The 72,089-nt window shown below is 39.1% G+C and overlaps 1 pseudogene; it reads left to right on the top strand.

Annotated features, from left to right (window-relative positions):
• The first annotated feature begins 53,729 nt into the window (after positions 1 to 53,729).
• On the top strand, positions 53,730 to 71,494 carry LOC107809117 (organic cation/carnitine transporter 4-like; annotated as a pseudogene).
• The last annotated feature ends 595 nt before the right edge of the window (positions 71,495 to 72,089 follow it).

Raw genomic sequence — 72,089 nt, 5'->3', positions numbered from 1 at the left:
TCTATTAGGTTTGCCCATAACTTGTAAGACCTACGTAAACCTAGTGCTCTGATATCATGTTGTCACGACCCAATTCCATTATAGGTCATGATGGTGCCTAACACCATTATCAGACAAGCCAATGTGGAAATATTAATAAGTTCTCATCTTTACTTTACTAAAGCAAGTACAGAAATTTTTGAATTTGGAGTTAAAACATGTGATAATTAGTAACGTACAAAAATAATTATACAATCTCCAAAAGAATAGTCTATTAATGTGTGTGCCAAGACCTGGTATCACAAGTTTGTGGGCAACTAGTAGAATATACAAAAGAATAAATCTATCCTACTGTATGAAAAAGAATAGACAACCAAAAATAAAGAGAGACTCCATCATGCTGCTGAACGGCACAAGAAGGGAGCAGCTCACCGTGGAGGTCTCGGACAATGATCAAGAACATGCACCAGATTGGTAACCAGTTGTACCTGCCTCAGATCCTGTACAATAAAGTACAAAAGTATAGTATGACTACATAAACAATATGTACCCAGTAAGTATTCTGTCTAATCTCGAAGAAGTAGAGACGAGAGGTCGACTTGACACTTACTAGGGTCAAATAATATGAGAAAAGAGTTCTACTAAGCATGGATAGAACAAATAATTAATAGTTTATAGCAAGAAGTAACAGGTCCTTTCCAAGATAATATCGCAGTTGGCCATTTACATTTCGAAGGCATACAATAAAGTCCAATCCACAGAAAAATACTGAGCAAAAACATGCACAAATAGTGTCGAGGTCGTACGGCCCGATCCAACATAAAAGAAAATTGTGCACTGCCGAGGGTCGAACGGTGCAAACCATAGATGCATCTATTATTCCGCTCGTGAATCAGACATGTAACGTGGTCAAATGTAATTAAACACAACAGGCAGATAATAATATATATCGGGGAGCAATTATTCACAAAAATATCAACTTCTCTTTAAAAGGACTAAGAAAATGATGTTCCTCTTATTAGTCTCATTTACCACAATCAACATAATTTAAACAATCCAAATTTAATCATAAAGTTACAAGAATATCATACAAAGCATGCTTTTGGATCCTAGACTACCCGGACTTAACATAATAGTAGCTACGCACGGACTTTTGTCACCTAGTGCATACATAGCCCCCGCATTTAGTGACAAATTTTTATATTAGCTTACCTATGGGGACAATTTCCTCTTACAAGATTAGATAGGAGACTCACCTCACTCCAAAGCGCACTTCCAACACCAAGAACGTGCCCAAACCCTCAATTTGGAGCCGAACAAACCGCAACTAATTAAATGAGGTAGGAACTAGTTAATACAAGCTCAAGAGTTCGTATTTTAGTTGCTAAAGTAATTTCCCAACCTTAAACACAAGTTTCATAAAATCTGACCCCGGGCCCACGTGCCCGGATTCCGAATCTTTTTGAAGAAAGTTATTCTTTATAGCCTAAGGATCAATAATTTATGATTTCTACTTCATTCCATAACAAATTTTGTGGTTAAATCTAACTTTTATCAAAACCCTAGATTTTCACTCAAATCCCATGATTTTCACTAATTTTAGTGTGGTAATCTACCCAAAACCCAAGTATTAAACTCACATTAAGTAGGAATAACTTACCTCACAATTCTAGGTTGAAATCCTCTCTTTGAAAGCTCCCAAATCACCCAAGTGTAGAAGTGAAATGAAATAAATGGTCTAAGTCTCATTTTTAAAAGTTGTGCCCCGGCCTCTGATGTCGCATTTGCGACACCAAGCTCGCAAATGCGTAGTCGCAATTGCGATGAAATGTTCGCAAATGCGAACTGGGCCTTCCTCTGCCTTGATCGCAATTGCGATAGAGGGGTCGCAAATGCGGACTCTGCTGGGTTCGCAAATGCGAAGAATATGTCGCAAATGCGACCACTGCCCCCAGTCGGCTTCATTGCATTTGTGATGCATACCTCGCAATTGCGATCAATATCTCGCAATTACGAGATCTACAGCAGCAACAAAAACACCAAAAATCTAGTTTGTTTTTCTACTCCAAACCTATGCCTGAAACTTACCCGATCCCTCGGGGCTCCACTCCGAATACTCGCACAAGTCCAACAACATTGTACAAACTTGCTCGAGCGATCAAATCGCCGAAATAACACCTAAAACCACGGATTCAACACCAAAAAACATGAAATCCTTAAGAACATTCAAATTCCTATCTTTACAACCGGACGTCCGAATCACATCAAATCAGTCTTGTTTCTTACCAAATTTCACAAACAAGACTAAAATATTATATTGGACCTGTACCGGGCTCCGGAATCAACATACGGGCCTGATACCAACATGATCAAGCATTATTCATTTTCATTAAATCCTTAGAATTTCAGTTTAACAATTTCTAACAAAAATTCATTACTCGGGCTAGGGACCTCACAATTCAATTCCGGGCATACGCCCAGGTCCCATATTTTTTTATGGACCCTCTGGGACCATCAAAATACATGTCCGAATTCATTTACTAAAAATATTGACCAAAGTCAAACTTAGCCTTTTAAGAAAATCTTAGGGAATCAAGTGTGCCTATTTCAACCCAAACTCTTCCAAATCCTGAACCAACCATTCCCGCAAGTCATAAATCAGTAAAAGCAAGTACGGGAAACCTTAACTAGAGGAATGGGGTTCTAAAAGCAGAACGACCAGGCGAATCGTTATAATAAGCTTTTGTTTATTAATAATGGCCGCTTCCTTTATTTACATGGTAAATGACAAAAAATTCACAATAAGGTAGCAAATAATTTTTTTAGCTTTATCTTCAACAATATTAAAGAAGAAAAGGCCCACTGTGGACCTAGAATTTGCGTGCACGCCCGGCAGGCATAGAATTTCCTTTTGGCTGATCTATGTTACTCCATTTGTTCCAATTTATGTGAACCTATTTTTTTTTGTTCTGTTCTAAAAAGAATGATCTCTTTCTAAATTTGGTAACAATTTAACTTAATCTTACAATTCTACCCTTAATGAGAAGCTTTTATAACCACACAAATATTCTGGGCCCCTTTATGACTTGTTTAGGACCACAAATTGCAAAAAATTTATTTTTTCTTAAACTTCGTGCTCAGTTAAACATGTTCACATAAATTGAAACGGAGGGAGTACTTTTTTCTCAGGGTTTAAAAGTTCAGGACTTTGTACAGAGGAACATAAACTAAAATTTTCATTAATTCAAGTGCCAAAAATATCTAATTATTTTGCACTCATCTATGTAGTAGAACTCATCTTTTAGGATTTAGATAAATTTGTTGGTAGAATAAATGATACTCTTATTTTACTCCTTAATTTTTTTTAAACAATACCACTTGGTTAGTTAATCTCTTCATCAACCTAACTGTTTGTTGATGGATTTCCTATTGGATATGAAAATAGAATTATAAAACTAAATAAATTTAGAACAAGGAGGAGTTCAATACTTATAATAGATGCTCACAATTTTACATTCTTTATAAGAAAAACTCTTTAATAAGGATCATTAATTTAAAGGTGTGATGCTATAAAAAAAAATGAGACTTGTTATCTTTGTGAGATGAACTCTTTTATAGGTGTTTTTACGTTCTTTCTAAAGTTTAAATATAGCTACCAAGTAAGTTCTTATGACCTAATAGGGTTTCTTATAAAATTGTAGAATTTATAACAAAAATACTTTTAAAATATTATGAAATAAAAGAAAAAAAATGACGCTAAGTTTTTATTTTTGATGATAGGTTTTCCTTTTTTTCATATCAATGTACATTCTATTTGTTGTAGGTTGGGCAACAAGAATTTCTGTCAGGGCTACCAAAGCTATAAACAGAAACATACACCAAGAAGCTCATCAATAATTATAAATAGGATATACTAACTAATAAACTAACTTATTTGCTGGTTCATAAAATATTAAGTATTTGAACCAACCATTGCATCCATATATATATAATCACAGTCATTGAACTAAATGAATATAGTATTGCATATGTTGACATCAATTGCTATTTTACTTAATTTATTTTTTTCAGATACAATATATTTTAATTATTTGACGAGGCATATACGTGCAAATAGTGGTGACGCCAAGAAATTCAATAAGGGTATTTAAATTTTGAACACTCTTTGCCAGTGGGCTATACAAGGGTGTTCAATGTCTGCTTTTAATCAATAACAAATAATATTTTACCTTATATATAGTATAATTTTTTCGGCGAAGGGTGATCAGTTGGTCACCTTCAACCAAAGTAGCTTTGCCCCTGCGTGCGTTGCACGTACACTAAAACTAGTATAGATAATAAACTGAATAAATGCAAAGCTATCTAACAGATATATGATATAACTAGAAGCGGAAATCAATTCAAAGTATTCATAAATAACTAGGGAATCTCCCAAGACTGGTGTTACGTGTCTGAAGGGAAAAACAATATACAAAAGGAATATGGAGGAAGACTCCGTAAGCTGCGAATCGATCATCAGGGTAACTCGCCAAGAAGTCCTCACCAAGAATATGCCAGACCATCTAGGTGCCCTAGTAGAATCAACCTAATATGTACAAGAAGGTGCAGAAGTATAGTATGAGTACAATCGACCTAACATGCTCAGTAAATATTAAGTCTAACATCGTAAAAGTAATGGCGAGGGGTCGACATAAACACTTACTAACAGTCCAATAATCAAATGATAATATAAGTAAAATATTGTCACGACCTGATCGGTTGTTTTGAGCATTTTGCACTTCGCTCGGTAGTTTGAGGGCATGGGTAGCTCTGTATGATGTATTATCACTTGTGTGAATCATCAGTTTTAGTTTTCAGGTTATTCGGAATTGATTTGGAAGAATGATTCTCAACTAGGAAGATTTAAGTTGGAAGAGTTGACCAAGTTTGACCATTTGTGAATTTGACCCTGGAACGGAGTTTTGATAGTTCCGTTAGCTCCTTTGGGTAATTTTGGACTTAGGATCGTGTCTGGATTGTGATTTGGAGGTCCGTGGTTGAATTTGGCTTGAAATGACGAAAGTTGGATTTTTGGAAAGTTTGACCAGGAGTGGACTTTTTTATATTGGATTCGGATTGTTGTTTCGGGAATTGAAATAGCTTCGTTATGTCATTTGGGACTTGTGTGCAAAATTTGGGTTCATTCCAGGTTGATTTGCTATGTTTCAGCACGAGTTATAGAAGTTGGAAAGTTCAAAGTTCATTAAGATCGATTTGAGGTGTAATTCATTGTTTTGATGTTGTTATATGTGATTTGAGGCCTCTAGTAAGTCCGTATTATTTTATGGGACTTGTTGGTATACTTGGACGGGATCCCGAGGGGTTCGAGCGTGTTTCGAATCGATTTCGAATAATTTTTCTTCATGTTTTCATTGTTGGTTGCTGCTAGTTCTGGTGTGACCGCACCTGCGGAGTTATGGTGTAGGTCCAGAACCGCAAGAGAGGCAGAAGAGTCACAGGAGCGAAAGTGGAACTGGGAGAAGGTCTCCGCAGATGCGAGAAATAGGCTGCACCTGCAAAAGCGCGGAAGCGGTGCCTTGGAGCGTAGGAGAGGGGTATGGCATAGGTGAGATGGTACAGTAGCTCCTGCATGCGCGCAGGTGCCATGTGATGTTCCACAGAAGCGATGGTTGCTGAGTTGGTTTGTTTACAGAAGCGAAAGTTTGGCCGCATGTGCGTGTCCGCAGAAGCGGAAATTTGGTTCGCAAATGCAAAAATGTTGGGCAGAATGCTATGAATCGAGGTTTTTGGTTCTTTAATCATATTTTGAGATGTGGGACTCGGATTGAGGCAATTTTTAAAGCAATTTTTGTCATAAGGATTGGGGTAAGTATTCTACACTTGGTTTTGATCTTATTGCATGAATATATCTTCATTTTTTGCAATTGGTTGATTAATTTTAAAGAGGAAATTGGCGGTTTTAGCCTAAAGTTTCATAAAGTGAATTTTTTAGTTCTGAACATCGATTCGGAGACAGATTTGAAGCTAGTATGGATTGACTCATAATTGAATGAGTTGTCGGACTTTATGAGTTTTGTCGGGTTTCGAGGTGCGGGCTCGCGTTGGACTTTTTGGATGATTTTGGGCTTTTGATTAAAGATTCAACATTTATCGATGGGTTTATTTCCTTTGGCATTATTTGATGTATTTGAATTGCTCTTGGCTAGTTTCAAGCCGTTCGGATGTCTGTACGTGCGGGATAGCTTTTTTGGAGCATCGCTGGGCTTGCTTAGTATTGGAATTGGCTCGTTCGAGGTAAGTAATACTTTTAAACTTGGTGTTGAGGGTATGAAAACCCGAATTGCGTGCTATGTGTTTGGTGTTGATATGACACACATGCTAGGTGATGGGCATGTGGGCATGCACCGGGTGAATTGTGATTCCCTTATAACTGTGGTACTATGTTGCTGCCTTATCTTATCTGTAACCATGAAATCTTTACGTACTAGAGCTATTGAATTGTGAACCATGTTAGAAACCATGTCAAGGCTTCACACTTATTCTGTTGGGACCCACTGCGGTCGTATTGTTATTGAATTACTTGTTTAATTTGCAATTGCATACTCAGTCATGTTCATTCATTTCATATCATATCTCAGTCTCTGTTGTTATTTATTGACACACCATATCATCATTTTGGGCTAGTTTCATGGCATTATGAGCCCAAGAGACTGGAGAGATTGATGATTGAGTGAGGCTGATGGCCAGAATGTGAGTGATATTATGGGATTGGGTTGCACGCTGCAGCATGTTATATTGATTATATTATGGGATCGGGCTGCACACCGCATTATGTTATATTGATTTATGTCATGATTGACTTGATATAGCGTTTGGGCTGAAGGAGCCCCTCCAGAGTCCGGACACATCCTAACTGAGCGCGATTGATTTATATTGAGGGATGAATCTTCCATGGACATGGATCTTGTTTGAAGCATCTATTGTTGGAGATGGATCTTTCCCGGGCTATATTGGCCTTATATAGTACTGAGTGACTGACTGACAGTTGCTATGTATATATTCGGGATGGATCTTCCCTCAGCTGGATTGGCCTTATACAATACTGAGTGACTGACTGGTAGTTGTTATGTATATATTCGGGATAGATCTTCCCTAGGCTGGATTGGCCATATACAATACTGAGTGACTGAGCACGTCGAGTGATTGAGCATGATAAGTGGAAAGTGTGAGATAGAGAGATTGAGTACTCTGAGAGTGTGAGTACATGAGTTCATTCAGAGATACATTCCATTGGCATGCACATATGACATACATGCATAGAGATGCATTTTGTTTCATGTTGTACGGTAACATGTCATTCATGACTTCTCACACATATTGACATATGGGCATAGTGATGTATTTTACACTGGCAATCTAAAAAGAAAATAAAACATCTTATTTATTATTGAAAAGATTTTTGGAAAAGATTATTGTTTTCAAACTTAATCATATTTTCGACGATTTCGGTAAAGGATTTGGGTTTTCACTAAGGGTGTCTAAGGGGCCGGGTCAGCCCGCTTTCAGACCAACCCGGACTAGTACAAAGGGTTCAGGTGGGCTGGGCTATTAGGCTAAGGGGGTTGGTCCGTTTACCTTGGGGCAACCGATTAACCGGCCCGGTCAAACCCAATAAACGGGATTTACTGTAGAACTGGTTAACCGGCCTGGATCGGACCAGTCCAGACCGGTATAACGACTACTTTCATTTTTTATTTTTTTATTTTTTTAAAATGGGGCCTGACTTGTTTGACCATTGGCAACGGTCTTCTGGCCCTTGGGGCCGTTGCCCCACGGCAGATTTGCACAAATAGCCCATTTTTGGGCCTTAATTAAAAAAAATTAACACCTTTTGTAATTACCTAATTAGCCCTTTGAAAAACTATAAATACACCCCCCCCCCTTTCTTCCCCACTTCTTTATTTCTTCACTCATCTCTCATTTCTCAAACTCATATTTTCAGTTAATATTCTCTCATTCTTCACCTAAAGTGCAATTAAGTATTTGACTCTCATTTTTTTGGAATTTCATTTATCGTATTATTTAATATTTGAAGTTTGAAGTTTGAAATTTGAACAGTTGACGTTTCTTCATGGTAACATTGGAGTTGCGAAATCATCAAGTGTTCAATTTATTGCTGAATTCGGTGCACTCCCTCCAAATCTTTCTCTTATTTACTATTTTATTTGCATATTTAATTTTTGCTAGTAGTTAAATTTTCACAATATGTTTAATTATGCAAAAAGAGTTTGTAATAAGGTTACTAATCAAGGAAATAAAAAAAGAGGTAGTACTTCTGCTTCAGCATCAGGTAGTAATTTGTATGACCAAGCTAAATAATTATTTACAACAATTATATAATTATTATGCAAATATAATTGATGATGTTGCTCTTAATGTAGGCAATGTTAATCCTACTATGCATTGTACCACTTCTACTACTGTGGATGGTGATGAAGGCCTTGATACTTTTAATATTTTTTCTATATTTTGTAACACTCAAACCAGTAGCAGGAACATTGATGAACTTCAATTCTACTTGCAAAAGCAAAAAGAGCCTTGCACAAAGGAATTTTCACCGTTGGGATGGTGGCATGAGAATGGAAAGCATTTTCCTGTTCTTTCCACTATGGCTGAATGTGCCAATTTCAACTGTTGCATCATAGAGTACATTTAACCAAGCAAGACAACAACTTGGAGACACTCGTCACTCATTAGGAAGCAATGCTTTGGAAGTTTTAGTATGTTTCAGAGATTGGATTAGATCAGAACGAAGAAATCAAGGATGTAAAGATGTTGATAGCCCAGAAGACGAGGAACTTGGAGATATATTAACACATGGTAACCCATCTGAATTTAACACTCCAGAAGAAGGTCAATCAGTTCATATTGATTATGAAGAACTTTCTAAGGCAATACAAAACCTTTGAATTTACTCTTTTTTCGTTAATTTACTTGTTGCTAATTGTAAACCTTTCAATTTGTAAGTTTAAATTTTGAAATAAATGTAGCACTTGCAATTTATAAGTGCAATATTTTCTCATCTTCATTGTATTATTTATATTTTTACTGTATATTTATATAACTTACAATAGTTATACAAAATACAAAAAAAATAAAAAATTACACTAACCCGGCCCGGCCCGGCCCCTTGTACCTGTAACCCGTACGGTTCATTTTTTACTCGGATGAACCCGAACCTATTAAGACCGGTAACCCCTAACTCATTATCGGCCCGGTTTCAAACCCGTACGGTTCAAAAAATTTCCTACCCAGCCCACCCGTTAGACACCCATAGCTTTCGCTGATATACTTGAAAATCGTAATCATTTTTCGAAAAATTATGAATAAGCTGAGCAATTTATCTCTAAATTACTTCTTTTATTACTTGCTTTACGTTTGTTATGAACTGTTATTGGCTATTGGTGTAGGACTCGACCTTGCCAGCTCGTCACTACTTTCAACCTAAGGTTAGGTTTGTTACTTATTGAGTACATGGGGTCGGTTGTACTCATAATACACTTCTACACCTTGCATTCAGATATTGGCTGCTGACGTTGCTGTGATCGACGGGAGCTGGATTTGAAGACGTACCAGCGTTCCGGTTATAGTTGCCTCTTGTTCATGGTAGCCTTAGATTTATAAAAATATGTTTATGTATATTTCGAACAGATGATGTATTTATTTTATACCAGTTTTCTAAATTCTAATCTTAGAAGCTCATGATTTGTACTAACACTCCTTGGGGAACGTATCAGTTTCAGATATTTTCTTTATTTAATTGTCTTATTAATTTCAGTGGAATTGATTAGTTATTAATTGACTTAAATAGCGGGTTGAGTTAGGTGCCATGATGACTAGTTGGATTTTGGATCGTGACAAATATGAAATAAGGCATGATATCTCTAAAGAGGTACAACATAATAAGGCATAGAAAATATAGAATTTAGGTATGCTTTCTAGATAAAGAGATCAAGTACAATATCAAGTATTTAAATTCTTGCATAAAGATATGATATGTATCAACCATCTCTTATATAAAAGCTACTACATGAGTCTAATATGTTTATTCATGCTCAAGACCTATTCATAATATCTCACAACACAACATCCATGTGCCTGACATAGGTTACGTGTCCAAACTGGATGCTTGGGGCCCGAAGTAATATGAATAATCACCTGACTCCGAAGGGACGGATCCAAATCCAAACATTGATAATATCGTAGTCAACTGATCAATACAAATATCTACTTACAATGTCCTTAGTAGTAAAATTCTTTATTTTTCTCAATATCAAACTCTCCAGACTCATGCATATGCGGATGAAAGAATATATGTATGATGCACGAGGACATAATAATAAAGATACGGATAAATGTTTGTATTATTAAGTGATGGCTACGACTAATCATGTAAATGAACTTAACATAATATTCTAACAGGCTTATTCAATATTCATATGTCTAATCAAGATATTTAACATGGAAAAATAACTCGCGTAGCCACTAAATCATAATTCAGTTAAAGCAAGTGTATGACTACGGTCTACGGCTAATTAAAAATCTCAACATGGCAAAAGTAATCCAACATGATCGAATCAACAAGTCATAACCTTAAGCATGGATTCTATCAACAAGATTTAGACACGTACTCACATAATCAAATAAGGCAATGCATGACAATCATAAGACTCAACTTAGCTAAGACAAATCATTATGTTCCTTCACTGCCCGCCCCGCCCCTATCTTTAATCTTAAGTAAAGTCGTTATGGTAACATTGACATAGAATAATACGGATTAGCTCGCTCAGTGAGAAAGGCCCTGACCCTGCCAACCAAGTATCAAAAAGAAGTTATTACCATTCCAATTTCCTTGGTTTCCTTGATTGTTGTTCTGATTGCCCCAGTTGTTGTTTTGGTTGTTGTTCCCCCAATTACCATTGTTTTGTTGTTGGTTGCCCCAATTGCCTTGAGGTCTTCATTGTTGTTGGTTGGAATAGTTGCCCCATTGGCCTTGATAGTTTTTTACATATTGAACTTCTTCACTCTGGTCATCATAAACATCATTTTTAAATCCATCACAGTCATCATCAAATTGCTAAGAATTCCCATGGTTTTGTTGCCTTCTTTGCCTTCTCTTATTGACAAGCATATTAACACCCTTCATGGCATTCACTTAGCGAGGGTTTTGGACTTGTTGCAACTGTGCCTTAGCCAATTGGTTCATAGTAGTTGTCAACTCTGCTATAGCTTGCCCATGGTCATGTAATTCCTTGTGAAAATGAATAATCGTGGGGTCACCTTGAGGCACATTGGCTCTACTTTGCCATGCAGAAGAAGTGTCAGCCATCTCGTCAAGTATATCACATGCCTCATCATACGACAGCTTCATAATGTTGTCGCCAGTTAGTTAGTTCACTATGCATTGATTTGTTGTATTGATGCCCCCCTAGAAGGTTTGTTGGATCATAGCCTCGGTCATATCATTGTTGGGGAATTCTTTCACCATTGTTCTATAACGCTCCCAAATCTCATGCAAAGGTTCCGTGGGCTCTTTCTTGAAGGCCAATATCTCATCACGCAATGTCGCCATATGTCCCGGCGAGAAAACATTAGCAATGAATTTATCTGCCAACTCATCCATAGTTATGATGGAATGGTTGGGAAGTCTCTCGAGCCAATCTAATGCCTTCCCCCGAAGTGAGAATGGGAAGAGTCTCAACCTAAGAGCATCCTCGGACACATTCGTCTGCTTCTCCCCCAACATGAATCCACGAACCCCTTGAGATGTTTGTAGGCATTTTGATTTGCAGCGCCCGTGAAATACCTACGCTGCTCAAGTAAGGTTAACATCACATTGATTATCTAAAAATTGTCCTCCCGGATTCGGGGTGGGACAATAGCAATCGCATAGCCCTGGTTCGAAAGTACCCTGGGAGCCACTCTTGGAGGTGGCGGAGGAGGGTATGGAACATTGTTATTATCATTCGCATTGGCCTGGCGGCCTCTACGTTGTCCTTGAGGTACAAGAGGCACCTCATCATCTCCGACATCATCTACCTCCTCCCCCGCAATCACATGTCCAAGAGGGTCGCTAGCGTTGTTCGTTGTCATTTGGTACCTAAGTTGTGACACAAATAAGTAAGTAACAAAGAAGGAAAGAAGAACAATACACAAAACTAACTAAATAGATAGTCTTAAACCATTAGCTCCCCGGCAACGGTCCTAAAAAGTGATCTCGGCCTACTCCGTACTACAAATGAGTAGTGAGAGAGGGTCAGAGCAGTTTTTACCCCATTTAGGGTCGGGATCAATTTCCACAGAGAGTTTGAATTTGGAATTGAGTATCCATCTAGTTTAGGATTGCGTATGTGTTCTAAATTACACTTATACTCATTTTTGGGGTTTTCTTTTTTACTTCTACTATTATCAAAATATAAATGGTAAAGGCAACTAGATTAAGCTAAGAGTTAAATTAAAAAGGGTTGTTCAAATGCCTTAAAAGGCACTAGGGTAATGACTTTCACCTAGGTGGTTAATTGACGGGTAATTGAATCTAAGACACGATTAACATAATTAGGGAGTATGATATAACCGTTGCATGATATTACCCACTCTACACCTCTCGGTGGTTCAAGTGATTTTGCCCGAATTGACATTCTCAAGACCAATTCGGTATGCAAATTTGCACAAGCAACTAGGGGTCAAGTCCATTATTACTCTCTCGAGGTTTAACCCTTTAATTGGAGCTATCAATCTCTTGAGTACGCCCCATTTCCTTGTTGGACCAATTTCGGAGACTTGGGCTCTTTTTCTCAAGAAGAGCCCTAGTCAACTAAATACAAACTAGTGTTTGCAACCACTAATTTAGCAATTAACCATGAAATTGGACCAAATATCAAACACCCATAGTCAATCTAGCCCTTAAATACAAGACCCATCAATTACTCATACTAGGGTTGAGCCACAACCCTAGCTTATGGGTCTAGCTACTCATAATTAAAGAAGAAAAACAAGAAATAGATGAAGAACAACTCATATTAATTAATCACTAAGGTAAATAACAAGATTCAATGATGAAAAGTAGATAAAATTGCCCAAAATGGCTAAGAAAGTCGAACCCACGAGCGCAGCTACGTTACAAAACTATCTTATACCATAAAAATGGGAAAAGAAGATATTTATACTAAGCTGAAAATTTTGGACAAAAATGCCCCTGCGGGGTTAGTGCGGACCGCACAAAATGGTGTGTAGCTGCACTAGGGCTCTAAACTTGAAAATACAGCTCTCTGAACTTGGGCAACGCGGACCGCACATATTGGACTGTGGCCGCATAGGCTTCTAGTGCAGTCCGCATAAAATGGATCACGGACCGCATATGCTTCAATCCTCAAATTTTGCACCTCTCTGATCTTGGGTTCTGCGAACCGCACTAAATTGAATGCGGGCGCATTGCCTTTAGTGTAGACCGCACAAAACCTAGTGCGTCCGCATTGCATCTTTGCCTAGAAATCGACCTCTCTGAATCTCCTAGTGCGGACTGCACAAAATGGTGTGTGGTCGCACTAGGCCTGCTTTGCTTGAGCTTGTCTTGTCTTTGGCACTTGTGCAAGTTTCACTCCTTTTGAGGTAATCTTTGACATCTTGTCACTTTGTTGATCAAACCTGTAATCAAGCACAACTTGTGAGCCTTTTGGGACTATTTTGTGCAAATTTCTAATCAAAACTTAAGGAAGAAGGAGTATAAAATGTATTAAAATCCATAATTATCAGGCACCTCGCCCTGCTCCTCAATGATAGGATCTCCTGTAGGATCTGCTGGTGGTGCTACTGGAACAGCTCTGGGATGCCCTCGTCCCCTACCTCGGGCCGGTGCCCTCCCTCGGCCTCTGCCTTAGCCTCTAGCAATGGCAGGCGGCTCCTCCCGGGTATGGAACATCGGCCATGCGTGTCCTCACCATCTGTGAGAGAATAGAAAAGGGAAAATTTAGTACACCAACCACTGCACGATAGGATATGAATAAAGAGTAGTTTCCTAACACCCAATAACCTTTTGAAGATAAATACAGACGTCTTCGTACCGATCCGCAAGACTCTATTAGGTTTGCCCATAACTTGTAAGACCTACGTAAACCTAGTGCTCTGATATCATGTTGTCACGACCCAATTCCATTATAGGTCATGATGGTGCCTAACACCATTATCAGACAAGCCAATGTGGAAATATTAATAAGTTCTCATCTTTACTTTACTAAAGCAAGTACAGAAATTTTTGAATTTGGAGTTAAAACATGTGATAATTAGTAACGTACAAAAATAATTATACAATCTCCAAAAGAATAGTCTATTAATGTGTGTTCCAAGACCTGGTATCACAAGTTTGTGGGCAACTAGTAGAATATACAAAAGAATAAATCTATCCTACTGTATGAAAAAGAATAGACAACCAAAAATAAAGAGAGACTCCATCATGCTGCTGAACGGCACAAGAAGGGAGCAGCTCACCGTGGAGGTCTCGGACAATGATCAAGAACATGCACCAGATTGGTAACCAGTTGTACCTGCCTCAGATCCTGTACAATAAAGTACAAAAGTATAGTATGACTACATAAACAATATGTACCCAGTAAGTATTCTGTCTAATCTCGAAGAAGTAGAGACGAGAGGTCGACTTGACACTTACTAGGGTCAAATAATATGAGAAAAGAGTTCTACTAAGCATGGATAGAACAAATAATTAATAGTTTATAGCAAGAAGTAACAGGTCCTTTCCAAGATAATATCGCAGTTGGCCATTTACATTTCGAAGGCATACAATAAAGTCCAATCCACAGAAAAATACTGAGCAAAAACATGCACAAATAGTGTCGAGGTCGTACGGCCCGATCCAACATAAAAGAAAATTGTGCACTGCCGAGGGTCGAACGGTGCAAACCATAGATGCATCTATTATTCCGCTCGTGAATCAGACATGTAACGTGGTCAAATGTAATTAAACACAACAGGCAGATAATAATATATATCGGGGAGCAATTATTCACAAAAATATCAACTTCTCTTTAAAAGGGCTAAGAAAATGATGTTCCTCTTATTAGTCTCATTTACCACAATCAACATAATTTAAACAATCCAAATTTAATCATAAAGTTACAAGAATATCATACAAAGCATGCTTTTGGATCCTAGACTACCCGGACTTAACATAATAGTAGCTACGCACGGACTTTTGTCACCTAGTGCATACATAGCCCCCGCATTTAGTGACAAATTTTTATATTAGCTTACCTATGGGGACAATTTCCTCTTACAAGATTAGATAGGAGACTCACCTCACTCCAAAGCGCACTTCCAACACCAAGAACGTGCCCAAACCCTCAATTTGGAGCCGAACAAACCGCAACTAATTAAATGAGGTAGGAACTAGTTAATACAAGCTCAAGAGTTCGTATTTTAGTTGCTAAAGTAGTTTCCCAACCTTAAACACAAGTTTCATAAAATCTGACCCCGGGCCCACGTGCCCGGATTCCGAATCTTTTTGAAGAAAGTTATTCTTTATAGCCTAAGGATCAATAATTTATGATTTCTACTTCATTCCATAACAAATTTTGTGGTTAAATCTAACTTTTATCAAAACCCTAGATTTTCACTCAAATCCCATGATTTTCACTAATTTTAGTGTGGTAATCTACCCAAAACCCAAGTATTAAACTCACATTAAGTAGGAATAACTTACCTCACAATTCTAGGTTGAAATCCTCTCTTTGAAAGCTCCCAAATCACCCAAGTGTAGAAGTGAAATGAAATAAATGGTCTAAGTCTCATTTTTAAAAGTTGTGCCCCGGCCTCTGATGTCGCATTTGCGACACCAAGCTCGCAAATGCGTAGTCGCAATTGCGATGAAATGTTCGCAAATGCGAACTGGGCCTTCCTCTGCCTTGATCGCAATTGCGATAGAGGGGTCGCAAATGCGGACTCTGCTGGGTTCGCAAATGCGAAGAATATGTCGCAAATGCGACCACTGCCCCCAGTCGGCTTCATTGCATTTGTGATGCATACCTCGCAATTGCGATCAATATCTCGCAATTACGAGATCTACAGCAGCAACAAAAACACCAAAAATCTAGTTTGTTTTTCTACTCCAAACCTATGCCTGAAACTTACCCGATCCCTCGGGGCTCCACTCCGAATACTCGCACAAGTCCAACAACATTGTACAAACTTGCTCGAGCGATCAAATCGCCGAAATAACACCTAAAACCACGGATTCAACACCAAAAAACATGAAATCCTTAAGAACATTCAAATTCCTATCTTTACAACCGGACGTCCGAATCACATCAAATCAGTCTTGTTTCTTACCAAATTTCACAAACAAGACTAAAATATTATATTGGACCTGTACCGGGCTCCGGAATCAACATACGGGCCTGATACCAACATGATCAAGCATTATTCATTTTCATTAAATCCTTAGAATTTCAGTTTAACAATTTCTAACAAAAATTCATTACTCGGGCTAGGGACCTCACAATTCAATTCCGGGCATACGCCCAGGTCCCATATTTTTTTATGGACCCTCTGGGACCATCAAAATACATGTCCGAATTCATTTACTAAAAATATTGACCAAAGTCAAACTTAGCCTTTTAAGAAAATCTTAGGGAATCAAGTGTGCCTATTTCAACCCAAACTCTTCCAAATCCTGAACCAACCATTCCCGCAAGTCATAAATCAGTAAAAGCAAGTACGGGAAACCTTAACTAGAGGAATGGGGTTCTAAAAGCAGAACGACCAGGCGAATCGTTATAATAAGCTTTTGTTTATTAATAATGGCCGCTTCCTTTATTTACATGGTAAATGACAAAAAATTCACAATAAGGTAGCAAATAATTTTTTTAGCTTTATCTTCAACAATATTAAAGAAGAAAAGGCCCACTGTGGACCTAGAATTTGCGTGCACGCCCGGCAGGCATAGAATTTCCTTTTGGCTGATCTATGTTACTCCATTTGTTCCAATTTATGTGAACCTATTTTTTTTTGTTCTGTTCTAAAAAGAATGATCTCTTTCTAAATTTGGTAACAATTTAACTTAATTTTACAATTCTACCCTTAATGAGAAGCTTTTATAACCACACAAATATTCTGGGCCCCTTTATGACTTGTTTAGGACCACAAATTGCAAAAAATTTATTTTTTCTTAAACTTCGTGCTCAGTTAAACATGTTCACATAAATTGAAACGGAGGGAGTACTTTTTTCTCAGGGTTTAAAAGTTCAGGACTTTGTACAGAGGAACATAAACTAAAATTTTCATTAATTCAAGTGCCAAAAATATCTAATTATTTTGCACTCATCTATGTAGTAGAACTCATCTTTTAGGATTTAGATAAATTTGTTGGTAGAATAAATGATACTCTTATTTTACTCCTTAATTTTTTTTAAACAATACCACTTGGTTAGTTAATCTCTTCATCAACCTAACTGTTTGTTGATGGATTTCCTATTGGATATGAAAATAGAATTATAAAACTAAATAAATTTAGAACAAGGAGGAGTTCAATACTTATAATAGATGCTCACAATTTTACATTCTTTATAAGAAAAACTCTTTAATAAGGATCATTAATTTAAAGGTGTGATGCTATAAAAAAAATGAGACTTGTTATCTTTGTGAGATGAACTCTTTTATAGGTGTTTTTACGTTCTTTCTAAAGTTTAAATATAGCTACCAAGTAAGTTCTTATGACCTAATAGGGTTTCTTATAAAATTGTAGAATTTATAACAAAAATACTTTTAAAATATTATGAAATAAAAGAAAAAAAATGACGCTAAGTTTTTATTTTTGATGATAGGTTTTCCTTTTTTTCATATCAATGTACATTCTATTTGTTGTAGGTTGGGCAACAAGAATTTCTGTCAGGGCTACCAAAGCTATAAACAGAAACATACACCAAGAAGCTCATCAATAATTATAAATAGGATATACTAACTAATAAACTAACTTATTTGCTGGTTCATAAAATATTAAGTATTTGAACCAACCATTGCATCCATATATATATAATCACAGTCATTGAACTAAATGAATATAGTATTGCATATGTTGACATCAATTGCTATTTTACTTAATTTATTTTTTTCAGATACAATATATTTTAATTATTTGACGAGGCATATACGTGCAAATAGTGGTGACGCCAAGAAATTCAATAAGGGTATTTAAATTTTGAACACTCTTTGCCAGTGGGCTATACAAGGGTGTTCAATGTCTGCTTTTAATCAATAACAAATAATATTTTACCTTATATATAGTATAATTTTTTCGGCGAAGGGTGATCAGTTGGTCACCTTCAACCAAAGTAGCTTTGCCCCTGCGTGCGTTGCACGTACACTAAAACTAGTATAGATAATAAACTGAATAAATGCAAAGCTATCTAACAGATATATGATATAACTAGAAGCGGAAATCAATTCAAAGTATTCATAAATAACTAGGGAATCTCCCAAGACTGGTGTTACGTGTCTGAAGGGAAAAACAATATACAAAAGGAATATGGAGGAAGACTCCGTAAGCTGCGAATCGATCATCAGGGTAACTCGCCAAGAAGTCCTCACCAAGAATATGCCAGACCATCTAGGTGCCCTAGTAGAATCAACCTAATATGTACAAGAAGGTGCAGAAGTATAGTATGAGTACAATCGACCTAACATGCTCAGTAAATATTAAGTCTAACATCGTAAAAGTAATGGCGAGGGGTCGACATAAACACTTACTAACAGTCCAATAATCAAATGATAATATAAGTAAAATATTGTCACGACCTGATCGGTTGTTTTGAGCATTTTGCACTTCGCTCGGTAGTTTGAGGACATGGGTAGCTCTGTATGATGTATTATCACTTGTGTGAATCATCTGTTTTAGTTTTCAGGTTATTCGGAATTGATTTGGAAGAATGATTCTCAACTAGGAAGATTTAAGTTGGAAGAGTTGACCAAGTTTGACCATTTGTGAATTTGACCCTGGAACGGAGTTTTGATAGTTCCGTTAGCTCCTTTGGGTAATTTTGGACTTAGGATCGTGTCTGGATTGTGATTTGGAGGTCCGTGGTTGAATTTGGCTTGAAATGACGAAAGTTGGATTTTTGGAAAGTTTGACCAGGAGTGGACTTTTTTATATTGGATTCGGATTGTTGTTTCGGGAATTGAAATAGCTTCGTTATGTCATTTGGGACTTGTGTGCAAAATTTGGGTTCATTCCAGGTTGATTTGCTATGTTTCAGCACGAGTTATAGAAGTTGGAAAGTTCAAAGTTCATTAAGATCGATTTGAGGTGTAATTCATTGTTTTGATGTTGTTATATGTGATTTGAGGCCTCTAGTAAGTCCGTATTATTTTATGGGACTTGTTGGTATACTTGGACGGGATCCCGAGGGGTTCGAGCGTGTTTCGAATCGATTTCGAATAATTTTTCTTCATGTTTTCATTGTTGGTTGCTGCTAGTTCTGGTGTGACCGCACCTGCGGAGTTATGGTGTAGGTCCAGAACCGCAAGAGAGGCAGAAGAGTCACAGGAGCGAAAGTGGAACTGGGAGAAGGTCTCCGCAGATGCGAGAAATAGGCTGCACCTGCAAAAGCGCGGAAGCGGTGCCTTGGAGCGTAGGAGAGGGGTATGGCATAGGTGAGATGGTACAGTAGCTCCTGCATGCGCGCAGGTGCCAAGTGATGTTCCACAGAAGCGATGGTTGCTGAGTTGGTTTGTTTACAGAAGCGAAAGTTTGGCCGCATGTGCGTGTCCGCAGAAGCGGAAATTTGGTTCGCAAATGCAAAAATGTTGGGCAGAATGCTATGAATCGAGGTTTTTGGTTCTTTAATCATATTTTGAGATGTGGGACTCGGATTGAGGCAATTTTTAAAGCAATTTTTGTCATAAGGATTGGGGTAAGTATTCTACACTTGGTTTTGATCTTATTGCATGAATATATCTTCATTTTTTGCAATTGGTTGATTAATTTTAAAGAGGAAATTGGCGGTTTTAGCCTAAAGTTTCATAAAGTGAATTTTTTAGTTCTGAACATCGATTCGAAGACAGATTTGAAGCTAGTATGGATTGACTCATAATTGAATGAGTTGTCGGACTTTATGAGTTTTGTCGGGTTTCGAGGTGCGGGCTCGCGTTGGACTTTTTGGATGATTTTGGGCTTTTGATTAAAGATTCAACATTTATCGATGGGTTTATTTCCTTTGGCATTATTTGATGTATTTGAATTGCTCTTGGCTAGTTTCAAGCCGTTCGGATGTCTGTACGTGCGGGATAGCTTTTTTGGAGCATCGCTGGGCTTGCTTAGTATTGGAATTGGCTCGTTCGAGGTAAGTAATACTTTTAAACTTGGTGTTGAGGGTATGAAAACCCGAATTGCGTGCTATGTGTTTGGTGTTGATATGACACACATGCTAGGTGATGGGCATGTGGGCATGCACCGGGTGAATTGTGATTCCCTTATAACTGTGGTACTATGTTGCTGCCTTATCTTATCTGTAACCATGAAATCTTTACGTACTAGAGCTATTGAATTGTGAACCATGTTAGAAACCATGTCAAGGCTTCACACTTATTCTGTTGGGACCCACTGCGGTCGTATTGTTATTGAATTACTTGTTTAATTTGCAATTGCATACTCAGTCATGTTCATTCATTTCATATCATATCTCAGTCTCTGTTGTTATTTATTGACACACCATATCATCATTTTGGGCTAGTTTCATGGCATTATGAGCCCAAGAGACTGGAGAGATTGATGATTGAGTGAGGCTGATGGCCTGAGTGTGAGTGATATTATGGGATTGGGTTGCACGCTGCAGCATGTTATATTGATTATATTATGGGATCGGGCTGCACACCGCATTATGTTATATTGATTTATGTCATGATTGACTTGATATAGCGTTTGGGCTGAAGGAGCCCCTCCAGAGTCCGGACACATCCTAACTGAGCGCGATTGATTTATATTGAGGGATGAATCTTCCATGGACATGGATCTTGTTTGAAGCATCTATTTTTGGAGATGGATATTTCCTGGGCTATATTGGCCTTATATAGTACTGAGTGACTGACTGACAGTTGCTATGTATATATTCGGGATGGATCTTCCCTCAGCTGGATTGGCCTTATACAATACCGAGTGACTGACTGGTAGTTGTTATGTATATATTCGGGATAGATCATCCCTAGGCTGGATTGGCCATATACAATACTGAGTGACTGAGCACGTCGAGTGATTGAGCATGATAAGTGGAAAGTGTGAGATAGAGAGATTGAGTACTCTGAGAGTGTGAGTACATGAGTTCATTCAGAGATACATTCCATTAGCATGCACATATGACATACATGCATAGAGATGCATTTTTTTTCATGTTGTACGGTAACATGTCATTCATGACTTCTCACACATATTGACATATGGGCATAGTGATGTATTTTACACTGGCAATCTGAAAAGAAAATAAAACATCTTATTTATTATTGAAAAGATTTTTGGAAAAGATTATTGTTTTCAAACTTAATCATATTTTCGACGATTTCGGTAAAGGATTTGGGTTTTCACTAAGGGTGTCTAAGGGGCAGGGTCAGCCCGTTTTGAGACCAACCCGGACTAGTACAAAGGGTTCAGGTGGGCTGGGCTATTAGGCTAAGGGGGTTGGTCCGTTTACCTTGGGGCAACCGATTAACCGGCCCGGTCAAACCCAATAAACGGGATTTACTGTAGAACTGGTTAACCGGCCTGGATCGGACCAGTCCAGACCGGTATAACGGCTACTTTCATTTTTTATTTTTTTATTTTTTTAAAATGGGGCCTGACTTGTTTGACCATTGGCAACGGTCTTCTGTCCCTTGGGGCCGTTGCCCCACGTCAGATTTGCACAAATAGCCCATTTTTGGGCCTTATTTAAAAAAAAATTAACACCTTTTGTAATTACCTAATTAGCCCTTTGAAAAACTATAAATACACCCCCCCCCCTTTCTTCCCCACTTCTTTATTTCTTCACTCATCTCTCATTTCTCAAACTCATATTTTCAGTTAATATTCTCTCATTCTTCACCTAAAGTGCAATTAAGTATTTGACTCTCATTTTTTTGGAATTTCATTTATCGTATTATTTAATATTTGAAGTTTGAAGTTTGAAATTTGAACAGTTGACGTTTCTTCGTGGTAACATTGGAGTTGCGAAATCATCAAGTGTTCAATTTATTGCTGAATTCGGTGCACTCCCTCCAAATCTTTCTCTTATTTACTATTTTATTTGCATATTTAATTTTTGCTAGTAGTTAAATTTTCACAATATGTTTAATTATGCAAAAAGAGTTTGTAATAAGGTTACTAATCAAGGAAATAAAAAAAGAGGTAGTACTTCTGCTTCAGCATCAGGTAGTAATTTGTATGACCAAGCTAAATAATTATTTACAACAATTATATAATTATTATGCAAATATAATTGATGATGTTGCTCTTAATGTAGGCAATGTTAATCCTACTATGCATTGTACCACTTCTACTACTGTGGATGGTGATGAAGGCCTTGATACTTTTAATATTTTTTCTATATTTTGTAACACTCAAACCAGTAGCAGGAACATTGATGAACTTTAATTCTACTTTCAAAAGCAAAAAGAGCCTTGCACAAAGGAATTTTCACCGTTGGGAAGGTGGCATGAGAATGGAAAGCATTTTCCTATTCTTTCCACTATGGCTGAATGTGCCAATTTCAACTGTTGCATCATAGAGTACATTTAACCAAGCAAGACAACAACTTGGAGACACTCGTCACTCATTAGGAAGCAATGCTTTGGAAGTTTTAGTATGTTTCAGAGATTGGATTAGATCAGAACGAAGAAATCAAGGATATAAAGATGTTGATAGCCCAGAAGACGAGGAACTTAGAGATATATTAACACATGGTAACCCATCTGAATTTAACACTCCAGAAGAAGGTCAATCAGTTCATATTGATTATGAAGAACTTTCTAAGGCAATGCAAAACCTTTGAATTTACTCTTTTTTCGTTAATTTACTTGTTGCTAATTGTAAACCTTTCAATTTGTAAGTTTAAATTTTAAAATAAATGTAGCAGTTGCAATTTATAAGTGCAAAATTTTCTCATCTTCATTGTATTATTTATATTTTTACTGTATATTAATATAACTTACAATAGTTATACAAAATATAAAAAAAATAAAAAATTACACTAACCAGGCCCGGCCCGGCCCGGCCCCTTGTACCTGTAACTCGTACGGTTCATTTTTTACTCGGATGAACCCGAACCTATTAAGACCGGTAACCCCTAACTCATTATCGGCCCGATTTCAAACCCGTACGGTTCAAAAAATTTCCTACCCAGCCCACCCGTTAGACACCCATAGCTTTCGCTGATATACTTGAAAATCGTAATCATTTTTCGAAAAATTATGAATAAGCTGAGCAATTTATCTCTAAATTACTTCTTTTATTACTTGCTTTACGTTTGTTATGAACTGTTGTTGGCTATTGGTGTTGGACTCGACCTTGCCAGCTCGTCACTACTTTCAACCTAAGGTTAGGTTTGTTACTTATTGAGTACATGGGGTCCGTTGTACTCATAATACACTTCTACACCTTGCATTTAGATATTGGCTGCTGACGTTGCTGTGATCGACGGGAGCTGGATTTGAAGACGTACCAGCGTTCCGGTTATAGTTGCCTCTTGTTCATGGTAGCCTTAGATTTATAAAAATATGTTTATGTATATTTCGAACAGATGATGTATTTATTTTATACCAGTTTTCTAAATTCTAATCTTAGAAGCTCATGATTTGTACTAACACTCCTTGGGGAACGTATCAGTTTCAGATATTTTCTTTATTTAATTGTCTTATTAATTTCAGTGGAATTGATTAGTTATTAATTGACTTAAATAGCGGGTTGAGTTAGGTGCCATGATGACTAGTTGGATTTTGGATCGTGACAAATATGAAATAAGGCATGATATCTCTAAAGAGGTACAACATAATAAGGCATAGAAAATATAGAATTTAGGTATGCTTTCTAGATAAAGAGATCAAGTACAATATTAAGTATTTAAATTCTTGCATAAAGATATGATATGTATCAACCATCTCTTATATAAAAGCTACTACATGAGTCTAATATGTTTATTCATGCTCAAGACCTATTCATAATATCTCACAACACAACATCCATGTGCCTGACATAGGTTACGTGTCCAAACTGGATTCTTGGGGCCCAAAGTAATATGAATAATCACCTGACTCCGAAGGGACGGATCCAAATCCAAACATTGATAATATCGTAGTCAACTGATCAATACAAATATCTACTTACAATGTCCTTAGTAGTAAAATTCTTTATTTTTCTCAATATCAAACTCTCCAGACTCATGCATATGCGGATGAAAGAATATATGTATGATGCACGAGGACATAATAATAAAGATACGGATAAATGTTTGTATTATTAAGTGATGGCTACGACTAATCATGTAAATGAACTTAACATAATATTCTAACAGGCTTATTCAATATTCATATGTCTAATCAAGATATTTAACATGGAAAAATAACTCGCGTAGCCACTAAATCATAATTCAGTTAAAGCAAGTGTATGACTACGGTCTACGGCTAATTAAAAATCTCAACATGGCAAAAGTAATCCAACATGATCGAATCAACAAGTCATAACCTTAAGCATGGATTCTATCAACAAGATTTAGACACGTACTCACATAATCAAATAAGGCAATGCATGACAATCATAAGACTCAACTTAGCTAAGACAAATCATTATGTTCCTTCACTGCCCGCCCCGCCCCTATCTTTAATCTTAAGTAAAGTCGTTAAGGTCACATTGACATAGAATAATACGGATTAGCTCGCTCAGTGAGAAAGGCCCTGACCCTGCCAACCAAGTATCAAAAAGAAGTTAACATATCATAAGCCTAAACTTAGCTACGCAATCATAAAGTCATTAAAAGCATATATAAAGAAGTCACACAGTCCGAATAAAGCATTGCAGTAGCCTAAGCCTACCGGAAATCAAGCCAAGCACACGCATATTCTGTCACGACCCAAAATCCATTAAGGGTCATGATGGCACCGGATACTGCTGTTAGGCAAGCCAACCAAATTACTTAATTAAATTCCAATTTTTGGTATTGTTTAAAATTATTTTTCTTTATACATTAAATAACGAATAATAAAATTTACAGAAATAACCATGAAGTCTTTAACAAAACTTAACACTTAATAATCCAAAAATCCTCCCAGAACCTGGTGTTACAAGTGCATGAGCAATTTCTAGGAAATAATGTAATACAACAATTGTCCGGAAAACAATATTGGATAGAAATAAATACAGAAATTTGAAAGAGTCTCTGCTGGCTGCGGGTCGCCTCGATAAGTGCAGTTCACCTAAGTCTTTGTATCAACCATGCTATCACGCCCCGTAGGCCACTAGAGACGCATGTGCCTGTGCAACAAAAATGCACAGAAGTGTAGTATGAGTACGAAACAACGTGTACCCAATGAGTATCCCGCCTAATCTCGAAGAAGTAGAGACGAGATGGTCGACTTCGACACTTATTAGTGGTCCAATAATGATATATTATTAATGCAAACAATCAAGGATTTATTAAGATTGACAATAATTTCAAGTAAGTCATGAATAGTTGACAGTTCCTTTTTATATAAAAAATCTCAAGATTTATAATCCAATAGTTTCCCATTTATCAAGTCGAGGAGAGAAAATATCAATCCCAAATAATCTCAAGGCAAGCAACACAATCATGCGCAAATCAATATATAAATCTTGTATTTACTCAACACTAGTAGAAATCACTTACCTCATGCTTGGTGATGAAAATGGCACCTCAAAGTTGCTCCAAATCGGCTCCAATGGAAGAAAATGGGGTTAAAATGAACCCAACCCCCGATTTAAAAAGACCTTACTGCCTCCAGCACTTTCCGCACCTGCGGTCCCTCGACCGCTTATGCGGTTCCGCAGGTGAAGCCCCACTACCGCTTCTATGGTCCCAGCCCTCTTCACGCCTAACCGCTTCTGTGGGGCTGCTTCTGCGGTGAACCCTCCGCAAAAGCGGTTATACCAGCAACCAGACCCCTTCAGCTATTCAAAATTCCAAATTTCGATATGTTAACCACCCGGACTCCATCCGAGGGCCCCAGGACCCCAACCAATCATACCAACTAGTACTAAAACACATTACTGACTTGCTCGAGGCCTCAAATCACATCAAACAATGCTAAAATCACGAATCAACCTCCAATCCAAGCTTTATGAACTTTAGAATTTCAAACTTCTACTTTCGATGTTTAAACCTATCAAATCACGTCCGATTGACCTCAAATTTTGCACACAAGTCACATTTGACATTATGGACCTACTCCAACTTCCGAAATCAGATTTCGACCGCGATATCAAAAAGTCCACTTCCGGTCAAACTTCTCAAAACCTTAAATTTTCTATCTTTAGCCAAATGACCCCAAAATGACCTACGGACCTCTGAATTCACTTTTGATCACGCTCCCAACTCCAGAATCACCATGCGGAGCTACTCCCAGGATCAAAATCCCAAACGGGCATCAATAAAACTGAAATGCACTTCAAGCCAAACTTATGAAATTTCTTCCAAAATGCTAACTTCCACAATAGGCGCCAAAACGCTCCCGGGTCATCCAAAAATCCGATCCGGGAATACGCCCAAGTCCGAAATCATCATACGAACCTGCTGAAACCTTCAGATCCCGATTCCGATGTCGTTTACTCTGAAATCCAATCTTAGTTAATTCCTTCAACTTTAAGCTTCCGAAATAAGAACTCTCTTTCCAAATCAACTCTGAACTTCCCGAAATTCAATTCTGACCATGCGTACAAGTCATAATACATGAAATGAAGCTGCTCATGGCCTCAGACTGCTGAACAGCATGCTAGAGCTCAAAACGATCGGTCGGGTCATTACATTCTCTCCCACTTAAACATACGTTCGTCCTCGAAGGTGCTGAGAACTACACTGAAGTAGTCTGAAATCACTGTTTAGCACCTCATGCACCTTCCCGTGCTACCACAACTCAGTTGAGCACATTAAGTCGATAAATTCTGAGACATTCTCTTTCATTCAAGCAAATAAGCCTTAGAGCCCAATTCCAACATCTGAAATTCTATGCCAGAACTGCTTCCAACATACGCTCACCATAACAATGACTACACGCAGTACCAAAACACGACTGCATACCTTAGCTGAATTCACCCCTTGTACCATTTTACTCATAGGACCACAATAACATTCTCTGAGCATAATAATCAAAATTCCACGAACCTGATGATCACAACGCACCTCAGGATATACATAGTTCTTACTCTAACTCTTACAATACTGCCACGACGGAAGATAGGCGTAGAAATTCATAACCAGCTGCCGAATCAACAAATCATCGGGTCTATACTCCTGACAAGAACCCTTACCTCATTCTGAACTAATTAATGATCTTTGATCCTTAATATATTCCATGTAATCAGATTGCACTGATCCTAAATCCAATAATCTCGTCTCACCTAGTACGAACTGTTCAGGCAATAAGCCGTCTCGAACATGATCGAAAGTCTCATATGATGCCACAATGTGCCAATAGGCTACTAATTAGAGTGCAGTACAAAAGGAAAATGAACTCCGGAAGGAAATTCAGTTGCCCCGCTCGCGGATCATACATACGACGTGGTCAACATACTAAACAGAAACCCCGCTCGCGAATAATACATGTGACGCGGGCACACAGCTAATATGAGCTTTCCTCAGAAAATAGGAAACAAACAAATAAAATTAGATATGGGGAGTTGTACTGAACATCACACTGTTGCGGCGCGCAACCCGATCCAAATAGCATAACCATGGCGGCGTGCCACCCGATCAACATAACACAACGATGGCGGCGTGACACCCGATCTAAATAACATACCCATGGCGACGTGCCACCCGATCCACATGTAGAACTCACATAAGGAGATGCACATCGAGCTAAATTGCTCATTACAATAAAATATCGAAATTCAGTCACGAGCACGCTAAGTGCATAATACCATCCCTGAGGGGACATATCGCGCTATAAGCTACAAAACTCAAGCACAACTGAGGTGAAATATACGATTTGAATCTCAAGAGCCATTTTGCTCGAATAACATCATCTCAATGCAGAAACTTAACACATAGCAATTTACCAAGCCGTCTCTCAACTCACACGGCGCAATGAATCATTGCATGGAATAGCTGACGACAAAATAACACCCCGACTTCTCTCCTATAAGCAGCGCATTGCTGAATTGGACACATTTGACCTGATATAGATCCCATATTCACATTAAATCCACCCACAGGCCTCAAGTCGATTTCTGATTGCACCAACTAAGCTAATGACCTTTCATGGGCCCATAATAACACCCTTTTCTCGCAACATACAAGATCAACCGCCATAACTGGAGAAATCCTCCATAGTCCACAACTCAATAAACCGAGTGCCCTCTAGGCATAAGTTCTCAAATTAATGATACCACCAAAATCTTCATACTTGGTTTAAATCTTTAATCAATCAATTGACTATATGCCACACTTATACAATTTTCCTGTGGAACATGCTCCCACAACCTACCATAACAAACAACAGGTCCGTACATCCAAACCACCGGCCGCACTAACACTGAAAAGCGATCAAGAAATCCTTAACAAATATGCAAAGCCTTTTCCGCGAAACACCGATCTCAGGTGACGCTGAAGACAATACCAACTTCCCTTAAACATCAAAACTCCTTTCCTGCTCATCCAAGCTCGTGACATCCTTGTTAACACCGAACTGCAACTTTGATCCTCACTTCAAATTCCATACTACTCACTACACCTAACATGCCACTATACAATAGAACACACTTTTATCATAACTCCGAAACCATTAATAGGTTAACACCTCCTCATATAAAAACTTTTCAATTAACTCACTTTAAGAGAACCATAGCAACACACAGGTGAATTCTCATAACTGAAAATATACAAATCTCTAAGTAGTAGACTAAGCCACCATATCCCTTCCGGGATTTGCCTACACACAATAGGTCATAACAGTAGAATACTTCTGAATAACATCATTTACGGTGGCCAACAAGCCTCACATGTATCGTCACAAATTACTTGCATAACTTGACCACGTTGAAGGAACTGATCACTGCCAGCAGTAGGCCAATTCAACTATGTCTAACCAATCTATCCTCTTTCAATTTACCCTGATTGCCTTAGAAATGATAATAACTCCATCCAGACTCTCTCCCCGAGTGACCTTGAATCACGAGATCATGCTATTTCAAATCTCACGAACCATTTCATACCTCCCACATGCTACGTCGCAAGTCGAAACATCATAGAACATTCTGGGCCTCTTCTCATAGGCTGCTACAAAAGCTTGATTCTTAACCATACCTACATGCTCGAAATTATTAGGCACCACACTTTACACTTTGAATCCATTAGGACCGTTGTTGAGAGCCACCCGCTCTGACTTGGCCTCGAATATAATCAACTCCATAAATCTTCTAGCACATGAATACCCCCTCGACGAAGCACATGGCAGAATCACTTATGACCCAACAATCTCTAAGATGGCAGGAATGCATCAGCTTCTAGAAATGGTGGAGTTTTAGCAATGGATGCATCTGTTCTACATTGATGCTCGTAAAGTGTATGAGGAGGAGGTCAAGAGCTTTTTCGCCAGTCTCTTTCCAGTGGATACTGAACATGTGTGTGCTTTAGTAAATGGGGTGGATATTGTCTTTGACGTGAAATTACTTGGGGAAATTCTGCAAGTTCCTATTGTTGGGGTGTCTAGTGTGAGAGATGTTTATCAATACAACTTTTGAAATACAGTCATGAAAGATAACTCTAATCAAAAGGAGGACCAAGAACATAAGAAAGCATTGCTTCTCGTCTACCAGTTTTTGTTTGAACTGGTGAACAAAGTCATGTTGCCTCGAGCAGAAAGGAGATCTATCACTTCCAAATATGATTTATTCTTAATAGAGCAATTGAACGGTTTCAACCTTGTGAGTCTGCCTGCCATAATGATTGAGAACATGCAAAAAGTGGCTGATTTCAAGGATGGCAATCACGAGCTTCCCTATGGATTCTTGCTCACACAAGTGTTCAAATACTTTGAGGTTCAGCTAGGAACAGGTAAAGTAGGGACCCGCAAGCAGACATTCTCACAAACAACCTTGGAAGAGTGCGAGTGTATTGAGAAGTATGGGGGTGTAGGAAGCACTTCAACTGTGTCTCATCTCATCAATGCCCAAAACAGCGCAGCTGAGGAGATACGTCGACTGAAGGCCAGGAATGCCATCCTGGAAGGCCAGCAAGCTCGAGCGATTCCCATGTCGAATGATGAGGTGATCTGTTTGACTCAAGAAAATGCTGACCTCAGGGCGCAAGTTGAGAACCTGAAAGCCGAACTGCTCAACGAGCAAAAGTCGGGAAATGCCCGAATAGAACTTGTTCTCCAGACACTTGCCGCTGCTTCCAAGCCTTTTCCTCCTAGTGCCCCCTAATTTTCACCTTAGTGACCAATTATCTGGATGTGTTTTTTTTCTCTTTTTTCTATTGATGATTGGTGGATGTTTTTTTGCTGCTTTTTTTCATTGTGATTGGGATGTACTACTACTACTCCCGTGATCAAGTCCAAATGTAGCCTCTTTATTTTTCAAAGGAAGGGGCATATGAAACTATTATTAATCTAAATCCTCTTTTATTTTGTCTATTACTTTCTCTTTGCATTCTATTCTTTCTCATGATAGTGTACACATATGTGGCATAAGTTAGCTTGGTCGGACTTCTTTGTGCTTTTATTCTTTTTAATGATGCCAAAAGGGGGAAAGATTAATATGGACCCAGGGGGAATCACATTGGGGAACTGGTTCTTTATGTATAAAGACATCGTCTCAGGGGGAACTCTTTGACACTACTCTCTGCTGCCTTAATTTTGATCTTATAACTATTTAATTTTGTCATCATCAAAAAGGGGAAAATTGATAGATCTTAAATACTATTGCCGTGTGTTTTGATGATCTAACAAACTTACTGATAAGAACCAGATAGGGAACCTGACCTACTTGGATTGCTGCAAACTTAAACGGATTCCAGTTAAGGATGAACTGCTACAGATTCGGGAGCTAGGAACAAATCAAGGACCTGGTGCTCCTGTGGTTCCTATGTAGCAGTACAAAGTCATGTGGATTGTTTCTCCCAAATGCACACGCAAGTATACGTGGTAGACAAGTAATATATGGTTGTAAGTCCAGATATCATACCCACAAGGACTTGTGATTAACTATCAACTAAATTAAACCAAACAATTAATCTATTCAAGCGAATCCTAACGTCTCAATATTTAACTAAAATTAATCTAGAGTAGCAAACAAAGAGATTAAAGAAAACAAGTTGGTGAAATTAGACACGAATTCAATGAGAGACGATATTCTAGAGTTATGGGTTAGCTAACAATCCCGTTGAATTTTTCACTTAAATCGTCTAATTAATTTATCTAATTTATTGATTGACGGGGTTAATATTGCTCGTAGTCTTCTCCCGAAGTACAACTTGCCTATTCAAGCTAATCTAATGCCTATATTCCTATGGAATTAGAATTAACAAGAACGCATTTATAATTCTCGTATGATAACCAAGCAAGGCGATTAGGTATATTCCTATCCTAGCCGCAAATCCGCTCCCCCTTAGAGTTAATACCTTGCTCTACTCAATCTTATATGCAATATAGAATTCCCTCTCCCGAGTTCAATCCTAGATTCGTAGATAGTATTCAATTGGTGATCAAGCAATCAAATAATTAAGCACAAGATTGAATAAATAAACCAATATGATAAAATAATAAGAACAATTCAAGCTTCAAACTACAACGTTCATGTAGCACCCAAAACTCTAGAACTAATAAACTATGAGATTAAAGGAAGAGAAGAGAAGAAAAACTAGCTAGAAGCCTCCTCCAAGCGTGGTGTATGTTCCTCCACGTGAATTCTCCTTCAAAGTGTGTTAGATATCCTCAAAAGTGGCGTCCCCCCTCCAAAATTAGGCTTAGTCTTCCTTTTATACGTGTTGGATAGGTTTAGGGTCGAATAAACCGTGTCCCGGGCGAAATAGGACACAATTCGCGTCACCGGCGCCCAGCCCGGCTCCAGGCGCCCTCCATAGCGCTCCCAATTTTGAGCATACTATTTTCGGCTCCACAGGTGGTGCCAGGCGCTGCCTGTGGCACCCAACTGGCTTCCTTTTCCGCTTTTGTTCGTTTTAGCTTCCAATCTTGCACGGTTTTGCCCCAAATTGCTCCCGAATCATTCCTACCAGTAAAAACACTTCAAATCAATATAATTCATAGCATTCAACATCCCAAATTCACGAAACAATAATAAGATATGAGGCGATATACATAAAAATATATATACTTTAAGCTAAACATCAAGACCCCACACTTAGACTCTTGCTCGTCCTCGAGCAATGAGACTATCTAATAAACCCCCAAATACGTACAAGTATCAATTATAGAGGACCACCTTAACTTTTAACCACACACTATACCCTTGACTACGATCAATACCGGCACACAAGCATGAACACACAAAAATTCACATTCTTCCCGTTTAAGCAAGCTCAAGTATAACCCTTCGATTCAATAATTTCCAATACCCTATTCGTCACCACCCAACCTCAACATTCGACTTGCAACCACTAAGCACCCTCCATTCATGCACTTATCCAACAAGAAAGTTTACAATATTACCAATCATTCATGAGATCATGTGCCCTCACCAACAAACAAAAGAGTGAATATAAATTTGTCCACACATTCAAATATGCTTTCGAATATAGATTAAAGAAATCACACAATTGAACAAAATTCGCTCACTCTCACTAAGAATTCATATGCATCCCGTGGTCGTACCATAAGCTTGCTCGTAGTGTATATCTACACTAATTTAAGCTAGCCAAATAGAGGATCAATTAGGACTTTTAGGTTGTAATGTAGGCTAAGGGACGGGTAGGATATATTTAGAAATAGTGACTCACTCTCCTAAGCACTTTAATACACTACATTTACAATTCAGGCTCATATTCTTCTCAACCAATTCACTTGCCACATATAACATAGCCCTCTTTTCAATTAAGCACTTCTCTATTTTTCACTAGCACAAATCAATAAGAATTGGAGGTGTTTTATTTTCTACATACATTCACACTATCATTTTTATTCTCTTTTATCTCTCTTTTTTTTCATACACTCCATACAATAAAGTTCAGCGGCTAGTGACCTTTGATTTCAACTTTAGTGCACCAACGGGCCCTTCTATGGTTCCACTCAAAAGATACTCCCCAATCTCTAACCTTACTCCTTTTAGCGACTAAGTGCCTTAGAAGGTAAAGGTTCAATCAATATCAAATTATGAATAAAATGGGGTATGGTTTATTATGTGGGTTCCAAAAGAAAGGTCTATAGGCTCAAAGGGACTAGCAACGGAAAATTTTACTTTTATGTGACAAGCACATCTATGATCAAGCAAGAAAATGCCTACGTCATCTCCTAGATATAGCACAACTTACAATTTCGCTTCAATTAACACACGGGGCAAGTTCTAGGCTACACAAGATAGCACAGAAAATCACGAATCCTCACACACACGTTGCACATGACTCAATCAAGACAGTTTTGTTCAACTCTCAAGTCAAGGAAGCACAATTAAATGAGAAATTTAAGAAACATTGCACTATGTGGTATACAAGTCAAACAACTGAGAAACGGCGTCACAAAATAGGCTATTTACTTTACTTAGGCTTCACAATTTAAACCAAATACACGGGAAAACAGAATGTATGCCATAGCCTAATGTGCCAACATTAACCATGTCAATGAGTGTCTTAGAGCGACTCAGTTTCTTCCTAAACTGCTCCTAAAAAAAATAAAGTACCCAGTTCGAGCTACACCCTTGTAAAAGAACCGGTGCCCAAAGAAAAACCAAGGGATACTACCTAACTATCTTTAAAAAAAATCTTTTTGGTATTTTTAATCAAACTTTATCCGTCAAGAAAATTGTCCAAAAGATCCATCGTTGGGAAAAGTCTAAACTTTTTCTAAAAAAAATTTTCAATTTTCGTTTTTTACCTAGACTATGTCTACTACGAGTTCTAAAAGAAAAACTAAATAAAAAAAAGTTTTATACAATTACACTTCTGAAAGTAGTTTCCCCACCCCACACTTATATTATGCATAGTCCTCGATGCATGATCATAGAAAAAAATATTAAAACAAGGGTGAGAAATACTTCCTAAGACCCTCTCAGACCTAGCTCGGACATGATCCTCAATATTAAGGGTTGGGACGACCCCGCACTTAAGATCAAACATGCTCCTAAACTTCAACTTTGGGTACTCCGACTTCCCCTACTCTGGAAAACAAAAACAACACGAAACTTGACACTATATAAAGAATAAAAAATAAAAAAATAAAAATACAGGCTGGGTTGCCTCCCAATAAGCGCTTGATTTAACGTCGCGGCACGACATCATCACTTTCACCACTTTTCCTTCCACTTTGAAGATATGAATTGCGCCCCCAATTTTGCATCAACTTTTGTATCACGTTCCTGGGGCGGTGGTGCGAATACAAAATAACCAAATAAATAATATCGCATCTTGCACTTCTTGGCTTTTAAGTGAGGGATGTCGTTTTGTCTCCTTGGCATCACAAATTTTAGAATATAAACACTTTATTCCTCATCTATTGGCTCCTCCATATGCTCGAATGGATCAATTCCCATGTCACCAACCAAACATAATGTTGAAAAGTGTTTAGAATGAGGTCCAATACGCACCAACTCCAAAATTACATTATGTTTGACATCCTCAATTTTGCACTCTTCGTCAACCTTGCATCATTAATAATATTTTGGTTGAATAATTGGAGTTCCTCTTTCCTCTCCTCAAGCTGGCCAGTATCCACAAAAATTAGTTGTAGGGCATCAGACGCCTCAACCTTTTTATTCAATTGATCATGAATGTCATGGATATCTAAGCCAAATTGGTCTATTTCTTGTCTGAGCTCAGTTCTTCCTTCTATCAGTTGTTCTGTCATATTTGAAAGACCATCACGGAGAAACTCATGAGATTTTATCAGTTGAGCTTGTTCCTCAAACCAAGATTGGCTCACTATATCTGCTTCTTCAAAATAATCTTCTTGTGGGAACTCGCTCTCTTCATCAAATTGAGGTTCTTCTTGGAAATTGGCCATTAATTCATCCATTCTAGCCTGGAGTCTTTTGATCGTTAAGGCATCAAGACTTTGTTGCTCGACTATTTGCCTCATCATCATGTCTTGTTGCTCGGCTACTTTCCTCATCATCATATACGAGCCATGCTTTCCATATCCTTCACTTCATTGCTCCTATCAAACTCATAAACATTATTAGAAACATTATAATAAGAACTCTGAGAAGGATAATAAGAATTAGGACAACCATCCCAATGGCCACCTTGACAACCTCACACATTACAAAAATTCCACACATCAGATTGAGATGCATAATTTTGCCCTAAGTGTAGTCCTCCACAATATGGACAAGGATCACCATAATAAGAATAACCAATATTCGACCAATTATCATTCCAAGATGCCATGTCAACAATATAATAAAATATAACTAAGTTAAAAATAAAAAAAATAAAAACTTGAATAGGCAAAAAGTAAAAATCCAATCTAGTAGAATAGTTAATTTCTAGGTCCCCGGCAACGGCGCCAAAAACTTGTTACTCCCAAACGCACACGCAAGTATACGCGGTCAACAAGTAATATAGGATTGTAAGTCCAGATATCGTACCCACAGGGACTTGTGATTATCTATCAACTAAATTAAACCAAACAATTAATCTATTCAAGCGAATCCTAGCGTATGAATATTTAACTAAAATTAGTCTAGAGTAGCAAACAAAGAGATTAAAGAAAACAAGTTGGCGAAATTAGACACGAATTCAATGAGAGACGATATTCTAGAGTTACGGGTTGGCTAACAATCCCGTTGAGTTTTTCACTTAAATCGTCTAATTAATTTATCTAATTTATTGATTGACGGGGTTAATATTGCTCGTAGCCTTCTCCTGAAGTACAACTCGCATATTCAAGCTAATCTAACGTCTATATTCCTATGGAATTTGAATTAACAAGAACGCAATTATAATTCCCGTATGATAACCAAGCAAGGTGATTAGGTATATTCCTATCCTAGCCGCAAATCTGCTCCCCCTTAGAGTAAAGATCTTGCTCTACTCAATCTTATATGCAATCTAGAATTCCCTCTCCCGAGTTCAATCCTAGATTCGTAGATAGTATTCAATTGGAGATAAAGCAATCAAATAATTAAGCACAAGATTGAAAAAATAAACTAATATGATAAAATAATAAGAACAATTCAAGCTTCAAATTACAACGTTCATGTAGCACCCAAAACTCTAGAACTAATAAACTATGAGATTAAAGGAAGAGAAGAGAAGAAAAACTAGTTAGAGGCCTCCTCTACGCGTGGTGTGTGTTCCTCCACGTGAATTCTCCTTCAAAGTCTGTTAGATCTCCTCAAAAGTGGCGTCCCCCTTCGAAAATTAGGCTTAGTCTTCCTTTTATACGTGTTGGATAGGTTTAGGATCGAATAAACCGTGTCCCGGGCGAAATAGGACACAATTCGCGTCACCGGCACCCAGCCCGGCGCCAGGCGCCCTCCATAGCGCCCCAATTTTGAGCATACTATTTTCGGCGCCACAGGTGGCACCCGGCGCTACCTGTGGCACCTAACTGGCTCCCTTTTCCGATTTTGTTCTTTTTATCTTCAAATCTTGCACGTTTTTGGCCCAAATTACTCCCAAATCATTCCTACAAGTAAAAACACTTCAAATCAATATAATTCATAGCATTTAACATCCCAAATTCACGAAACAATATAAAGATATGAGGCGATATACATAAAAATATATATACTTTAAGCTAAATATCGTGGACACAGCTGGAACTGAAGTGAATGATGGCACCGTTTTTGCCGCACTGGAATACACTGTCATCCCACTTATCTTTGACCAAAAAAAGCACTCATATCACCTCAAGTGATTTGATCAAGATGTACCCGGTGAAGCTTCATACAAAGACATCACTGGAAGGTTTCTATTTCTGATTCAAGCTTTTTGCAAAAACAGAAAACTCATCATCCTCTCAAGCTTGAAGAACAAGGTTGAACGCCACTATGGACCAGTTCCTAAAAGATTGATTGTTGTTGTCCTAGTTGAGTTGTAACCTTGTTATTGTACTTATTATATCTCCTAAATTGCTTACTTAGAAGCATACTGATTAAGAGTCCTCTTGTAAATCCTCAAACTCGTTGAGTTTAGGTTGTGACTAGATTTAGTCATAAATAAAAATCTTTGTAATCGTAGTGTTGCAAAGTGGCTTGGGGTGATAGCACCACAAGTTAGAAAAAGCCTTTGTAACTAGGATAGTCACAAAGTGGCATGTGGTAAAGGTACCACAAGTTAGTTGAGTAAATCCTTTGCAATCAGAAGTATTGTAAAGTGGCTTGTAATAGGTAAGATTACAAGTTAGTAAAGTTACATGCTACAGGTGTAGGTTGTGGTTTTTTGATCCCTTTGTGTAGGATTTTTCCACGTAAAAAATCCTCTGCCTTATTTACTTACTGCTTTACTAAGTGCTCTCAGCAAAAACGTGTAGAGGACCAAGTACTCTAAGACTTGGTGGACCCATACAAACTATCAACATGAATGCGCATTTAATTCCAAGTAAATTCATACAAGTGTCCAACAAGTGTATATATTTGCTTATATTCCTTTCCAAATCTCTAACATGCCCTAAGTGGTCACATTAGCAAGAAAATATAGAGACATTTACAAATATAACATGATACGGGTCCGAGACTACCCGAACAATTAACATATTAGTAGCTACGCATGGACTCTCGTCACCTAGTGCGTACGTAGCCCCCGCATTTAGCAGCAAATTACTCAATTATTGCACCTATGGGGACAATTCCCTCTTACAAGGTTAGAAAGGAGACTCACCTCGCTCCAAAGTGCACTTCCAATACCACGAACGATCCCAAACCCTCAATTTGGAGTCGAACGATCCAAAACTAGTTAAATGAGGTAGGAACTAGTCAATATAAGATCACAAGATCGAATTCTAGCTAATTAAGCCATTTCCCAACCATTAATACAAGTTTCCTAAAATACGACCTCGGGCCCACGTGCCTGGATTCCGAAATTTCTCAAAGGAAGTTGTTCTCTATAACCTAAGGATCAATAATATACGATTTCTCATTCATTCCATAACAAATTTCGTGGTTAAATCTAACTTTTATTAAAACCCTAGGTTTTGCTCTAACCCCTTATTTTTACCTAAATTCTAGTGTTTAATCTACCTGATACAAGTATTAAACTAATAATTAGTGGGATAAACTTACCTCAAGATGCTAGGTGGAAGTCTTCTTTCAAAAGCTCCCAAAATCGCCAATGGAGAAGTAAAAAATTGTAAAAATGACTTAGAACCCATATTAAATGAAGCTCACTGCTTCAGCAATTTCTGCATCTGCGGTCCCGCTTCTGTGAGAAAGAGACCGCATTTACGAAAATGGGCCAAGCGGGCTGGGACCGCTTTGCTGTCTTGAAGCCGCTTCTGCGGCTTGGGAGCCGTTTCTGTGGTTCCTGGCCTGGCCTGCCTTGTCCGCATCTGCGATAGAAGGACCGCTTCTGCGGTCTCGTACCTGCGGTCTACCAACCGCAGGTGTGGTTATGACAGAAACAGATGCTTCAGCACTTCTCAAAAATTCCAACTTCACTCTAGCCTCGTCCGATTGATGCTCGGGGTTCCGGGGCCCCGCCCGAACATACCGACGAGTCTGAAATTATGAAACGGACCTACTCAAACATTCAGAACACCCGAAACAATGCTAAATCTAAGAATCATCCCTTAAAACCAATTAAATCAAACTTATGAATTTCAAGTTCTTTATTTTTCTCCAACGAGCCGAAACACCCTTAAACTACTCGGATTGACACCAAATTTTGCAGGCGAGTCTTAAATGATATATCGGATCTGTACCGGGCTGCAGAAGCAACATACGATCCTGATACCCATGGAATCAATCATTTATTAGTTTCTTTAAATCTTTAAAACTTCAGATTAATAATTTCTAATAAAAATTCATTACTCTGGCTAGGGACCTTGGAACTCGATTCCGGGCATACTCTCAGGGCCCAAATTTTCCTACGGACCCTCCAGGACCGTCAAATCACGAATCTGGATCTGTTTGCTCAAAATGTTGACCAAAGTCAAACTTAGCCTTTTAAGAAAAACCTAAGGAATCAAATGGGCATATTTTACTCCAAACTCTTCCAAATCTCGAACCCACCATCCCCGCAAGTCGTAAATTAGTTAAAGCAAGCGCAAGAAATTTTATTTAAGGGAACGGGGTTCTAAAAGGCAAAATAACCAGTCGGGTCGCTACAAGTTCATAAAAAGATAATTCATTTGCAATATATTGCAAAGCATGCCAGACATATTTGCTGACCCAGAGAAAGTAACTATATTCTCACTGCAAATGTTCCTATTAGAATAAGTCCTAGAAGAACAAAGTCTATGGTACGTTTAAAGCGTATAGACAAATCAGTTTCAAATAAACTTCTTAATAAAGAAGATGAGCAAATGATCATAATGAGGAGGCAAGTGATCTAGAAGATCACATAACACTTTATAAAATCTCAGGAGAGATATCGATGTTAGGTACCTGAAAATATGAAGGAAGAGATCTCTATGTTATGTCTTTAAGAAAAAATGTTGGAACTAATATAAAATGTTCGTAGAAGACATCTATCATTGCGCTAAGTATAGATGAGGATCTTAAGTCTGTAGATACATAAATATTAGCGAAAGAAACACAATTCGAATAGAATTTGTTTCATATAAAATACATGTAGTTTTGGACCTACAGTTCAAAAACTTGAAAGTACAAAGTCAATGATATGTGCAATCAGTTTTCGATAGCTTATTTATCTAGCATGACATGAAAACTTGATATGCATCTAATTAAAGTCTATTATATGATAATCCTTGAAGGATTCAAATCCTAAGTGATATTTGCGCATATTTGTATCTTGCTATAAGTATAAGCATGATAATGATAGTGAGAATTTTCAAGGTGCAACATATTCATTAGAGTTGATATGGGTGATTTATTCACCAAACGACGTCAACCATCAAGAAGCTAGTGTAAAAAATTGGGATGTGAAGGCTTAAAGATGTAAATTAATGCTCTCATCAAGGGGAGTTAATACGCGTTGTACTCTTTTTCCCTTATAAGGTTTTGTCCCACTGAATTTTCCTTGCAAGGTTTTTAACGAGGCAACCAAAAGGCGTATTGTTAGATATGTGTTCTTTTTCTTTTACTAGAACTTTTTCCCATTGGATTTTATTTAGTTAAGATTTTAACGAGGCATATTATCTGTTGAATAGACATTTAAGGGGGAGTGTTATAAATAGAATTATATTTAAGGTGAATGTCTATATTCTAGAGAGATTCTAGGGTTTGTTACTTGGTGGCTAAGTCACTTTTCCCCTATAAATAGAGGGTTCTATTCTATTGTAATTGATCCCAAATCAATGAAAATTCTCTCTCTACTTTTCTCTGCAATACTCTTCTTCTTCTTTTATTGTTTTATAACAATAACAAATTAATTGGTAGGACACTAAAAATGCCCTCTAATTTACGGCACAATTATTATTTTGGTGATCAAATAATATTTTCTTTGATTATGAATTTTTGGAACTTTCTCAATTATGAGAAACGCTTGATTTCTCTTACCGCCAAAATAATATATTCTTTTATTACGAATTTCGGAAGCATTCTTAATTGTGAGAAATGCTTGATGTTTACTACTTTTTTATTTATTAATTCTGGGTATCTATTTTCGTTTTTGAAAAACTTTGAGATCTTTTAGTTTCGAGAAATGTTTGATTTCTAGAACCTTTTCTATTTATTTTTTCTAGTTATCTATTTTCAATCTGAAACAATAGGAAGTTATTGCCCGACATCTACCAAAACATTACACATTTTTGAGTTTGACTGCACATCCAGACGCGGAGCTAGGATTTGAAACTTATGAATTCAGGATTCTAGTCCTTTTAAGTTGATGAATTTTAAATTAATAATTAGTGTATATTAAATGAACTTTTTAGGATAAATATAGAGTTTGGACAAATGATACTGGGTTCTGTTGAAACTGTACTTCGATTTCTAGCTCTGCTCCAAGGCATATCCTAGATCTTGTTATACAATTTTGGATGGGAGAGCAATTGTTAACAGTTTATAACTCTAACCACTTTGTAGGGATTGCTGGCTTTGTCTGTCATTACTGATTCAAACGCAAAGCCTGTATTGTTCTACTGTCGCGATGACAAAGTGATTTGCATCTATGATTTGCCATCACAAGCTTCACACTCAGCCTTTATGTTGTTGGAATACATTTTTGGTTCCTGTTATTGAATGGATCTTTGACAACATTACTTCTGGTGGTTAGCTTTTCCAAGAGCTGCAGAATGTTCTGTGAGGACGACGTCCGTCAAATCTAGATGGGTCCTGATGGTTTAGTTTTTACCGGTGGTGAATCAGGTCAACTTAGAGTCTGGTACTGGATGTAGTTGGCTTAACACTAAATCTAGTAGTACAGCTAGAGATAGAAAACTTAGGGAGTTTTAGAGGCAGGAAAGACATTAAAACTGGTGATGTCAGGAGAATGTTGATCGTGATTGTAACGACCCGACCAATCGTTTCGTGAGTCATAGCCCTGTTTCCCTCATTTCTGTTTCTTTATGTGTTCTTCAGCTCTATTTCATTGTATCGTGTTGGTTGGTATAGGTCCGGAGTGGTTCTGGAGTGGAATGAGTCACTTAGTTTCTTATGTAGAAACTTAAGTTGGAAAAGTCAATCGGATGTTGACTTATGTGTAAATGATCTCGGATGTGAATTTGGATGGTTCGGTTAGCTCCGTTAAGTGATTTTGGACTTAGGAGCGTGTTCGGAATATAAATTGGAGGTTCGTCGTAGATTTAGGATTGAATTGGCGAAATTGAAAATTTCGTGTTTTCCGGTAGGCAGTGGAAATCTTGATATCTAGGTCAGAATAGAATTCCAAAAATTTGAGTAGGTCTGTAGTGTCATTTTTGACGTGTGTGCAAAATTTCAAGACATTCGGAGGTGATTTGGTAGGTTTCAGCATCATTTGCGGAATTCGGAAGTTTAGAAGTTCTTAGGCTTGAATCCAAGGGTGATTTGATGTTTTGATGTTGTTTTGAGTGTTTTGATATTGCTTTGAGTGTTTTGAAGGTTCGAGTAAGTTTGAATATAGATATGTGACTTGTTGGTATGTTTGATAGAGGTCTCGAGGGCTTCGGGATGAATTCGGATGGTTAACGGAGGAATTAGAAATGGAATGGTGAAGCTAAAGTTGTTGCTTCTGATGTTTCCACACCTGAGGATTGGGGACCGCAGGTGCGAGGCCGTAGATGCGGTGGGGAAGCCGCAGATGTGGAATTATAGGTCCAATAGAAGAACCGCAGATGTGGTGAGTTTGACACATTTGCGAGCCCGTAGGTGCGGTGCCTGGGGCACATATGCGGTTTTGGGCATTTAAGTGAAAACCGCAAATGCGGTTGCTTTGACCATAGAAGCGGTCATGCAGATGCGGGCAAAGGGCCGTAGGTGCGAGATGCTTGGGTAGAAAGTATATAAGGAACCCTTCGCGAATTTTGGCCAATCTTCACCATTTTCATTCGGATTTTGAGGCTTTTGGAAGGTTTTAAAGAAGGAATCAAGAGGATACTCATTGAGGTAAGTTACTTTAGCTTAATACTTGTGATTATGATAATTTTCAGTTGTTTAAACTTGAAATTAGTGGAAATTAGGGATGAAATTGAGGGGATTAGGGCTTGAACGTTGAGAGTTTATTTGAGGATTCGAGGGACCATTTGATTTCGGATTGTCATGAATTTGGTATATATAGACTCGTGGGTGAAAGGAGTTTTTAGTTTTGTGACTCTTGTCGGATTCCAAAACGTGGGTCCGGGGGCTAGGTTTGGGTAAATTTCGGGATTTTTGTCTAAATTGATAGTTTTTTATTTGGAATTTATCCCTTGGCCTATATTGATCACATTGTATTGCTTTTGGTTAGATTCAGGAAGTTTGGAGGCCGATTCTAGATTCAAGGGCATCACAGAGTAGGGATTTGACCGGTTCAAGGTAAGTAATAATTGTAAATCTTGTCCTGAGAGTATGAAACCCCGAATGTTACATCGTTTTACTATTGTGAGGTGATGCGCATGCTAGGTGACGAGCCTGTGGGATAGCACCATTGGGATTATGACTTGGTCCATCCCGTAGCAACTATAAAGTTGCGTATTTGACTGAAAACTATTTGATACTTATGTGTTTTAGAAAGAACTATTATAAATTGGGTTGAACGCCATATTTGGGCCTTGTGCCAATGCTGTTTGGACCTTAGAGGTCATTTCCTATTATCCTCTCACTATTTTTGTTTTAAGATCTACACTCAGTCATGCTATGTTTCCTAATTTCATAACTCAGTCTTTATTACTCCGTTTGTATGCATTAAATGATATTTGGGTTGAGCACCCTATTTTACTGATAGTCCGAGGCGCTTGAGAGGTTTTTGACTGAGTGAATCCGGGGGCCTGTGTTGTGAGGATATTATGGGATCGGGTTGCACGCCGCAGCATGATGTTACTGATTTATGATTATGAGAGGTCGAGGGCCAGATTGATTTATCTACGATGTGGCTTGTTATAGCGTTTGGGCTGTAGGAGCCCCTTCGGAGTTTGTACACCCCAGTGAGTGCGGGTACCCTGAGTGAGTGATATTATGCTTTTCCCGAGAGACTGTTCTTGATTCATGTTGTGTCGAGGGGCTGTTTACGAGTGACTGTGAAGTTTTCCCGAGGGGCTGTTTCTGAGTGATGTTATGCCCGAGGGCGGTTTATGATTCGTGTTTGCCCGAGGGGCTGCTTATGAATTTCATTATTTTTACTCTAAATTGCATTGAATCTCTGTTGAAACTATTGAAAAATATCTTTAAATGATTTGAATTTTAAATGAGATGATTTGACTCATATACTGATTTTAAAGCATGTTGTACTTACTGAGATTTAATGACGTGGATTTTATATGTTTCTTACTACTGAATCTTTATTTACCTTAATTACTTATTGAGTTGGCGTACTCACATTACTACCTGCACCTTATGTGTAGATCCAGGGGTTGTTGGACGTGCTAGCGATTGTTGGTTTTCATCCGTCGCGAATTCGTAGAGTGAGCATGGTAGTTGCATGGTGATTATAGCCCTGCTCTTCTCTCTCCTATCTTCCTTTAGCTATTATAAGTAGTTTTTCCCATACTGTATTAGTCTTAGCATTTTCAGACAGTTTTTAGTAGATGCTCATGACTAATGACACCCCGATGTTGGATTTTTTTCGCACTTTGTTATTCAGACTTATATTATAAAATTTTATTAATTAATAGCTTAAAGAAATCTTTATTTTGGATTATCGGGTTGTTTTGGTAAAAGTGTCGGCTTGCCTAGTTCCACGTTAGGCGCCATCATGACATGGTAGATTTGGGTCGTGACAAGTTTGTATCAGAGCCTAGGTTACATAGGACTCACGGGTCATGAGAGGGTTTAATAGATTCTTGCGGATCGGTACGGAGACGTCTGTACTTATCTTCGAGAGGCTGAAGAACCTTTAGGAAAATTCCATATCCTTGAATTCTTATCGTGCGAATCCATTGATTCTGGTAACTAAATTTTTATTGTTTCATTTTCTCACAGATGGTAAGGACTCGCACTACCGGACAAGGTGACCAACCACCAGTACTACTAGCTAGGCCCGCGAAGGGTCGAGGCCACGGTCGATGTTGTGGCAGGGGTAGGGGTGCAGCCCGTGCAGCTGTCGGGGCAGTACCTGTAGACCCTTCCATTGTTCCAGATCAGGTCCTAGCCGCAGATGCTCCAGCGGGACAGGTTGAGGCACCCCTTGTGCCTATTTTGATTCCTGGCCTTTAGGAGACCCTAGCTCAGATTCTATTACTTTGCACTGGCCTGGCTCAGGCGGTCTCAGTTACTACAGCCGCAACTACTTCTCAGGCCGGGGGAGGCACTCAAACTCTTGCCGCTCGCACACCTGAGCAAGTTGTTCAGGGACTTCAAACACCGGGGGCACCTCCAGCCCAGCCGATTGCAGCTGCTCAGGACTATTTAGCTCTTGTTATGCCATAGGACGAGCAACGCAGATTGGAAAGGTTTGCGAGACTCCAGCCTCCGTCATTTAGTTGTGCCGAGGGTAAGGATTCACAAGGTTTCTTGGACAAGAGTCAGAGGATGCTTCAGATCACAGGTATTCTGGAGACCAGTAGGGTCTCATTCACTACTTTTTAGGTTTTTGGGGCTACACTTAGTTGGTGGGAGGTTTACGAGAGGTGTAGGCCGGTTGGCGCAACGCCTCTTACTTGGCAGCAGTCCTCCGTTCTCTTTCTAGAAAATTTTGTACCTGAGTTTCGCAGAGAGGAGTTGCGCAGGCAGTTCGAGTACCTTCTCCAAGGTGATATGTCAGTTACACAGTATGAGATGTGGTTCTCTGAGTTGGCTCGTCCTGCGGTTTGGTTGGTTCCTACAGGCTAAGAGAGAATCAGGAGGTTTATAGATGGCATCAGTTTTCAACTTCGGTTACTTATGATGAGAGAGAGGGTGTCAAGTGCAACTTTTGATGAGGGTGTCAAAATTTCTCGACATATTGAGATGGTTCGTGTTTAGGAGAGGGTTGAGAGGGAGGCCAAGAGGCCTCGTGGTCAAGGTGGATTCAGTGTTGCTTCTTATGGGGGTCAGTTCCAGAACGGTAGAGGCCATCCATTCAGACATGTTTAATCAGCTCGCCCAGTTCACCATGGTGCATCATCGGGCTATGGTTCTCACAGTTCTCATTAGGGCCATTCATCACTTAGTGCCCTCCTAGCCTAGAGTTCGTCCCGTGCTCCATCAGTTCAAGGCTCCTCCATGCCAGGTTCTTCTACTAGTCATCCCGGTGCTAGGGGTTCCCTTCAGTCCCCGTCACCAGCACCAGGGGGTTGTTATGAGTGTGGGGAGTTGGGGCATATGTGGAGGTAGTGTCCTCGTCGCCATAGGGGTCCACCTCAGTAGAGGAGTTAGCCATCTACTTTAGTACCAGTTACTTTACCACCCACCCAGTTAGCTAGGGGAGGAGGATAGTTAGCTAGGGGTCGCCCTAGAGGGGGTGGTCGATTAGGTGGTGTTCAGGCCCGTTTCTATGCACTCCCTGCAAGACTAGATGATATTACTTCAGATGAAGTGATCACAGGTATTGTCTTAAGTTTGCCACAGGGATGCCTCTGTATTATTTGATTCTAGTTTCACTTTTCATATGTGTCATCATATTTTTCTCATTATTTGGATACACCCTGTGAGTCTCGTGCTTCATCTGTTCGTGTATCTACTCCGGTAAGCGATCTTGTTGTTGTAGACTGTGTATATTGGTCATGTGTGGTGACTATTGGGGGTTTGGAGATCTGAGTGGACCTTTTGTTGCTTAGTATGGTTTATTTTGATGTGATATTTGGCATGTATTAGTTGTCTCTGTGTCGTGCTATTTTGGACTGTCATGCTAAGACAATGACGTTGGCTATGCCGCGGGTGCCACGGATTGAGTGGCGAGGTTCACCGGATTATGTTCCTAGTAGGGTGATTTCATTTTTTAAGGCCCAGCGGATGGTTGGGAAGGGATGTCTTTCTTATTTGGCCTTCATGAGGGATGTTAGTGCATAGACTCCTACCATTGATTCAGTTCCGGTAGTGAGGGATTTTCCGAATGTGTTTCCTGCAGACCTGCAGAGCATGCTACCGGACAGGGATATTGACTTTGGTATTGATTTGGTGCCGGGCACTCAGCCCATTTCTATTCCACTGTATCGTATGGCACCGGCAGAGTTAAAGGAATTGAAGGAGCGGCTTTAGGAACTCCTTGATAAGGGGTTTATTCAGCCTATGTGTCGCCTTGAGGTGCGCCTATTCTATTTGTGAAGAATAAGGATGGCACGATGAGGATGTGCATTGATTACAGGCAGTTGAACAAAGTGAAAATTAAGAACAAGTATCTTGTGCCTCGTATTGATTATTTATTTGACCAGACCAGCTTCAGGGAGCGAGAGTGTTCTCCAAGATTGATCTCCGGTCAAGGTATCACCAATTAAAGATTAGGGACTCAGACATTCTTAAGACAACTTTCAGGACCCGATATGGTCATTATGAGTTCCTTGTGATGTCTTTTGGGCTGACCAATACCCCAACAATGTTAATGCATTTGATGAACATCATGTTTCGGCCTTATCTCGACTCGTTTGTTATTGTATTCATTGATGATATTCTGGTGTACTCCCGTAGTCAGGAGGAGCACGCTTGAGCATTTGAGAGTTGTATTGTAGCAGTTGAGGGAGGAGAAGCTTTATGCAAAGTTCTCCAAGTGTGAGTGTTGGCTCAGTTCAGTGACTTTCTTGCGGCACGTGGTGCCCAGTGAGGGTATTCAGGTTGATCCAAAAAAGATAGAGGCAGTTCAGAGTTGTCCTAGACCGTCCTCAGCAATAAAGATTCGTAGCTTTCTTGGTTTGGTGGGTTATTACCGTTGGTTCGTTTAGGGATTTCATCTATTTCATCACCCTTGACCAAATTGACTCAAAAGTGTGCTCCTTTCAGGTGGTCGAATGAGTGTGAGGCGAGATTTCTAAAGCTCAAGACTGCCTTGATCACAACTCCAGTATTAGTATTGCCATCAGCTTCAGGTTCTTATACGGTATATTTTGATGTTTCTCGGGTTGGTATTGGGTGCGTGTTCATGTAGGATGGTAGAGTGATTGCTTATGCGTCTCGTCAGTTGAAGCCCCGTGAGAAGAACTACCATATTCATGATTTGGAGTTAATTGTCATTGTTCACGCGATGAAGATTTGGAGGCATTATCTCTAGGGTGTGTCTTGTGAGGTATTTACTGATCATCGTATCATCAAGTACTTGTTCAAGTAGAAGGATCTCAATTTTAAGCAACAGAGATGGTTGGAGCTGCAAAAGGACTATGATATTATTATTTTGTATCATCCGGGAAAGGCCAATGTAGTGGCCGATGCCTTGAGGAGGAAGACGGTGAGCATGGGCAGCCTTCCATTTATTCATGTTGGGAGAGACCTCTGGCGGTTGATGTTCAGGCTTTGGCCAATCGATTTGTGAGGTTGGATATTTCGGAGCCCAGTCGGATCCTAGCTTGTGTGGTTTCTCGGTATTCCTTGTTTGATCGTATCAGAGAGCGCCAGTATGATGACCCTCATTTGCTTGTCCTCAAGGATAGAGTTCAGTACGGCAATGCCAGAGATGTGACTATTAGTGATGATGGGGTATTGATTATGTAGGGCCGGATATGTGTGCCCAATATAGATGGGCTTTGGGAGTTGATTCTGGAGGAGGCCCAAAGCTCGCGGAATTCCATCCATCCAGGTTCCGCGAAGATGTATCAGGATTTGAGACAGCACTATTGGTAGAGGAGAATGAAGAAAGATATAGTACGGTTTGTAGCTCGGTGCCTCAATTGTCAGCAGGTAAAATATAAATATCAGAGACCGGGTATCTTGCTTCAGCAGATAGATATTCCAGAGTGGAAGTGGGAGCGGATCACTATAGATTTCATAGTTGGACTCCCACAGACCTTGAGGAAGTTCGATGTTATTTAGGTGATTGTGGATCGGCTGACCAAGTTCGAACACTTCATTTCAGTGTGTACTACCTATTCTTCAGAGTGGTTAGCTGAGATTTATATCCGAGAGATTATTTGCCTATATGGTATCCTAGTTTCCATCATTTCATATAGAGGTACTCAATTTACATCGCAGTTTGGAGGGCCATGCAGTGAGAGTTGGGTACTCAGGTTGAGATGAGCACAACCTTTCACCCTCAGATGGACGTACAGTCTGAGCGCACTATTCAGATACTAGAGGACATGTTGCGCGCTTGTGTCATTGATTTTGGGGGTTCATGGGACTAGTTTCTACCGTTTGCGGAGTTTGCATATAACAACAGTTATCAGTCGAGTATTCAGATGGCTCCATTTGAGGCTTTATATGGGAGGCGGTATAGATCTCAAGTGGTTTGGATTGAGAAGGGCGAGGCTAGGCTTTGGGTACAAACTTGGTACAGGATGCTTTGGACAAGGTGAAGGTGATTCAGGAGTGACTTCGTACAGCTCAGTCAAGACAAAAGAGTTATGCTGACAGGAAGGTTTGTGATGTGTCTTACATGGTTAGGGAGAAGGTTCTATTGAAGGTTTCACCCATAAAGGGTGTTATGAGATTTGGGAAGAAGGGCAAGTTGAGCCCTCGGTTCATTGGGCCTTTCGAGGTGCTTCGAAGGATTAGGGAGGTAGCTTGTGAGCTTGTTTTGCCACCTAGCTTGTCGGGGGTGCATCTGGTATTTCATGTTTCTATGCTCCGAAAGTATATCGATGATCTGATTCATATTTAGGATTTCAGCACGGTTGATTTAGACGATGATTTGACTTATGATGTGGAGCCAGTGGCTATTTTGGAGTGGCAGGTCCGAAAGATGAGATCAAAGGATATAGCTTCAGTGGAAGTGCAGTGGAGATGTCGGCCCGTGGAGGAGGCTACTTGGGAGACCAAGATGGAGATGCACAGCAGATATCCACACCTATTTGAGGCTTCAAGTATGTTTCTAGACTCATTCGAGGATGAACGTTTGTTGGTGCGGGTCCGGAGTGGTTCTAGAGTGGAAAGAGACACTTAGTCTCTTATTTAGAAGATTAAGTTAGAAAAGTCAACTGGATATTGACTTATGTGTAAATCATCTCGGATGTGAATTCTGATGGTTTGGTTAGCTCCGTTAAGTGATTTTGGAATTAGGAGCATGTTCGGAATGTAAATTAGAGGTCCGTGGTAGATTTAGGCTTGTACTGGCAAAATTGAAAATTTGGCATTTTCCAGTCGGTAGTGAAAATCTTGATATCGGGGTCAGAATGGAATTCTGGAAATTTGATTAGGTCTGTAGTGTCATTTATGATGTGTGTGCAAAATATCAGGTCATTCGGAGGTGATTTGGTAGGTTTCGGCATCGTTTGCGGAATTCATAAGTTTAGAAGTTCTTAGGCTTGAATCCGAGGGTGATTTGGTGTTTTGATGTTGTTTTGAGTGTTCCGAAGGTTTGACTAAGTTTGAATATTGATATGTGACTTCTTGGTATATTTGGTAGAGGTCCCGAGGGCCTCGGGATGAATTCGGATGGTTAATGGGGGAATTAGAAATGGAATGGTGCAGTTGAAGCTGCTGCTTCTGATGTTTCCGCACCTACGGATTGGGGATTGTAGGTGTAAGGCCGCAGATGCGGTGGAGAAGCCATAGATACAGAATTTGTGGGCCAAGAGAAGAACCGCAGATATGGTGAGCTTGACGCATCTGCGGGCCCGTAGGTGCGGTGCCTGGGGCACAGATGCGGTATTGGGTGTTTAAGTGAAAGCTACAAATGCGGTTGTTTTGACTGCAGAAGCGGTCACGCAGATGTGGGTAAAGGGCCGCAAGTGCGAGATGCTTGGGCAGAAAGTTAAGGAACCCTTCGAGAATTTTGGCCATTCTTCACCATTTTTCATTCGGATTTTGAGGCTTTTGGAGGGTTTTGAAGACGGAATCAAGGGGATATTCATTGAGGTAAGTTACTTGAGCATAATACTTGTTATTAAGATAATTTTCAGTTGTTTAAGCTTGGAATTAGAATAAATTAGGGATGAGATTGAGGGGATTAGGGCTTGAAATTGGAGAGTTTAATTTGAGAATTTGTGGGACCATTTGATGTCGGATTATTATGAATTGTCTATGTATAGACTCGTGGGTGAAAGGAGTTTCTAGTTTTGTGATTTTTGACGGATTCTGAGACATGGGCCCGAGGGCTAGATTTGTGTGAATTTTGAGATTTTGGTCTAAATTGATAGTTTTTTGTTTGGAAGTGATCCCTTGGCCTATATTGATCACATTATATTGCTTTTGGTTAGATTCGGGACGTTTGGAGGCCGATTCAAGAGGCAAAGGCATCGCGGAGTAGGGATTTGACCGGTTCAAGGTAAGTAATGATTGTAAATCTTGTCCTGAGGGTATGAAACCCCGAATTTTACATCATTTTACTATTGTGAGGTGACACGCATGCTAGGTGACGAGCATATGGGCTGAACGCCATATTTAGGCCTCGTGCCAATGGTGTTTGGACCTTAGAGGTCTTTTCTTATTATCCTCTCATTGTTTTTGTTTTAAGATCTACACTCAATCATGCTATGTTTACTAATTTCATAACTCAGTCTTTATTACTCCATTTTTATGCATAAAATGATATTTTGGGCTGAGCACCCTATTTTAATGATAACCCGAGTGGCTTGAGAGATTTCTGATTGAGTGAGGCCGAGGGCCTGTGTTATGAGGATATTATGGGATCGGGTTGCGCGCCGCAGCATGATGTTACTGATTTATGATTATAAGAGGCCGAGGGCCTGATTGATTTATGCTACGAGGTGGCTTGTTATAGAGCTTGGGATGTAGGACCCCCTCCAGAGTCTGTACACCTAGTGAGCGCAGGTACCCTGAGTGAGTGATATTATGCTTTTGCCCGAGGGACTGTTCTTGATTCATGTTGTGCCGAAGGGTTGTTTACGAGTGACTGTGAGGTTTGCCCGAGGGGCTGATTATGAGTGATGCTATACCCGAGGGGCGATTTATGATTCGTGTTTACCCGAGGGGCTATTTTTGACTTTCATCATTTTTACTCTAAATTGCATTAAATCTCTGTTGAAACTATTGAAAAATATCTTTAAATGATTTTTACCAAAATTGGATTTTAAACGAGATGATTTCACTCATATATTGATTTGAAAGCATGTTGTACTTATTGAGATTTAATGACGTCGATTTTTTGTTTCTTGCTGCTCAGTCTTTATTTACCTTTATTACTTACTGAGTTGGTGTACTTACATTACTCCCTGCACCTTGTGTGCGGATCCAGGGGTTGCTGGACGTGTGATTTCTATCCGTCGCGAATTCGTGGATTTAGCAAGGTATCTACATGGCGATCGCAGCCCTGCTCTTCTCCCTCCTATCTTCCTTTAGTTGTTATAAGTAGTTTTTCCCAGACTGTATTAGTCTTAGCAATTTTAGACAGTTTTTAGTAGTTTCTCATGACTAGTGACACTCCAATGTCGGGTTTTTTTTCCGCACTTTATTATCTAGACTTATATTATAAAGTTTTATTAATTAATAGCTTAAAGAAATCTTTATTTTGGATTATCAGGTTATTTTGGTAAAAGAGTCGATTTGCCTAGTTCCACGTTAGGCGCCATCACGACATGGTAGATTTGTATGGTGACAGTGACACTGATGCTCTAGCTAATTATGCTAGTATAGATAGTTATAGACAATATTTAATGAGTCTATTTCATTTTAGAATGTTAAAGCCATTTTGTTAAGTGATGAAGACAACTTTCCTAATTTTAGAATTAGGACTTAAAAGAAAGCTTTCTACTTTTGATGATGATTGACCCTTATAATCTTTTATCTTTGGTAATTGTCCTAATAGGACCAACTCACGGGAAACAGGTCCTTGAGGTTCAATCTTCCTACTTATGAGGTGACTTCACATGGCCATTTATTACAAGGATAAATTCTATAAGATCAAGTGCAGACAAAAATAAAGGTCATAGATGAACTACTTAAGCATGAATTTAATTAAAAAAAAGCTAATTGGAATGTGTTGAATTTCAATCATGCTCTCCGACAAATGCTAAACACTATAAGGGCATGATTACATGAATATAAGTTTATCTAATATCATTTTCAATTTACATAAGTCTGCATTGCTTAAGGTAAATTCAACATTCTAACTCTCAAATCAAACAAATGACTTTGTATGGCGAAGCTGGCTCATATAAGTTGCCAATCCTACATAACTGTACTGGTTTAAAAATGACCTTGGTTCTGAATTCTAAAATGTCACATTTATGACATTTGAAGACAATCCCTGCAAAGTGATGTCCCCTTCTTAAACCAAACTTCAAAAAATGGAACTTCCTAATTCGTGCTTTCACGAGAAAATCAAAATGAGTGAAAAGGGGAGGGCATCGATTATTGGAGTCAAAAACGAGCATGCTTCACGGCACTAAAAGTATCATATAAACCATTATGCATTAAATTACGGATAAAAAACGAATATTTCACCTTGAAGTTAAACAAGTAAAATCACATATGCCTCTAACTCTATACAGGGATTCATCAAATTTCTTTCCTAAAAGTATGCACTCAACCGATGGACAAATTAACACCAAGACATATGTTCTCAAACGCATTAGCAATCAACTATTTAGACCTCTCGCCGCCACTCATCTCTCCTAAGAAGATAACAATGGATGAAATGTTAGAAAAGCACTGCGGGGAGTTTGGGTGGTGGCAGCTGTGATACTTGGTGTATCTGTTTTACATCTTCGCTATGAAAATGTTCTAACCAGCCTGGCTTGGACGCTGGAGAGGATTCACAATATTATCATGATTTACGCGGATCGTGAACCAGTATGACGGTATTTGACTAGACATCGTTCTTTAGCAATGGAGAGTGTGTGACCTTGAGCCTGGCTCGTGGTAGTGGTTAGGAAGTTCTACAGTGTCAGAGCTCGGATTGATATGTGGACACAAGTTTAAGATTGGGCTTGTCCAATCGATATTTTTTGCTGGCTGCATGATCAGTATGCCTTTGTTTTCATTAAATATTTATGTGATTATAAATTAGTTATGTATACGGTCAAAATCGGACATATCCTAGAACGAGGCAGGTCAAGGTTCGATCCCATGTTATATCGGACCATGGTACAAAGTTAGATTGTCGAGCTCTAGGCCCAGAGACCGATCAAGATAGAGGTTGGCAAAGATTGAAACCAGGCAGGATAGAGGTCGAGCAAGATCGAGGGAAGTTTACCGAGCCAAAATATCCGTGATCGGGCGAGGATCACGGCGGAAATCTCTACATGTATCAAGAAGAGGCCGATTAATTAATTAATCATGGGATTTCTTACTGTATTTAGAATTGTATCAAAGGTAGGACTCCCCTACTATATAAAGGGGGTCTGATCATTTGTAAAGAGCATCATATTCACACTACACAAAGCAATATATTACCTTTCTCTTAAGCTTTCAATACTCTGTTGCTCTGTTCATACTTTCCAGTATAATATTTGTTTGGTTTGAGGGCGACCTAGCTCGAGGGCCAAAGCTATACGTTTATTTTGGTTTGCTTTTATTTCTATATGCAGTCAATTTCAATAACAATTTACATATTCTCTCAGTTTGTGCCAAGTAAAATCATGTATCATTAAAACCACGTATTAATTCAATTGTTATCCATTTTTAGGGTAAACAGTTTGGCATCCATCATGGGGCTAAGAATAATAGTGATTGTCTGGTACTAACTTTCGTAACACACACTATTTTATACTTGTTCTTGTGAGTATCTTTGATTCCAGGATCAGCATGTCAAACTCTCAAGCACCACACACATACACAGACAGTGGCCTCAGTGTCCATGGTGAGAATGACAACATAGCCTCCCCAGGGAATGAAGTACCACCAGTTGACTTCGATGGAGTCCCCGCCGCAGACCCAATCAACGTTAGTTCCCATATTGCCATTAATTCAAATTTGGCCGTCGATCCTAAAAATAATGTACGCAGAGACGTTCGATCAACCGGTCAGAACGCATAAGGCGATGAGGAAGGCGTGATCAGCCTTCCTCATTTTTTTTTCAAAATGTTGTAGGCTCAACAAGCTGCAATAGCACAACTCCAAAACCAGAACCATGCACCAAGCAAGATCGAACCCGAGCCATCATAGGAAGTTGTTCGTATGGCTGAATCGGCGTCAAAGATATCAAACAACGGTGAATCAGGGACCGATACCGCAATCATAAAAATTCTCAAGGAATTAACAAAACGAATTAAATCGGGGGAGAAGAAAATTGAAGCAAATGACAAAAAGGTGCAAACCTATAATTCCAAGGTTGATCAAATTCCTGGGGCACCACCAATTTTGAAGGGTTTGAAATTCAAAGAAGTTCGTGCAAAAACCTTTCCCTCGCGCGCGGCTCCAAAACCGATTCCCAAGAAGTTCCGCATGCCAGAAATTCCCAAGTATAATGGAGCGACCAACCCCACCGAGTATGTCACTTCTTATACATGTGCGATTAAGGGGAATAATCTGGAGGAAAATGAGATCGAGTTCGTATTATTGAAGAAATTCGGGGAGACCTTGTCGAAGGGAGTGATGATATGGTACCATAACATGCCACCCAACTCCATTGATTCTTTTGCTATGCCTGCAGATTCCTTCGTTAAAGCGCATGCCGGAGCTATAAAGGTCGAGACTAGGAAGTCAGACCTGTTCAAGGTGAGGCAGAAAGATAACGAGATGCTCAAGGACTTTGTGTATCGGTTTCAAATGGAGCATATGGATCTACCACCAGTCGCCAATGATTGGGCCGTTCAGGCCTTCACTCAAGGATTAAATGTACGAAGCTCTGTGGCTTCACAACAATTAAAACAGAACTTGATTGAATACCGAGTTGTTACCTGGGCCGATGTGTATAATCGGTACCAATAAAAGATTAGGGTCGAATACGATTAGCTAGGGACTCTTTCTGGGTCCGTTTATCCTATCAGGCCCGTTGACAGATTCAAAAGGGACATCGACTAAGAGCCACGCTCGAACAGGGATCGCTACCGGCAATACAATAGAGACCAGAGAGATAACGGACCTAGACGCAACCCTATTTAAGGTGAAAGGATAAATGATCGGGGTTAGAGTTCCGAGGGGCTCATGAGCAAGAATGGTTTCAATATGGATGTCGGGCCCAAAGAAGCACCGCGACTATCAAAGTATAACTTCAACGCTGATGCATTCGCCATCATATCAGCCATCGAACGTATCAAAGATACAAGTGGCCTCGACTTCTGTAGATCGATCAAGCCCAGAGAAATCCCAACCAAATGTGCAAGTATCATGGAACCCATGGCCATACAACAGAAGATTGCAGGCAGCTAAGGGAGAAAGTAGCTCGTTTGTTCAACGCAGGGCATCTTCGAGAATTTTTAAGCGATCGGGCCAAGAATCACTTAAAAAATAGAGATTCTAACAGAAAAAACAAGAAAGAAGAGCCACTACATATGATTCACATGATCGTTGGAGGGGTAGATATTCCTCAAGGACAAGTATTAAAACGCACCAAGGAGTCGATCACAAGGGAGAAGCGAACTCGGGATTATGTACCAGAAGGGACCTTACTTTCAATTATGAGGATGTAGAAGGGATCGTGAAACCCCATAACAACGCACTGGTAATATCAGTACATATGATTAAGACTCAAGTTAAATGTGTTTTAATTGATCCAGGTAGCTCGGCCAACATTATTTGATCGAGGGTCGTAGAACATCTCGGTCTACAGGATCAGGTTGTGCCCGCAGCCCGAGTGCTAAATGGCTCAACATGGCGTGTGAAACCACAAAAGGCAAAATAACTTTACCAGTGATCATGGTTGGGACCATTTAAAAGACAAAGTTCCATGTGATCGAGGGCGATATGAGGTACAATGCCCCGTTCGGGAGGCCATGGATCCACAACATGAGAGCGGTATCCTAAACCCTTCACCAGGTTCTAAAGTTCCCAATGGCAGAGGGAGTCAAAATAGTCTACAAAGAGCAACCCACCGTCAAGGAAATGTTTACTGTCAATGAAGTAATACCGATATCGGCACTCTCATCAATGAAGGGGTCAAATTCGAAGGGAAACAGAAAGTCAAATAGCAACAACAGACGCCGTCCTCGAACCTAATCAAAGAAGCAAAGGACTGACGAGGATGATGACTATGGGGTTCCTCGATCTTTCATAGTCCCCGATGATTCTGATGCCACTAAGTCAACGATCGAAGAGTTGGAAAAAATCATACTGGTCGAATACCATCCCGAACGAAAGGTATACCTGGGCACAGGGCTAGCTCCCGAGCTTAGGGGAAAACTTATTCAATTCCTTAAAACTAAGCCTAGACTCATCTCGATATGACAGGGATCCCATCGGAAATTACCACCCATAAACTAAGCCTAGACCCGAAGTTTCATCAGGTGAAACAAAAAAGAAAACCCCAATCTGAGGTCAAACACACTTTCATTAAAGATGAGGTAACCAAACTTCTCAAAATAGGGTCCTTCCGTGAAGTAAAATATCCTGAATGGTTAACAAACGTAGTAGTAGTCCCTAAGAAGGGGAACAAACTTAGGATGTGTCTAGGTTACAAAGACCTAAATAAAGCATGCCCCAAGGATTCTTTTCCTTTGCCTAATATTGATCGCATGATCGATGCCACGAACGGCTACGAGATCCTTAGTTTTCTCGATGCCTATTCCGGGTACAACCAAATACAGATGAACCTGGAAGACCAGGAAAAGACCTCATTCATCACTAAGTATGGGACCTACTATTATAATGTAATGTCGTTCAGATTAAAAATGCTTGTGCAACTTATCATAGCCTAGTAAAAAATGTCCGAAGAACAAATAGGGAAATCTATGGAAGTTTATATTGATGACATGCTAGGTAAGCCCCTGCGAGCAGAGGACCATTTGAAGAATTTGCAAAAACTCTCGGTATACAATAAAACATGAAACTCAACCCAGAAAAGTGTACATTTGGGGTCGGCTCTAGAAAATTTTCGGCTTCATAGTATCTAATCGAAGAATCAAAATCAACCCAACAAAATGAAATCTATTGAATACATCACGGTAGTAGACAACATAAAGGCCGTAAAGAGGTTAACGGGGCACATAGCCGCTCTAGGGCGATTCATATCGAGGTCTTTCGATAAGAACCATCGATTCTTTTCATTGCTAAAGAAAAATAATAACTTCACATGGACCACGGAATGCCAAAAGCCTTGGAGGAGCTTAAACGATACTTATCGAGCATGCTGTTGCTTCACACACCGAGGGCAGATGAATAACTTTACTTGTATTTGGCAATATCGGAGATAGAGATAAGTGGAGTCCTGGTCTGAGAAGAACAAGGTACACAATTCCCTATCTATTATGTTAGTCGGACCTTAGGAGAGGCTGAAACTAGATATCTCCATCTAGAAAGATTAGCGCTCGCTTTGATAAACGCCTCTAGGAAGCTAAAACCATACTTTCAATGTCATCCCATATGTGTTGTAATGACTTATTCTCTTCGAAATATTTTGCATAAGCCCGAACTTTCAGGACGATTGGCCAAATGGGCTGTAGAAATCAACATGTATGATATTGAGTATCGACCCCAAACAACCATTAAGTCTTAGATCTTGGCAGAATTTGTGGCTGATTTCACACCTGCCTTAGTACCCGTGGTCGAAAAAGAACTATTGGGTACATCCTCGGAAATCTGAACCCTCTTTATGGATGGTGCTTCGAACGTAAAAGGGTCCGGACTCGGCATCATGTCAAAACAACACACAAGTAACGTGATTAGACAATCTATTAGGACTGCAAAATTAACTAACAACGAGGCCAAATATAAGGCCATGATTGTAGGTCTCGAACTAGCCAAGGCTTGGGAGTGGAGGTAATCAAAGACAAATGTGACTTCCTGCTCATTGTAAATCAAGTTAATGGAACCTTTGAAGTCCGAGAAGAATGAATGCAAAGATACCTGGACAAGCTATAAGTAACTCTACACCGATTCAAGGAATGGACTTTGCAACATGTGCCTCGAGATCAGAACATCGAAGCTGATGCCCCAGCAAACCTAGGTCCATCGGTCAAAAACAACAAACTCAATTCGGGGCCTGTCGTGCAACTCATGAGGTCAGTGGTCGAGGAAGGCCACGACGAGGTAAACTCCATAAGTTTGACCTAGGATGGGAGAAACAAATACATAGAATATTTGAAGAACGGAAAGCTTCCCTCGGACTCAAAAGAATCGAGGGCCTGCGCACAAAGGCATCATAATTCACCTTGTCCGAAGATGGGACTTTGTTCAGAAGGATGTTTGATGGTCCGTTAGCAATATGTTTGGGACCGGGAGATACCGAATATGTTCTAAGGGAAGTCCACGAGGGCACTTGCGGAAATCATTCTGGTGATGAATCATTTGTCCACAAAGTAATCAGAGCCGGATACTACTGGGTCGACATGGAGAAAGATGCGAAAGAGTTTGTTTGAAAATGTGACAACTGCCAAAGACATGCACCGATGATTGATCAACCTAGGGAGTTACTCTATTCGGTCTTGTCCCCATGGCCGTTCATGAAGTGGGGAATGGACATCGTTGGCCCTCTTCTGTGTGCCCCAGGTAAAGCTCAATTTATTTTATTTATGACTGATTATTTCTCTAAGTGGGTTGAAGCACATGTTTTCGATAAAGTCAGGGAGAAGGAAGTCATCGGCTTCATTTGGGATCACATCATATGTCGATTCCGGATGCCTTTCGAAATTGTATGTGTTAATGGAAAGCAGTTCATCGGCAGCAAGGTGACTAAATTTCTCGAGGATCACAAGATAAAAAGAATCCTATCATCACCTTATCATCCCAACAAAAATGGACAGGCCGAATCACCCAACAAAACCATCATCCAGAACCTTAAGAAGAGGTTAACTGACGCAAAAGGGAAGTGGAAGGAAATTCTACTCTAGGTTCTTTGGGCATACCGTACAATATCGAAGTTTAGTACCAGTGCTACCCCATTTTCATTAGTTTATGGTGTCGAAGCTCTAAAATCGGTCGAGGTCGGAGAACCAAGCATCAGGTTTCGATATGCGACAGAAGAGTCAAATAACAAGACTATGAATACAAGCCTAGAATTATTAGATGAAAGATGTGAATCCGCCATCGTCCGATTGGCCTCCCAAAAACAACGGATCGAGAGATACTATAATCAAAGAGCCAATCATTGATATTTCAGCATTCGGGACTTGGTACTAAGGAAAGTCACCCTAAATACTCGAAATCCGAACGAAGGTAAATTGGGCCCAAACTGGGAAGGACCATACCAGATTCTTGAAGTCACCAGAAAGGGATCTTACAAGCGCGGAATGATGAATGGGGAAAAACTACCGAGCAATTGGAATGTATCTCACCTAAGATGATATTACTGCTAAGGTACGACCCTTTTCTATTTTCCTTTTTGTTTTAAACTAACACTTGCAGGTGGTCAACAAGAGACATCGGTAGATTTATCATCATGAAGTCTTTAGTTCTGAAAGAACGTGTTGCAATCTTTTTTCCTTAGACTGGTTTTGTCCCAAATGGGTTTTCCAGTAGGGTTTTTAATGAGGCAATAATAGATCGTGCTAACTTAGAATTAGAGGTTGATTACGAATCGGTATCCAAACTGTGTTTACAGTATACGAGATTTCTTTACAATCAACCTCGAATACTAGGGGGATGGGGGTTACCCTCAGATATCAAATTGTTCTAGCAAAGAAATTATTTCGAAATAGAAGGGTCTCGATAGGTTGGATTTATTGTAAAGGCCAAATGGTCAAAACGAACCGTGCCCATTTAGACTGCTCGTGCTCTGACATAAAACATGTACGCATGTATGACTATTTTTGACAAGAATAAATAGAAGTACTTTCCTTGTAATTATCTTATGTCTTGGAAAAATTTCCACTTTACAATCCGGTACTTTCAATCTTTTAAGAAAATAGGCTCAGGTGCTGATTATAATCAAAATTCGGACGGTCACTCTCTTACTCGGGGACTGTCATTCAAAAATCAACTTCGAAATAGATCGAGCTATCAAAATATCGTCGATATAAGACCTATCAGGCAACCCCCGAATTTTAAAGGCCACGACCATACCCACTTGGGGACTATTAAATTAAGCAATCTCACTGGGCTACACCCGAGCTAAAAGGCTATGGCCAGTTTAACACGGTTTGGCGATGTCTAAAATCCGTAACAAAAATAGGCCTTTAAAAAAGAAAAAATTCTTTCACAACCGGTTCTAAAGGCTACCCTCGGCAAAATCGCAAACTTAAGATATTTTCGGGAGAAAATTTTGGTAAATTCAAACCCGGATAACGCCTTAACCCAGAAAGGCAATAAAGGTAGGGTTTTGTTCGAACCCTCAAACACAACCTTATTATTTCATGCTCAGGCATTCCAACCTTTGCAAATATGAATGATAAAGCAAAGGAAAAAATTTTGAGACCTGAAAAGGATAGAAAGCCTTATATATATACATAAAAGATCTTTTTACAAAGGCCAAATCGGCCAAACACAAAAGTTACAACAACTAAAATGTCCTTGAAAAAGATACAAAAGAAAGCAAAAATACAAAGGCCTAATGGCTACTTTAAATCGAGTTCGAGAAAATCCTTACTCAGGGACTATCTATGAAGCCCGATCAAATTGATTCAAAATCGAATTATTACCCCAAATCTAAGATACGTGTTAAGCCTAAGGGCTACCTTAATTCAAGTTTGAACATTCGCTCAGGGATTGTCGCGCCACTTTTTCTCGCGAAATTGGGTTTTCAACACTTGAAAACTCTTTTAATCACTGTGCAAAAAGACAGAGTGGCCACCTAACGAGTTTGAGGTGCGTTAGGGCACCTATTTTGCAGATAACTCTATTTGACTAGTTTGTATTACCAAAGATTGGGTAAGGGCTCAAAATTACCTTGAAGAGAAGGTATTAGACACTCTTTGAGGTCCACAACTGTGGGTCCTGACCGGACTCAATTATATGAATTACTCTATGTAATCAAAGCTAAGAAAACAAGGGATTTGGGAAGTTTATTATTAAATACAAGTAATTGATTTAAACACAAGATGGGGGGTCGAAGTTTATTATTAAATACAAGTAATTGATTTAAACACAAGATGGGGGGTCCTAAAAATTTTAGCCTAAATGATCACCCCGTGCAATATAAATAATACTTTGTAACTCCCTCAAAATAGGGTTTTACTCATATTATTCAGCGGGAAAAGACTATCATCTCCTGCTACCCCATTATTATCTTTAAGTTGTTAACTAAAGCGCACTAGTTGGTTCTAAACTGCACCCTATGTGTGCGCTACTTGTCTCATGCCTATGGTCCAGGAGGCTTTGGACCTCTATTTAGGTAGTTCTAGACTTCAACTTAGGCTGCTCAAATGATAAAACTAATCGACAGGCAAAACAAGTTGGACTTCATATAAAAGCAATTAAGGGCTCAAGTTAACCTCCACACTTTGACAACGAATGCACGCAAACACATTGAGCATTTGACAGTTGCAGATTTTAACAAGTTAAGGTTGCAGAACCCTATAGGCAGGATCTCTATGTGATTTTGGATTTTTAATAAGTAGGCAGTTTCGTGTGCAAAGTCCTTACCTTTAACACGATTTCCAAAAAAGCCTATATAGTTGCCTATTAATTACAAGCATAAGAGATTAAAACCTATAGGCATGATGTCTAGGTGATTCATGTAGTAACTAATAATGGTGATCACAGAAGTATGTTTAGAATTACATAGTCGAGTCCTATAGATATGGTTCCTAATAGTGATAATTAGCAAAGTGTTGAAAACTCTTTAAAGAAACGAGCATGGCAATAATTAAGACTAATTTTAGACCCTATAAATAGGATTTCTATTATCATAGTTAAAATTGATTTCAAATCCTATAGGCATGATTTCTATTCAGATCCTATAGGCATGATATCTAAATCATAAATTAGGTAGTGTGCATGTTAACATAATCCTATACGCACATTGAGGTATTAACCATTCAATATCCTATAGGCATGATTTCTAACAGGTGAAAGCATAAGACATTTGAACCAAATTAAGAACCTATAAGCAAGAACCTATAAGCAGAATTTCTAACACATAATAACTAAACATGTTTGAGCATAATGACACATTTTTTAGAAAAATAAAATACCTATAGGCGGGATTTCTACCCATTTCAATGCAAATGTAAGATAAAATCCCTTCCCCAATTTTACTAATACCCCAGAATGTTATTACAAGAATTATTATAGACCCAGAATGAATAAAGTAAATTACAGAAAAAATAACTATAGGGAGCCTATAGCAGGCCCAAAGATACACCTTGGCCAAGCCAGGCCTTCATTCCCATATTTCACAATAGCCCAGAAATTACATCTTCATGGACATAAGGCAGCTAGGAATTAAGTGATTCACCCTGTAGGTATAAAACAGAGCTGAGCATGGAGAACCAAGGCCCTAGTATGTCAGAGTTCCCAAAGGCTTCAAGAACCTAGGGCAGTGCTCACACTAGGGAGATTAACAGGAGAGATTCAGAGAATAACTAGGGACCAAGTCCTAGTGTTTCAGAGTTCACAAGGGTCTCAAATGAACCCTGAGAAGTGCTCACACTAGGGAGGTCAAAGGACAGAATCTAAGTAGCCTTCGCTTCCAGCTGGCTAAGAAGGAGAACTCAAAGAGACCAGACAGTAAAAGAATAGAATGAGGTTAAGGAACACCACTGAAGGACAAAACCAAATTGATCACACAAAAGTAGATAATAGACATGCTTGGATTTAACACAAATTTAACCAAGTTTCAGAAAATGAGTTCAATTACAAGCTCATAGTAGGAAGAAAAAGAAAGTTCAAATTATGTTAACTGCAGAAGGCTAGAGTCACAAGAAAGGATCATATCAATTAGTAACAGGACCTAACATGTTGAGAACTACTTAGGGCAATTACTGGGAAGTCAAAACAGGAACAAAACAGGTTACATCACAGCAAATTCAGAAACAGACTTGTTACATACTTAAAGAATACATTCATACTTAGTCAACTAATCTAAAAAGGGGATATGAGCGCATGTTCAAATAAAATGGCTAACAACAAACTTAAACTTTCAAGAGATGGCTATCAGTAACACATTTGCTTGGCAGGATCCAAGGGAATTAGCCAACTCCAAGCAGGTCTAAACATGTCTTAAATTATAAATGTAATGACATTTAGATTAGCAAAGTCAGGAATTGAAGTAAGACAGTTAGAACAGCCCATAAACATATCGAGCAACAATCTTCAGAAGTGAAAACATATGCTATTGTTAGGCAAGTGTAAATGAAATGGCGAAGGTTTTGTAACTCACTAGTTAAATGAAACAAGAAAGAAAGGAAGCCCATAGTGTTATGAATATCACCAAAGGAACAAGAACTCAAAATTTCTAGCATTGGCTTTCAGTCGGCCAGGAACTAAAGTGCAGAACAAGATTATTAAAGAGCAAAGAGCACACAACTTTTGTTTTTGTAGTTCTTAATGATTCCGAAGCTATTTCAAAGGGGAATAGGGAGGGGTTTATACAGTGCAGTCGAACACAAAAACATGAAAAATCATCAGTCAAGTACTAGGAAGGAAAGCACTCAAAATCAATAAAGAAAGGGAGAAAATTTCAAAACCCTAATTTTAGGTAAAGTACACAAATCGACAGGCAATAAGGTAAAAGATCACATCCTGCATAGAATAAAATGAACATAGACAGGAATACTATTTACAATCAAAGAATCGAACCAGATTTGGTTTGATTTAAAGGAATCTGAAACCCTAATTTTAAGGTAAGTAAAAAATCAGCAGAGGAGAACGAGTTTACACATAATAGGATGCATATAGATGAGATAACATTTAAAATCACATAATCGAACCATATTTAGTTAGATATAAAAGATATCTAAAACCCTAATCTTTAGGGTAAGTAAGAATCACAAAGATATACAGAGATTCATACCATAAAAGAACAAGAACGAACATAGATGGAAAAGGAACTGAACTAGTTTTTGGTTCGAAGTTGAAGAGATCCATTTTCCATGTTTAGGCAAGCAACTAGGTAACATCAAAAACGAGTAACCATTAGTGAGAGGAGATTAATAAGGTAAGTGAATCAATGATTGATTCCATTTTTGAGTCAGAATCGGAGAGGATTAGAGGTTACGACGCTAGGGTTTGCAGAGACGAAGAGAGCGCTTGAGAGAGTTTAAGAGCGGCGGATCGTAGAGAATGGTTTAGGGTTAAGGGGGGTTTGGGTATAATTAAAAGGGTTAGGTTGATTGTGGGTCGTTGATCTCCGAGATCAACGGCTATGATTTTAAAGAGGGGCTGGGGCGGGTTAACTAAATGGGTTACCGGTTAGGTTAATGGGTTAGAGGTCATTTGGTTTGGGCTGGAGTATTGAGCTTGTGTATTGGGTAGTTTAGGTCCAAGAATAGGTTTAGAATTAGGCTAGTTTTTAAATACTCAATATTTAGCAAGAAATAATTTATAAAATAATTAATAAATAGAAAAAATAGTTGTTATGCACTAAAATGAGTAAAAATAATAACTTAACATTATAAAACTATAAAAAGATATTTTTTGCATAAATATCGTAATTTTACATGAATATGGGCTATTATTGCAAAAGTGTGCAATTAGCCTAAAAATGCAAATGTAATTGTAAAAAATGCAGTAAATTATTTTAAGACATACATATTAGTATAAAATGATGAGTTTGGATGATTAAATCACCCTAAAATAATTTGAAGGATAATTATTGGATATTTATATATAATAAAAATGCAGGAATAAATTGGTTTAAAGCCTTTAAAAATTATGAAAAATATTTGTATGCTTATAAATCAAATGATGATGCATATGCACTATTTTGAAGTATATGTATATATGTTTAATATATGAGGGAAAAATTAGGTATCAACAGGGATTACCGATCAGAAACGGTCGAGGGCAGTACTCACTATCGCTCTTTACCATCTAAACCTTAGACTTTTGAAGATAACATCATAATTTTATGACAATATCAAATTTTATGCTAAGGCGTTCTGACCTTTGTATAAATCAAAAAAAGGACAACAGACTCAGAAGAAATGGAAGCGAAAAAGTTTTATATATTCATCAAAAATATTTTACAAGGGCAACACGACTCGATGGAAATTCGTTACAAAGGCCGAAGCGGTCTCAACAGAAATTCAAAAATTATTTAAAAGCCTAAGTGTCCTGGTCGCCTCCAGGAGAGACATCTCTGCCCTCGGGGTCTTCTCCGCTATCGGATTCACTCAAGCTTTCAGAGTCATCATCATCATCGGGGTAAGCTAATTCCCTAGCTTCAACTTCGATCTCCTTAGCGTTCTCGATCTCGGTTGTGAGGTTAAATCCCCAAACATGAATTTTCTCAAGGGTCTCCCTTTGAGATTGTGACGACCCGGCCGATCGTTTTAAGAATTTACGCTCCAATCCCCTATTAATTGCTTTCCCCATATTTGTTTTCACTATTGTGAGTTGTCGGGAGGAATTATTTGGAGTTTTGGGACACTTAGTACCTGAATGAGAGCTTAAGTTTTGAAAATTTGATCATAGTCAGAATAGTATGAAGACGACCTCTGAATGGAATTCTGATGGTTCCGTTAGCTCCGTTGGGTGATTTCGGGTTTAGGAACGTGTTCGGATTTTGTTTTAGAGGTTCGTAGCTAATTTAGGCTTGAAATGCCGAAAGTTGAATTTTTGAAGTTTCCGGTTCAATAGTGAGATTTTGATCCGAGGGTCGGAATGGAATTCCGAAAGTCGGAGTAGCTCCATAGTCTTGAATATGACGTGTGTGCAAAATTTCAGGTCATTCGGACGAGGTTTGATAGACTTTTTGATCAAAAGCGTATTTTGAGAGTTTTTGAAGTTCTTATGCTTGAATTCGATGCTAAATTGGTATTTTGATGTTGTTTTTAGCGTTCCAAAGGTTGGAACAAGTTTGAATAATGTTATGGGAGACGTTGGTAGATTTGGTTGAGGTCCCGGGGGCCTCGGGTGTATTTCAGATGCTCAAACGGGCACTTTTGGTCTTTGGGAGATTGCTGGTTTTCTGGTATTTTAGCAGCAGTGATTTGTTCATTGCGATCGCGTGAGTCCATCCTCGATCGCGTAGAGTAACTCGAGGGTAGGCGATTTTTGTGAATCGAGATCACGAAGGAAGGATTGTGATCGCATAGGGTGAGCAGTATTGGTCATTACGTTCGCATAGAGACCTTTGTGTTCGCATAGAAGGACTTGAAGTGGCGGTGGGGTGATGGAATTGCTCTATGCGATCACATAGAGCTGGTCGCAATCGCATTGTTTTGAAGAAGTTGTCTTATACGATCGCATAGGTATTTCTGCGATCGCATAGGGTTAAATCAGGGTAGTATTTAAATAGCCTATCCGCGACCCTTCTTCATTTTTCCACCATTTTTGAACGGGATTGAAGCTTTTGAGGGAGATTTTTGAGGAAACTAAAGGGGAATCACTTGAAGGTAACATTTTTGACTTCATAACTCATTTATATGTGATTAAAGGTCTAATTAGTGGTGAAAATTAGGAAAAATCAGTGCAAAATGGGTAATTAGGGCTTGAGATTTAGAGACTTTAAAATGGATAGTTGACGGTCAATTGAACTCCGATTTTAGTGTTCTTGATATATATAGACTCGCGAGAGTATGAGGATTCTGAAAATGTAAATTTTACCCGATTTCGAGGCGTGGGCCCAAGGAGCATTTTGGTCATTTTACCTAATTTCGTGTTTAACTTAGAATTTAATTGTAGAATCAGTTACTTGAAGTGTTATTTACATTATGCATTGAATATATTTGGACCATTTGGAGTCGAGTACTCATGGCAAAAGTGTGGTTTCGGGTTGATTTTGAGCTGGTTCGAGGTAAGTGGCTTGCCTAACCTTGTGTGAGGGACATCCTCCTTAGGATTGGTATTGTGATAGTTGAAATGCCTTGTACATGAAGTGACGAGTGTGTACTTGTGCTAATTGTTGAAAATCATGTTTTACTAAAGTAGCTTTAATTGTGTTTTTCCTTTCCTGCCTACATTACTTGAAATTTAAGCCTGTTGTTAGCTTAGAGAAGCATGTTTAATTAACTTAACTGCTTTATTTACTTAAACTTCCTTAATTGTATTATGTGAAGCATGCTAGGTTAGAATTACCTATTTTACCTTGGTATGAATTTGACTTTAATTGAGTATTCTTTGTGTTATTGCTGTGTACTCTACTTTGGGACTACGAGACGGCATCCTGAGAGATCCCCTGTACGTATTTGATTTGAACTAAAGTGCGGGATACCGAGAGATCCCCAGCATGTATATTGAGGATACCAAGATATCCTCGAGATACCAAGAGATCCCTAGCATATATTGAGGATACCAAAAGATACTCCGGATGCCAAGAGATCCCTAGCATACATTGAGGATACCGAGAGATCCTCGGGATACCAAGAAATCCCTGACATATATTGAGGGTACTAAGAGATCCTCGGGATACTGAGAGATCCCCGGTTATTATCTTGTGAAGAGTGGTATTCCTTGTGATTGTTTTGCCTCTATTTCAGTTGTTGTTATCCTTCTTATCCTGTATTTAATTCTTATTATTATCTTTCAACTGTACCGCTTTATCATATGTTTTCATACCTTATATTTTATTTAATTCAGTAGGGCCCTGACCTTCCTCGTCACTACCCGACCGAGGTTAGGCTTGGCACTTACTGAGTACCGTTGTGGTGTAATCATGCCCTTTCTGTACATGTTTTTCATGTCTAGATCCAGGTACCTCCACTCAAACTTATCACGCTTGAGATGAGGCGCTTGTAGAGACTCCGAGGTATATCTACCGCTTCCGTAGATCGAAGAGTCCCTTTCTACTCTCCCTTTTAAGTATTAGCCCTTCTGTATTTTCTTTCCTTTGTTAGATATTCTGGAGTTAGATACTTGTAGACATTCATAGGCGTGTGATCATGAGATTCCGAGTTTTGGGAAATGTATTTAGTTTTCGAGAGTTGATATTCTGTATACCAAGCGGCATTTTTAAACACTCTTTTATTTCACTAGGTGCCGTCACGATGGTTCACGGAGGGCGAACCAGGGTTGTGTCAGAGATTGACATTTGGCATGTTCGGTGACCCTCTCTGCTCGAACCTGAGAGGCCTTGGCAACCTCCTTTACTCGAATCTGAGTGGCTTCGGCATCGTCTTGGTAAATAGCCACCATTGCATCAGTATCAGCCTTGGCTACCTTAATTTTTGATTTGGCCGTTTCAAGCTCTCCAACCAGGTTCTCCCGAGCAGAAATTGTTGAACCCAATTGGGACTGAAGCTCATCGATTTTCTTGGTCCGCACCGAGATTTCCTCTTTCATACCTTGGAGCTGGTTTTCAGCCGAGGCCAGTTGGGCTGGAGCAGTCTCCTTTTCTAAGGCCAGGCAATCCATTTTCTTCTTCCATCCTTCAGCGTCAATTTTTAAATAACGGGCCAAATAACGGAAAGCCAAAATATCCGTGATCGAGAGAGGATCACGGCGGAAATCTCTACATGTATCAAGAAGAGGCCGATTAATTAGCTAATCATGGGATTTCTTACTGTATTTAGAATTGTATCAAAGGTAGGACTCCACTACTATGTAAAGGGGGTTTGATCATTTGTAAAAGGCATCATATTCACGCTACACAAAGCAATATACTACCTTTCTCTTAAGCTTTCAATACTCTGCTGCTCTATCATACTTTCCAGTAGAATATTTGTTTGGTTCGAGGGCGACCTAGCTCGAGGGCCAAAGCTATACGTTTATTTTTGGTTTACTTTTATTTCTATTTACATTCAATTTCAATATCAATTTACATATTTTCTTAGTTTGTGCCAAGTAAAATCACGTGTCCTTAAAACCACGTATAAATTCAATTGTTATCAGTTTCTAGGGTTAACAATTTCATTAAGCTTAAAACAAGAATCTTAAAGTTTATTGTTGCTTCTAAATACATAAATGTGATATTTCTTTTGGGACATGCTAAAAAAGCAAAAGAATTTTAATTATCTAGTTGAGTAAATTAAATTCGGCGTTTATACCTTTCCAAGTTGAAACTATACGGGAAAAACAAGTACACTATAGTAGCATCCATGTAAGGTACAGTAGATATCCCTAATTTTGATACAATCCCAACTTTGAGGTGTTGAGAAAATATGGAACGCTTTTAAATATGGTTAGTATTTGGACATCTCTCAGACTCCAAATTAGGAAGGAAAGGCTCCCTCGCGAGCGTTTGCATTTTGAACGCTATCTTTGGTTGTTTAACAGCTTTTTCTTCGGACTATTGGACCTATGCCTTATTCCGCCTTCTCTCCGGTTTCAGCACAGGTGGCACTGGCCTTTGTGCTTTCGTTCTTGCTACTGAACCCGTTGTCCTGGCCAGTCCTGGCCTGGCGTAGCAGCAATGCCCACATTCTATTTTTTCTCTAGTGGATCTGATATTGCTTATTTCTTCCAACTGTGGTGCTCTCTTTACATTGCTTCTTCAGTATCATCTGTTCTGCTCGTTGTTCTCGTACTTCCTTTCCTCCGCGAGGCACCTCGTTGGTGCCTTGTTAGAGATAAAGTAGATGAAGCCATGAAGTTCATGCACGAAATCGCCATATCAAATGGTAAACACCTTCCTGATGGCATTCTTCTTGCACTCGACAGTGAAGTGAATGACGACAAAGCTCCTACTTCTCAATCCGAATGACTATTGCTAGAACCCGATACCAAATAAGCGTTAAACGGATCCCTATTAGATGTACTAAGGTTTCCTGTCACGCAGATTGGGTTCATCTTAGTTGTGGCTATTAACTTCTTTTGTTCCGTTGTCTATTATGTGATAAGTTTGAATGCTGTCAATCTCGGAACCAATCTTTACGCTAACGTTGCACTAAACGCCACGGGTGAAATTCCTGCCTATTTGTTAACCGCAATAATATTGGACAGGCAGCTTGGTCGAAAGCCGTTAGCCGTAGGGACAATGTGGCTCAGTGGAATTTTCTGTCTTGCTGGAAGCTTGATGAAAGGTTACGGAGCGTGAAAAACTGTTCGCATAGTGTGTGGAATTCTTGGGATATTTGCAATGGCTGGGACTTTCAATTTGCTGTTTGTGTATTCCGTGCAACTCAAGCGGCTCATATGGATGCAATTTTAGCACCAATTATGGTGGATTTAGGGGGAGGCATACCATTTGCTGTGTTTGGGACATGTGGAATTGCTGGAGGGTTGCGGGTAATATACCTGCCAGAGACATTAAACAGGCCACTTTATGACACAATGGATGGACTGCAAGAAGCCGAAGCAAACTACTGTATAGTTGCTTGAAATTAGTTGGTCTTAATTACCAAACCGTCTTATTTTTTTCCTCCAGTACTAACTTTATAGTTAGAGTTCAATGTTGGTCTTAAAAGAGAAAATTGGTATTATGTTTGTTTTGCTTTGTTTTGTTTTCATAGGCAAGTGTGACGACCTGGCCGGTCGTCTTAAGAATTAATGCCCCGATCCCCTATTAACTGTTGTCCCCGTATTTATTTCTACTATTTTGATTTACCGGGATGTTCAGTTTTGAGTTTCGGAAAGTTTTGGAACACTTAGTCCCTAAATGAGAGCTTAAGTTTGGGAAATTTAACCGTAATCAGAACAGTGTGAAGACGGCCTCGGAATAGAATTCCGAGAGTTCTGTTAGCTCCTTTGGGTGATTTCGGAATTTGGAGCGTGATCGGATTGTGTTTTGGAGGTCCATAGCTAATTTAGGCTTGAAATGCCGAAATTCGAATTTTTGAAGTTTCCGGTTCGATAGTGAGACTTTGATCAAAGGGTCGGAATAAAATTCCGAAAGTTGGAGTAACTCCGTAGTGTTGAATATGACGTGTGTGCAAAATTTCAGGTCATTCGGACAAGGTTTGATAGACTTTTTGAT

The sequence above is a fragment of the Nicotiana tabacum genome, chromosome 10, assembly GCF_000715075.1.
Source record: "Nicotiana tabacum cultivar K326 chromosome 10, ASM71507v2, whole genome shotgun sequence".
NCBI lineage: Eukaryota > Viridiplantae > Streptophyta > Magnoliopsida > Solanales > Solanaceae > Nicotiana > Nicotiana tabacum.
The sequence above is the reverse complement of the archived record's forward strand: the minus strand, read 5'-3'. Positions and strand labels throughout refer to the sequence as shown.